Source organism: Mytilus trossulus, chromosome 5 (genome assembly GCF_036588685.1).
Source record: "Mytilus trossulus isolate FHL-02 chromosome 5, PNRI_Mtr1.1.1.hap1, whole genome shotgun sequence".
Classification (NCBI taxonomy): domain Eukaryota; kingdom Metazoa; phylum Mollusca; class Bivalvia; order Mytilida; family Mytilidae; genus Mytilus; species Mytilus trossulus.
The window spans coordinates 74,730,456-74,802,544 of NC_086377.1; the positions used below are offsets into that span (position 1 = coordinate 74,730,456).

Here is a 72,089-nt window from a genome sequence, read left to right on the forward strand (position 1 = left end):
GTAAAGAAAAACAAATCATATCAATACACCCTATGTTGATCTTTTTACAGTTCATGCGATTCGTTGAGTTTTTGTCTTTTTCCTTGGATTGATTAGAATTGAACATCTTGAAATACAGTTGCCTCAAAATTTGTAACCCAATACCTTAAATCTAACCCAGAGCTCTGGCTTAACCAGATGGTTTTTCCAAGAAGATTATCCGTTGAAGAAGAAAATTAGATATTTAAATGAGTTATTCAAATAACAGTTCTTGTTCATTCGTTTTTGATGCGTTTTGTTATTTGATTTTGCCATGTGATTATGAACTTTCCGAATTGAGTTTCCTCTAAGTTCAGTATTTTTGTGATTTTACTTTTTATACACATGTCAATGTTTTAATTGGCAGATGAAACGTCGAAAAAAAAAGCCAATGTCCATTAAAATATATTTCTAATGCAATTATTTTCTATCAATGGTTCTGGTTGGATGACAATAATTCTCTATCTCCCTGTCTGTAACTAATGAAGCCGACATTTTGAATACCAGAATGTATTGACATGTAATTTCACCAATATGAAGTAAAAAATAAAAACTGAAATAATGACTTAAATTGAATAATTTGTTTATTTTGCATAAGTTTAGTGATAACTGTACTGTATGTGAAGGGTATCAGGTCCGAAGTCCGTTCGCACACTACACGTTCGGGCCCAATTTTTATTTGAATTTCAGTTGAATTATTAATTTTTTTTTATATGTATATACCAAATAATTCTATATTCTGGAATAAAATCTGAGGAATTATTATATAGATTTTTTTTATTAATTTGATGATTAATTATTAAATGTTAATTATGTATGATTACTGCTAATTGGAATGTATATGTGAAGCTTTGCGAACGTCCATTGGTAGTTTTATTGCCGCTAGGCGTCGCCAAGTTAAACTAAATTTGCAACAGTAAAACTACGGACGGATGTTCGCAAAGCTTCAAATACAATACAGTTATCTCTTAAGTATAAAGACTACCTATTAATAGATAATCGTTTGAATATATTCTTGAAGGCATTTTGTACATTTGCTTATGGTTTGATCGATGATTCAAAACATCTGCTATCTGGACAATTGTTTGACCAGGGACTTGTAAAATATACAATGATATTTTGTCGCCGCAAAGGAACCTTTATGTTTATCAGGTTTTCCTCATCTTTGAATGAATGTTTCTACTGATAAACAGTATATCCCTTTCATTGTTCGAAAAAGAGATTTCAGCTACCGGTTTTTAGTAGGCTTTGTGCTGCTCAGTCTAGTTTTTTATGTTGCATTTGTTAAACTGTTGTTTGTCTATTGGTTGAATTTGTTTTTGCCATGGCGATGTCAGCTTATGAGTTTGAATATGGCTTTGGTATCTTTCACCTCGGTTCTGATTTTGTGAACGGTTGGACTGCAGTTTAAGAGATGTCAATACACTTAAACACGAGTAATTGTCTGAAAACTAGAAAAAATGCTTGTTTTAAACCCTTTTTGGCCCCTAATTCCTGAATGGTTTGGGCAATTACCCCCAAAATGAATCCTAATCTTCAACTTGTGGTATAGAACCTTGGGTACAATTTCAGAGCAATCAAAATACTTATACACAAGTTATTGTCCTGAAACTAGAAAAATGCTTGTTTTGGGCCCCTTTTTGGCCCCTAACATCACCCCAACAACAATCCCAACCTTCCTTTTGTGGTATTGAACCTTTTGCTTTAATTTCAAAGAGATCCATTCACTGAAACTTAAGATATTGTCCTGAAACCTAACGTATTCGGACGACGCAGACACAGAAATGATAGCATTTTACAATCCCCAAATTTTTTTTGCGGTCGTATAATGAATTAGAACAAGAACTAGTATGTAGTTTTGTTTTTACCTTCAAGGAAGGTAGACTGCATTAATAGTTTATACATATATACAAGTAGAAGATACAACTAAAACACAAATAATGCTTCAATAATCACATCAACAACGAACACAACGGTATCATAACATATTTAATTTGTAAATTATAAAGTCACTAGTTATTTAAAATAAAACAGTTGTGCTAATGCAAACAGTTTGAAGGCAAAATGTATAAGCATTGAAAAAGGTTGACAAATTTATGACCAATCAGGCTTAGGATTTTTTATACATGTATGGAGTGATTGAGTACAAGGAGAAAATTATCAAGCATGAAATCGGACTGTCATTGTTGCAAAATAATGTCTGTCATAATCTTATCACTATTATTATTATACATGTTCACATACAATCAATAGAAATAGTTAATAATGGAATAAAGGAATAAGTGGTAGAAAATAAAATAACTAGAAACACTGTCCCAGGGTAGGGGAGAGTTGAGGGCTCACATATATGTTTAACCCCGCCATATTATGTATGTGTCTGTCCCAAGTCAGGATTCTGTAGTTCAGTGATTGTCGTTTGTTCAAGTCTGTCATATTTGATTTTCATAAATTGTTTTGTCATAAATTAGGCTGTTAGTTTTCTCAATTGAATTGTTTCCTATATGTCATGTTGTGTTCTTTTATAGCAGACTTTACGGTATGTTTTTTTTCTCACTGTTGAAGTCCGTACCGTTTCCTAATATTGATTTCCTCCACTTTATTTGAACATTGGTGGATAGTTGTTTAATTTGCAATCTTATCAAATCTCCTTATTTTTATATACAAATTTTAATGTTGGCGATTGAAGGAAAAGAGGGTTAAATTTTGTAAAACTGACATACAAAAATAATAAAAGATTCCAGGCTTATCATTGTGAACGTCATTGTATTCCTCGTTTATAAAAAAGTAAAATATCAGAAAAACAAGGAAAATTCAAAACTAAAAATTCCCTTATCAAATGGCAAAATCTAAAGCTCAAACACATCAAACAACTGTCATATTCCTGACTTGTTTCAGGCATTTCCTGATATAGAGAATGGTGGAGTAAACCTGGGTTTATTGCTAGCTAAACCTCTCACTTGTATGACAGTCCCATTGTGTGAACAAATAAACAGACATGATATATACCAATTTAAATGTCAAAAATAGGGGTACATCAGTCGGCATTGTGTTATAATCTGAATCACTATAAGAAAAAAGAAAAATATGTCAAAAAAGTAAAAAACAAAATTGCATATAGACCAAAGCATATAGGCAAACATAAACAAGGATACAAAAATGACCATAGCCGATTAACATAATGGCGGGATGTTTAAGTACTGAGCCACACCTAAAGATCCAAAAATGGTATTACCAAAAAAGGGTTAAACAGTAAAAGTAATTTATGAAGACAAATAAAAGAACACTACACCACGTTATAAGGATGATAAACAACGTCAATGATTTAAATCTTTATTTCAAAACCGTCATATTGGTGAAATTGAATATGTATCAACAATGTCTTGGTATCTTCAGAAGAACGTTAAACTAGAACATGTATCGCTCACCTGATTTTACTTGGGTTTTTGAAATCATATACAAAAAATTATAAAATTTGGCTAAAAGTGACAACACAACCTCATAAGGAAAAGACCATTCAGGCTATGTTTAATTTCATTCAAAAGTCCCCCACTGGCTGCCATCTTGGATGACGGATCGTCTACAAAGTAGCAATAATTGGTCAGCACCTCATAAGGTACATTCATGCAATGTTTGGTTTCATTCTATTCAGTGGTTCTATAAAAGAAGTCGTTTGTATGTATTTTCCATAGGGTCCTTTGTTAAACTAAGTCCCCCGCTGGCGGCCGTCTTGGATAATGGATCAGCTACAAAGTAACAACACTTGGTTAGCACCTCATAAGGAACATTCATGACGATCGAAACGAAAATGTTAAAAAGGCAAATCAAGCAAGAAATTGTATAGCATTGCGCTAAAACACCACCAAACAACACTTGGTGCAGATAGCCTGACTTGAGTGAGGCCAATTATTTGCTTGGTAGTAGGTTTTCGATTTTTTTTCGACATTTGATATGTCATGTATGTTCTCAACTATTTGAAAATATAGTATAACCAAACAATTATCACTGATCTGTTTGGATTTAAACTTCTGTTTTCAGATGGATGAAAGATAAGTTCATTTGACAGAACATGTTATGTCAAAAACATTCGTTGTGAAATATACCATGTTATGTTAGCAACAACTATATTTACATAATAAGAGCATATCGGTGTGAAATACCATGTTATGTTAGCAACCACTATATTTACATAATAAGAGCATATCGTTGTGAAATACCATGTTATGTTAGCAACAACTGTATTTACATAATAAGAGCATATCGTTGTGAAATACCATGTTATGTTAGCAACAACTAAATTTACATAATAAGAGCATATCGTTGTGAAATACCATGTTATGTTAGCAACAAATATATTTACATTATAAGAGCATATCGTTGTGAAATACCATGTTATGTTATCAACAACTATATTTACATAATAAGAGCATTTCGTTGTGAAATTCCATGTTATGTTATCAACAACTATATTTTCATAATAAGAGCATATCGTTGTGAAATACCATGTTATGTTAGCAACAATTATATTAACATAATAAGAGCATATTGTTGTGAAATACCATGTTATGTTAGCAACAATTATATTTACATAATAAGAGTATATTCTTGTGAAATACCATGTAAATTTAGCAACAATTATATTTACACAATAAGAGCATATCGTTGTGAAATACCATGTTATGTTAGCAACAACTATATTGACATAATAAGAGCATATCGTTGTGAAATACCACTTTATGTTAGCAACAACTATATTTACATAATAAGAGCGTATCGTTGTGAAATACCATGTTATGTAAGCAACAACTATATTTGCATAATAAGAGCATATCGTTGTGAAATACCACGTTATGTTAGCAACAACTATATTTACATAATAAGAGCATATCGTTGCATTTTTGTTCAAAACTATATTTATGAAGAGGCATTTTTTTTTACAAATGTACAAATAAAATTCGCTGTTTGATAAACACAATATACAACAAGCTTATTTAAAAAATTCAGAAACACCTTAAGGACAAGATTCGGTCACTGAATTAATTATTTCATATGTGCATACTTTAATATTCATTAGACATAAAATGTAGACCTAAATTGACTATTAAGGTAACATTGAACAGCTTTAAGAGATTAACATACACAATTATGACTGAAAAGAAATTGATAATAACCTAATTGCAGCTATGTAGGTTATTCAAAATTCATCAAAATAGTACATCTAATATATTGTATCAAGTTATGACATTTCCTTAAGGTTGCACTTTGTAAATACAGCTGTTTCACAAACAACGCCTATTTTGGGATATCTACTAGTGATATATGTTTTGTTTACCTACTGGTTGCTAGATATGATACTATGTTGCATCTCAATGAGACACATCTTAGGAATTTTACCAGTATGAATTCACATGGATAGCGGCCAAATTAAATTCTGTGAAGGACCAAATGTTAAGTGAGAGAAAATACATTTTTTCAGTATACATGTAGGTTTAAATTCTTGGAAGTTTGAGGCCTAAAAATGTTGAAAATATGCCACACAGCCATATGTTTTGACTTTTGAGAAAACAGTAGTGCATATGAACTTTCCAATTACTGGTTCCTAATAATTGTATAAAGATGCATTTAAATTGTTTTATATGAATATAAAATATATCATGACTGCTTCAAAGTTATCATATCTGTTATGGAACAAACACTCGTAGGGGGATTTGTGTTTACAGGAATGAATACTCGTAAAAGGGGTACATATTTTATCTTTTTCCTTGCCAAGCATGACACTTTCAAATGACATATTTATAATATAAAAGATTGTAATCATTAATATATTGTGATTCATTCACTTTGATGGTTTAAGTGACCAAATCATTGAACATTGGATTGACAATACCTCCTTCTATTCATTGTTTACATGTGTTTGTCCTAGCTGTCTTAACCTTCTCGTGTAAAGGTTTTTTTTGAAAGAAATTACATTTATTTAAAACATGAATGAAGGGTTGTTATATCTGTGCTAGTAACTTCTGTCTTTTCTATTTGCTCTGCTAGATCTACATAAATTGAGTCTTTCTTTAGGGCTTTGAGAAATTCATTATATCCCTGTTCATTTTTACGCAACAGCATGTCCATTAAATTCCTGTTCCTTTCCTGTGGGGTTTTACCAGATTCTATCTTCTTCCCATCATCAACTGACAATACCTCTCTTGATATTAGATGATCTACTATGTTCTCGTGTTGTATATTAGTGATGACCATGAGGTAGTTCTTTTGTAGACGAACTTTATATAATGGAAAATTCCATAGGCCTACAAAATACAAAAAGATTTTTTTCTTAAAATAGTGATATTGACCTTTTTATGACTAAAGACGAGGTTAAATCAAGAAAAGCGATTTGAATCACATGAGATTTATTACGTGTTTACATTTTTTTACATCACTTGGTCGATACCTCTGCTGATGGATTATAATTGCCCTAGAGTTTTATTAGCTCAGTATTCAGTAATTTGCTACTCGCATGATTTAAAGCAAACCCTTCTTAAATTTACCGTTTATACATTTTTAAATTATGCAGAAACTAAGGTTTCAACTAATTCGGGCAAAGTTGGCATTAGATGGATTTGACCATTTTTTAGTACTTTTCATGTGTGTAGCCCTTCTGCTGTTTTTGTTTTATTCACCCTTTTCTTAAATCTAATGTCTCATGTATAAGATGAATGCCCACATAGACTGTAGTATTGAGGGATCTTACATTTCTTCAAACAAATTGAGATGTATGCTCTGAGTTTATCAAACACATATGATAAGCGTTTGACATTTTAAAAAGAGCTGGTAAACATACATATTCACAATTGATAGTTAATTGCCAATTTGTTTGTTATTCTATTTTCTCTCACTTTGATTTTTTTTCATAGTTGACCAAAACTAATGCCTTTGCAATATATATGTTCACTATTCTTTTCTACAGTTGGATCTAAGATGCGAAATTCATCTGAGGTCATATTTGCCTGATTCGTAACAGGTACTAAATGAACTGTGACTTCATTATAACTGTAGAAAAGAATCTTGATCTCAATGTCTGAGATCATAATTACTTCACACAAACTGAAATTCGTCCTGAAAAACTCATCATATATACCAGTGACCTACTTTGGTATGCCAGAAAAGTAGTTTATTTATGATAAAACAAATACGACGCAACTGATGTGGAAGATAGTCTTTAGAATCAAGTACATTATATCTATTTTGAATAAATATATAAAGAGATTTAAAATTATTTTCAGTAAAAATCCTTCTTTGTTTGTGTTTATAATAAACCCTTCAGACATACCTTTAGTTTCAGCAGATGTTGGTGTTGGACTTGGACTGAAATCACATTTCAAATCATTAGCGATATCTTCGTATCCATAAATACGTAATCCACCAACAAACACACTGTAAGCTGGTTCTCTCCTTTTAATTACAATATCCAGCAATGCTTTGTTCTGATCGTCTTGTCGAGGATAATGTTCAATATAACGTCTGTCGTCTACTGATATCACCAGATGTGTCATCATATGGTCTAAAATTTGGCTGGTTTGTATGTCCTGTATGATTCCGTCTGCATTATCTCTAATTTTATCTGTAATTGTGGTAATACAAAATTTCGTTAAGCATGTAAGTTGACTTAAAATATCAAAATGATTATATTTTGTATTCAGTTTGCATACTGCATGTACTGAATTTTTTGCAAAATATGTATTATCAAGCAAACGAAAAGTCTGAACTTTATTTAAAGTTTTGAAATTGTACGCATACAAAATATTAATTATAAAAGTTGAGCACAACTCAAACTCTCAAGACAATATCTATTTCTTCAACCTTCAACTTTAGTGCACAGATATGATATTCCTGTATAAAAAGCAAACTCCTGAAAATGTATATAGATATATAAAGTGATATTCACAGTAAAGTAGATATGTTATGTCAAGTTTTCCTAAAGTGTTTATGCCGTAATCAAACTAAATTATATGATGTGTATTGATTGATATTTTGTCTCGGGTACATTTTTCTTTAATAATTTAATGTTTTTTTAACTAGCTTATCAGTACTTTATGCTTATGTGTTTCTGTTAATTATGTGTGTTAATTATGTGTTTGCTTTGTGTCATAAACAGTGCTGTTCAATAGTCATAAATCGATTAAGCGAAAACAAATCCAGGTCACAAACCAAAACCGAGGGAAACACATCAACTATATGAGGGAAACAATTGAACAACAAAAACACTGAAATGCTAAAAAAACAAATGCCTGCATACATAGAAACGGACTATTTGGTAGCAATCTGATGAGTTAAGCACAAACTGCCTTTTTTATTTGGTTTTTATATGTTTCTTTTACACAACTGTCACAGGTTAAAGAAAGGTTAGTTTTCAAGATTGGCTCTAAAAATAGAACTTAAAATATCCAAATATTTTCTGACACATATATGCATTGAATTGACATGAACCAACACTAAACAAAGGAAACGCAGGTCATAACAAATGAAAGAAAAATTGGAGTGCATTACTTCACAAAGTAGTATACCAATACTACTATAACTTTTCAAAGAAATTAAATTAATAACAAATAACCTTAACAATTAGAAGCAAAGACATACAAATAATTTTAAAAAGATTCCTAGATGATTCCAGCTGCCACCTGTAAACTAAATTGTCTGAGAAGCTACTGAGTTGACTGCAAGTGAATTGTTTTAACATAACTGAATGAATCGCAGTGGATATGGCAGACAATTGAATGGGAGACTGAACATGACGGAATAATCAAATTTCAGATTAAGATTCATTTACGAATGCTACCTATTCCGTAAATTAAAAGCTACTGAAAAGCTTCCATGCCTCTTTTCTGTCACAGCATATTATTACCTGTAACAATTTCCACAGCTCTTAATGTTTTTGCATCTATGTTCTTCACAACCTCCTCTAAACAACGTACACCTTTTCTTATATTAACCAAAGCTTGTTTAATAACCCGTATTGTAGGTTTTACTGATCTGTCTTTTCTCCAAGTAAATAACACTTCCTTATTTTGGGCTGTCAAATCGGGACTACATTTGTCGATGTTTTCTAAATCCGCTATGGATAATCCGAGTTCTGTTCCAAGTTGAAAAACCATTTTTCCAATCTGTGGTGCTAGCTTGTCTAAAATTTCATCTGTAGGGATACAATCTAATATATCGTCTGGAATTCCTATAAGAGAATTCAGATTTAAATAATACATGTAAGTGAATAATTTTACATGGACTCATGGACATTAGTCTAAAAGGAACTTTTTAAACACCTTGTTCTTGCTTTATTAAAACAACAATATTTCCAGAACTTCGATCAACTTTTAGTGTCAATGGTATTTACTGACTCGATTCTGAACATATTTTCTAGGACTGGTTTTAGCTGACATGAGCAACACGATGGGTGCCTTTTGTGGAGCAAGTTCTGCGTACCCTTCTGGCGCACCTTAGATCACACCGACTGGTTAGTGGGGTTCGTGTTGCTGAGTCTTTAGTTTTCTGTGTTTTGTTTTGTATACTATTGTGTTTCTGTTTGTCCTTGTCTTTTTTAGCCGTGGTATTGTCAGTTTATTTTAAATAATGACTTTGTATGTCCCTCTGGTACAAATGTATCTGTAGCCCCTCATTTTGAAAGGTCTGTTTGTAAAATGCTAATCACAGAATACACAATTATTATCAGCTCAGTTAACTTTTTAGCTGGCATGATTCAAATCAAACGTTTTATCTATTTCAAGTATTTGTTGATATGTTAGGAAATTATTACAGAAATAAAGTTCCCTCAGGCAAAATGGACCTTTCAAGGATTTTTCTTGGTCCTTTTTAGTCATACTGCTTCCCTTGTAAACAGCCTCTGAAAATTTACTTTCTTCACAAACAGACTCACAAGTGGACACTACCATGTGTTATCTCAGTGAATGACAAGAAAGCAAAGGGGCATACATGATCACTAGCCAAGTCATTGGTCTAGTAAGAGTAAAAAATAATGACAAAGTGATTATAAGAAAAAACTGTCCATAAATTGACAAAAACATCACTTTCAATATTAGATCCTGTTTGTATTTTTTTCTAAACACAACAAATAACAATTCATGTTTATGCTTCTGTCAACTTAATTTCTATGAGAATACGTGCATTACTTGACAACATATGCAGTTTTATGATTTTAAACTGAATGTAAGACATTAGTTAATAAGAAGAATGAATAGACAGACACAGCACTATAGCCAAGCCCACACTACGTTTGACCATGGGTTAATAAAGTCACTGTTAAGCATGATTTCTGTTGACAGTACAGTAAAACAAAAATACTAGATTTCGTTTAAAGTATATGAATATCTTAAGATACAGTTTACTCACTAGATTTCACTTGTTTTCTTCTCCTGACCTGAAAATGAAGTCGTATAAAACTGTATAAGCATTTATGATGAGATCTGCAAACTTAGGAGAAGTTAAAAAAATAAAATTCTTACTATTTATATTGTAACTATTTAATATTATTCTTCCGGTGTATCTTAAATGATTGCCGCAATTCAATTCACGAATACGTATCATCAGCATTGTTTTATCATACAGATGTAAAAACATGTGTATAATATCGCCATTGTTTTAGGACCATTTTCGAATAATATGGAGGTATTTGTTGTATTTTGTTATGTTTACATAATTTGATAAATAGTGTCAAGTATGACTGTTTATTTAAAAAAAAGTTATCCAATAATTAAGAAAACAAATAGCACATGTTCATATCTTATATATCTGGGTCATTTCTCCTGCTATGTCGGCAAGGCTTGGGAAATAAACCCGATGCATATTTAATGAAATATTATTAACAGTTATGTAACAAGATATCAATTATTGACACTTCTGTATTTATGTAAGCATTCCAGCGATCTAATTGTGAAATTTAAGTACATATCTTTGATGTAAGCGGCTCTTAAACTTCGATTTGATGTTTTCAAAATCGTAGCTAATTTACTTTGAAGTGACCATTATTGAAAGGGAGATCTGCAAATGCAAAAAACACTTTATCTCTATATAGCTTACCATGCATAATGTGTGTGTTGTTAATTTCATTTCTTGCAAACTTTTATCTAGATCTCCAAAACATATTGAATAATTCTCTTTCAAGTGAATAAGTGTCAAAAACTTGACCATCTGTGTATTTCCTGTGTAATTCTTGACAATATCTCTCCAATCTATCTCTTCCATTCCAAGACGAAGTGCTAATTCATGTATCAAGTCTTCCTCACAAGTACCAGAAAGACGAAGCAACTCGGGGTTACTTGGAATTTGATCTAAAGAATATTCACTCAAACCTACAAGTTGTATAAAACGTAAACATTGTAAAAAGATAGTAATAATTATGTAAATGTGATGATACATTACTAGAACACTATTAGTCAATATTGGCAACAAATATGAATAAACATCCTAACAATATTGGTAAGCAAGCCAACCAACTTTGGACCAACATGGAGTAGTGAAATCATGACAAAAACAGTAAAGGTTCATATGCTAGTCAACTCTTATATATATCATGCATATAAACTCATCCTAGATACCAGGATTATTTTGGGATTTACGCCAGACGTGCGTTTCGTCTTCAAAATATTGACTTGCTGTCTCATCAGTAACGCTTGAATAATTGGTGATATTTTTTTGTGTTAATGGAACACAAAGATAGCCGATACACATTTCAATTCCACAAATGTTTAGAACTGGATTATTGTGAATCTTACTAAGGTTTTGTATTTATGTTATCAGCTCACAATATAACTTAAAGTCATAAGAAACCTCAAATAAAAAAAAATAATGTTTTTTTTATAACTCAATGGATAGTTTTCATTATAAAACTTATGTACATATACTTTTTTCTGAAGAAAATTCTTTAATTTATTCATATTTAGAAGAAGTTTACTTTATTTTAATTGCTTCCTTGCAGGAAGAAATTCCCCGACATATTTTCCGTATGCAGTGTGACCCATCTCGTAAAAATCCCGTGATCACAATACGCATGGATGTCCTTAAAATAGACTAGTATCTGAATTTACATGTTAAACACGTGCTCAATTTCCATGCTTTTTTTGTTGATTTTTTGTCGATTGTTGACAAACAGGTGACAATCGTTAACCTTCGGCTTCAAAACACAAACTTTAATTGCCTGCCATATTTTGACAACAACACTGACCGATTGAAAAAAAAATTGACGAGTATACGAAATTTACACGTATAAAACAATTAAAAAAATCGTGCACAGAAGACTAACCTTATGATGTTTGTATGCATTGGTTCAAGAATTGGAAGAACATTATTTTTCACCGGTCACTCGTTTCTTATGACTTTAAATGGAAATGAAATATACTCCTAAGTTACATAATTTACCCGCGAAGGAATTATGATATTTTTGAGATCTTTTAACAGAAAAGAAATAGTCAATACATTTACCTGGACAACTAGGATCACACTGCATTTGTTCCTATAAGGAAAGAAAAACCTTTTTATTATTCTACAATTATTTGTAGCTAACGTAATCCGGCTAACATACCAAGAAACAAAAACATAGAATCTACTTCTAAGTTATATGTTAGTATAATGTTAAACTAGTGTTGATTACCAAACTATGCTGAACAAGTTTAATCAAGCAACAATTTGTATGTGCCTGTCCCAAGTCAGGAGCCTGTATTTTCGTTATTGTAATTTGTTGGTGAACATCCTACTAGTTTTTCGTTTTACACATGAATCACTTCGTTAGTTTTCACTTTGGAATTGTTTTACATCTGTCATTTCAGGGCCTTTTATGGTTGAAAATATGGTATGTTTTTTTTCTAATTAGTGAAAGCCATACCATGACCTAGCATTGCGAGTTTGTCAATTGGTCTCTGGTGGAGAGCTTTCTCATTGGCAATCATACAACATCGTCTTGTTTTCATATTAATCATAATATTTGGAATTACAAAGTTACACCAATGAGGCTACCACAAATACCTTTATCTGACTTTTTTGGAGGGATTGTATGGTTTGTTGTGCGACCTTTTAATACACTGATCGTGTTGTCCTACCTATTATGACATTTTGAGTAAGTGTAAATTTGCATGGTGGTTGAAGCAGGCATAAGAAAAGAACATCATCATGTATAGCAACTGGTCTCTTTTTGTAGTTCGAAAGATTCTCTCAGTTTTGTGTTTTTTACTTCAGTTTGTAAGTTGTAAATGAATTTTCGAGATTTAAACATCATTCTGCTAAAAAAAATGTCTGCGCCTAATGTATACTATTCATTACACTGTGTCTGTGAATTGCAGCACATTGATTAGGGGTTTTATCAAATAATTGCTACACTGGCATTGCTGTTAATTATACTCCAAAAAGTTACGAAAAATATTAGATGGAAGGCTAGAGTTGAAAAAAAAATGATTGTTATCATACTGATGAATAAAATTGTCCTTGTATTTTTTTTTCTTTTATGTTTCAGCTTTAAATTTTGCGATTTGATAGGGGACTTTCCATTCCAAATTTTCCTTAGAGTTCCGTATTTTTGTATTTGTTTTTTTTTATTTATTTCTTTACAAAGAAACAAACCAACTATATCATGTCCATAAATATCTGTCTTTTATGCATCATAAGAAAATATTCAATATGAAAATAATTAAAGTAAAGTACATACCAGTTTCTGATTCCAAACTCTCCAGTTGTGTTTAATGTTTTCACCATGTTCGCAAAGAAATTCCTCTGTATCTACAACCATATATTCTTCTGGAGTAAAACAGTTTAATTTTGAGCAGGAATACTCAGTGTGGAATGGTAACTTGTTGTTGGCTTTACAATGGATAGTTGACTGATAAAATTCAGATATTCTCTCCAAAGTGACAAACAAACAATCCCGGACACTGGTGGCTATATCAGGTATTATCAGGCCCTTGGAGCGCTTGTGGACAAGGTGCAGTAAGATCTTATTTCCTTCTACACAGACAACAATATCATGCTCTTTATCAAATGATAACCCAACAAACCCAGAAAACAGAAGTTTCCGTCCTTGGTACTCTTTTAATGTCCACATACTCAGACATGCACATATTAGACGGTTTGGTAAGTCTGGAGGTATGATGGTTCCTTTAAAAATAAAGGCCAAACTTAGTGTCCTCTCTGATGTACATTCTTGTTTCAAGAAATCTGTATCATTTCTTTGAGTAAGCATACAGGGTACAAAGAAGTTTTCTATTGGTAGACGACTTCCTGTTTTTGTATCATATCTCCGTTGTTCGGATACGATATCTAGATGTATTAGCATATCAAATATGTACTCTTTAAATGGTAAAATCTGACGGAATTCTTCTTGTTCCCAAATCTGGTAGAGGTCTACTTTTTGTATCATTCCATTTTCAGACATCTTTTGAAAGGTTTTCCTTGTTTTATTTTCTTTGGGCCAAAATGCAACATCTATAAATATGAAATAAAGAAGATGTTATCAGACTTAATATATAGTTTATATTATGAGGTAATACCGGTCTATAAAAGCTAAATGATCAAACAATTGGTATCGCTCACTTAGATCATCACTGGAAAAAAACAAATTATTCTAATATTTAAATTGAATGTCTTTTATGTCAGGATTTGATGATCAAAGTTGAATTATTTACCATTTGCAAGAAAATAATCTGAAACAAGGCTTGCATGTGCTGTGGGGAAACTGCAAGTTTTCAAATGTTTGCATGGTTTCTACATGTTTTATTAGTTTTGAGGTAAGTTCCCAAGCTGTGATCCTTTTCGGTGGGTAATTTATTAATTTTGAGGTAAGTTCCCAAGCTGTGATCGTATATATAAAGAAGACAACTATGTTAAACACACTGAATGTGTTTTTTTTCCTTGACAAATTCATGAAATATGATATTTATAAATTAGAAAAAAGACAGACAAAATATACCAGAGGGATATTTAAACTCATAAACTGAAAATGCCATGGCTAAAAAAGAAAAAGACAAATATGATATTATAAAATAGGGGCGAAATATAACAGAGGGACATTCATACTCATAAACTGACGTTGCCATAGATACGACATAATCCGTTATCATCTGTGAAACGAATATTTAATTAGACTATTTACCGGATTTGTAATCACATATAAAAAGCAACACGACGGGTGCCACATGTGGAGCAGGATCTGCTTACCCTTCTGGAGCACCTGAGATCACCCCTAGTTTTTGGTGGGGTTCGTGTTGTTTATTCTTTAGTTTTCTATGTTGTGTCATGTGTACTATTGTTTTTCTGTTTGTCTTTTTCATTTTTAGCCATGGCGTTGTCAGTTTGTTTTAGATTTATGAGTTTGACTGTCCCTTTGGTATCTTTCGTCCCTCTTTCATAACAGTCAACCAACTCGTGATGGTGTCCTTAAAAATTACTTTCAACTTCACCGTTTGGAACTATTGGTTTAATTTAGCAGGAATTTCTGCTCTATTGGTGAGGTCTCACATTTCTGGATGAAATTTGTTCCCTTATATAAATAGAAATTTTAAAGTGACACAGATACAAAATGATGGGAGAACTAAGTATTAATAGTTGATATTTCATGATTAGGAAGAATAAATGTCTGCAGACTTTCAGACAATTGATTAATCCAGGATATCTTCCATTAAAATACAAGTTTCATTTAAATCTGTGTATAAAACTTGTTGTATCTTTTGACAAATATTTTAAAAATGGGAACCAATGAATAATTTTTAACACTAGGCATCAATATGGGCACTTATACCATTTTGCAATTGTGTTTCATTTGTGGTCAAAATGCATTGATCCTGCAACAAAATTGAAAATACAAACATGGAATGCGCTTAAGAGACAACTACCTGACCAAAATGCAGAAAGCAGTCAAAGGCCACCAACACATCGAAAAAATCTCGTAACCCTAGGGGTGCATCAGCTGGTCCCTTAACAATGATGTATGTTAGTTTAGTGAAACTGAATGTCACACTAAGCATGTCTACATTCACCTTCTATAAAAAAGCCTAGTATAAGAGTTTCAGTTTAAATATATAAAAACTACACATTGTTTTCTTAAAACATAATTGTGTTGGAAATCAACTCATAACCAGATAGAACTACTTCCATTCTCAAAGTTTTTTAGCATTGTTCAAATATATCTTATATTTTGAAACCATGTAGTTCTATAGTCATACCGATACCTTAATACTAAATAAATATCAGTTTCAGTTTAAATTGAAAAAAAAATATATTATATTTAAGTTTCATAAAATTTTGATGAAGTAAACTTAAGAAAGAGAACAGAAACGAAAAATTCTGCATGCTTCCATTTCTAAGAAGTATAACTCTAGAATGGTAAAAGGGAAGGCACCAAAATTCAAACTTGATTTTTGTTTAGTGGTAATAAGCATTTTGTATAGAATTCATAAAGTTTGGTTGAGGCAGGGACTTTCTATACTAACGGGACTAGTCACTTATAACGATATCTATACACATTATCAGACTGATCTCGGCTGTAGCTGATGTCACTTGACTTTATAGCAAATCATTTCACATTTACGAAGTATTTTACATGACTACAAATAAACTATATATTCAAGTTTAACAAAAAATCGTTTTTATGAAATTTTATACATTTTGTCATTGCAAACTGCTTTTCATGTTTTTCAAAAGATTTCTCGTCTTTTAAATATTGATCTTTAAACTTTGAGGAATTTGTTCCTTGAATTTTCAGTGGCTGCCATCTTGTGTGATATGGTAACCATTTTACACAACTGGGGTGTGCTTCAAAACGATACGTCTCAGTTAAATAATTCATCATTCTTTCAAAATCTTATATTTTTTGTCATCTTAAATCACTATTAATCAGATTTTATATATACAACTAATAATAATTATACAATTACAATGTACTGTGAAGTACGCAAATATATACTAGCATTGTATATCAGAACTAAGTTTATTGTTGGGTGATAGCTTTAATCAGGCGGCTGAGTAATCAGTTAAAATCAATAAAGACGAGTCCCGTTAGTATAGAAAGTCCCTGGTTGAGGCAAACTTAAGTAAGAAAATGGGAAAAAAAATCAGCAATTTTCCCATTTATAAATTAAAGAGACATAACTCAAGTATAATAAAAGTGACGCCACACAATTCAAATCTGATCTAAGTATCTAAGTAAACTCCTCGGTTGCCTGCTGCCGTACATCACCAATTAAAAAACAACATTTTCATTCAGAAATCTGTTAAAAAATTGCATGCATTTCACAATTTTTAACAATGTGGATAAAAAAAAGATTAATCATTTTACTAATCATATTACATAAAAGTTCTCACATACCAACATAAATATTAGTATAAGATATTATCAAACAGTCTGTCACGCTCTAATGAAAGGTAGGTAAACTCTTTTTGGATATTGGAACATTTTTACATGCAATATATATATTCTCTACACAATGAAAATACACACACCTGTGATAAAAGATCTCATAACTTCCACCATAAGAAGAGGGTTGATCATTACATTATCTCTCAGCTGGGGGGTATCGAAATAAACAATCTTCCCCAGGGAATGATGAAAATGTAGGAAATCAGTCAACTGCTCAGGGGACAGGACAGACACCTCGCTGATAGCATTTAATTCTTTAACTTCAGCCAATGACATTATTTGTTTTCCTTCTGCCACTAGTTCCGCGATCTCTAGCTCTAGTGGAACACAAGCATTGGGCATTCTTTCACCCCAGCATGGGTGGTCGAATGTAAGTTTTGTTATTGTCTTCTTCAGAACTTCTATTTCTGGGTCGGCTTGATCTTTGGCATTGACAAATATTAGAGGTCTAAGGACCAGATGATGTTTTCCCTCGTGGTCTTTAAACAACTCCTCAATTCCTCTGTAAAGCTCTTCACGTCTGGTCTCAATATTCTCCTGTTAAACATAAAAAGTTGACAGATTAATACACTGTAAAGATACTGTATCGCTCACCTGGTGATGTAAATGCATCTTCAATGGTGGAATAACAACAACAACAACAATACTTTATTTTAAGAGAGTTCTTTGTCTAATACGTTCTCCTATTTATTTGTATTGTAGTCCTGTAATATTATGTTGTCATTTCAATGTTATATTTAACATTGCCATTAAAGTGCGAGGTTTGGCATGCCACAAAACCAGGTTCAACCCACCATTTTTTCCTTTAAAAATGTCCTGTACCAAGTCAGGAATATGGCCATTGTTATATTATAGTTCACTTCTGTGTGTGTTACAATTTAACGTTGCGTCGTTTGTTTTCTCTTATTTTTGAGTGTAAATTGACATTGCGATAAGACGTGTAACGGTACTTGTCTATCCCAAATTCTTGTATTTGGTTTTGATGTTATATTTGTTATTCTCGTGGGATTTTGTCTGATGCTTGGTCCGTTTCTGTTTGTGTTACATTGTAGTGTGGTGTCGTTATTCTCCTCTTATTTTTATGTGTTTCCCTCAGTTTTAGTTTGTTACCCCGATTTTGTTTTTGTCCATGGATTTATGAGTTTGAAAAGCGGTATACTACTGTTGCCTTAATTACACAATTAGCTAATCTTCCCTGAGGTCCTCATCATGAAAAATCGAACAAAATGCAAACATATACATTGCATACATTAGTATAAAAAGTCAAATATGATAATAATGTTCAATACAACTTGATAAAATGTGATGAAAAAAAAAATAAAATGTGATGAAAAAAAAAACATGATGACATAATCAGTTTTTAATATTATTTATACAGCTAGGTTGATTTCAATAAATGATCTGTTATAAATGTTGTATTTGAAAGAATTAACATTTGTAATATTTCTTCACGGTATTGGCAAAGTATTCCACATGAACGGTCTATAATACACAACATTTTTTTTTAACAATTCTGTTTTTGGTTTAGGGAGTATGATGTTTCCTTGAACAGCATTTCTCAAGGGGTATGTATTTCTGTCTGAAACATAATGATACTTGTCAGTTAGATATGATGGGGCATCATTTTTAATGCACTTAAATGTCATCACAAACTTGTGATATTTTATTCTCTGTTCAACTGTCAACCAGTTTAAGTGTTTGAATAAGGGCGAAGAAGGAGCGAAAGGGTCGGTTTCTAGTACTAATCTAGCTGCTCTCTTTTGTAATTTTAATATCCTTTTTAAATCCTCACTGCTAAAACTACTCCACACTAAACAACAATAATCAATTGGTGGCAAGATAAAACCATTATAGAATATTTTTTCTGTATTTTAGATTTAGAAATGTTTTAATCTTTAATAGAAGATATAGTCTAGAGGATATTTTTGAGCAGATCACATCAATTTGGTTTGTCCATGTGAGGGAAGGGTCAATTTTAATGCATAAAAGACTTTCGCATGTGGAAGATTGTATCACTTGATTGTTAATAGTTAAACAACTCTCATTGTAATGTGGCTTTGCTCTTTGCTTTGTTCCAATAATCATATATTTTGTTTTATTTTTATTGATGAACATATTGTCATCATTGCACCATTCCTCAACACCATGTAAATCTTTTTGTACCTTTGAGTGTAGAGTTTGATAACAATTACCAGACAGATGTAAAGTTGAATCATCGGCATATAACAGTGAAACAATTTTTCATATAAAAATGAAGGTCGTTTATGTATAATATAAACAGAAGGGGGCCTAATATGGAGCCTTGGGGGACACCATACTTGATATAAAAAAAATTCAGAATGAGCATTACCAATTTGTACTTCTTGAGTTCTTTCATTCAAATATGATTTTAAAAAAGAAACAGCAGTATTATTAAATCCATAAATTTCAATTTTTTTACAGAGAATATCATGATCTACTAGTACTACATCAAAAGCTTTCTTAAAATCCAACAGGACTGCTAAGTTGATATCACCATCATTCATAACGCGTTCTACAATTAGATTTATCTCAAATTTTCAAGTGAAATACATCTTCTCTCAAAGGTCAATTTTACACTTTTAACCTAGATCTTATACTTTCAAAGATAACAGACAGAAACTGTTATCAGTTGTTAAATCTTACATTCCAAGGGAAATAAAATGAAAAGGGTATTTTGAAAGAAAAACTTGCTATTGATATTTTTGTTTTGTAATTCATTTTACCTACCTAGTAAAGAAACACAAGTAAACAAAATAAGACACAATTAATATGTTGGCAATAAATCTAAAACAGGTCAAGAGGGTATTTGCAAGAACATAAAGATATTGTTTAATTTCCATTTTTTGTTGATAAAAATTGTACTTATTTTAAAACAAATCATGAATCGTCCGTCCTCATGCATTCCCTGTCACAATCTTTTATTTCACAAACTCATCAACATTTGTATTACGTTTTGGAATTTCAAATATTTTGGCCTCTAACATCACTGAAGAGACATTTATTGTTAAGATGTGCATCTGGTGCAGTACCACTAAATTCTAAACTTTCATATTGTCAACATATTTGTTGAAATAAAACTGACTTAAAAAGAAAATACAAACTTTAACATTTAAACTGAGCAACTGTTTAAACTCAATAGACCATGACCGAGAGTGACACGGTAAAGAATCTCCATGACAATGAGATATATCAAATTGAATATTAATACAAGTGCTAACCAATATCATTTTCTTATCTATAAGCGTTTCTTCATATATTCTACTCTAGTTATAGGCCCTGTAATCTGATCTTAATATTCTATTACCCACAAATCAATTAGGATCTTGTTCTTTCAAAGGGTAGCTTTATACGAAGTTTGGTCAAGTTAAGACATATGGGCATATTATCACTATGTAAGCAGTTTTTACACATTATTTTTTTTTTTTAATTTTATTATTCAAGTGTTTCAAATGGCAATGACTTACTACTATATTTCTAACATAAGATCACTCACCATTGGTACTTTGTCCTTGTGAGTGGCAACAAACAAGATTTTTGGAATGCCTGCATATACAACCTTACAATAGGTCAGGATGGAATTGACCCAATATTGCAAGAATACTACAAAATAAAATCAGAATCTGTCATAAAAAAGTATAAACTAGAGGTTCTAAAGAGCCTGTGTCTCTCACCTTGGTCTACGTGAATATTAAACAAAGGAAGCAGATGGAATACAAATTCATGACCAAATTTAAATATAGTCGAACTATTGCTTATAGTATCTAACAAACAAACTTAACCATGAAAACTAAACATTGATAAATGATCCATGACAATAAGGTCAAGGTCAGATGATACATGGCAGGGATGATTCCAGTTGTTTTCAAATGGGTCCCTTGACCATCAAAATTGGGAATTTTCATCAAATTGGGAATTTTCTTAAAATTGGGATTTTTTTTTCCGCATGAAATCTATGATGAAATAATATCATTTTCCTGTAAAAACGGAAATTGTATCAAGTTTCACCTGTTTCATAGTGTGTGGATATCCTTTTTCATCATAAATGATCTGTCGTGTATTTTCAAAAATGCACAGACAGTCGGTTTTTTTTATTTGAGAACCAGGCAGAACCTTTACGCAATCGGCGCCTATTGAATTTTGATAATTTATAAGCTTTTCTCCCTGTCGTGGTCTGCTTTAATATGTGACCCATTTTGACAAAAAGCATCTATTATCTATATGCTTTTACGAAATCAAATACTCCCATAGCATGTTCTTCAATTTAATTGAAGAAAATGCTATGGGTGTATTTGATCTAGTAAAAGCATATTTCATTTAAAGGTCTGCTTTTACGAGAACAAAGGTATTGAGAAACGTCTCAGAAAAACACATAATAACAAAATGATAACATATCTTATCTTAACAATCTTTCGTTTACATCATTCTTATTCGGATCTTAAAACACTTTGAAGACAAATGGGAAAAATTGTAATTGCCTTGATCGGTGCAGGAAACATTTCCGGAAAAATCAATTTTAAAATAATTTTTTTCTGAATTGGGAATTTATTTTCACACATTTTTTTGGGGCCGCTGAAGGAATTGAGGGCCGCTAAGGGGCCCTAAACTATATAGTGGAATCATCCCTGCATGGAGACTGACATGTACATCATAAAATATTACCAGACACCAAATATAGTTGACCTATTACATAAAGTATTAGAAAAATTTGTGAGGGTTCCGAGGAACCCAGTGTCTAGCCTACTTTTGCTGTTAATCGCAGACTCAACAAAATGAGGAAAAACATCAATAAAAATTTCCCTCTCGATACTGTCTTTTGATTGAAAGAAGATTCCAAGTTTGGTAAAACAATCCAGGATAGTTTATGAATCTAATAAATGTTGTATAAACTTTAACTGCAGACTGTATGTAATGTTAACTAGAAGAAAAACTAAGTCTATTGATAAGTAAAATACGGAAAAAGTGAATTTTTTTTTACAAAATTTACTTCTGAATAATATCTTATGATCAGAAACAAGCTTCTGTCTAAGTTTGGTAGAAATCGAGGATAATTTAAGAACATTATAAAAAAAATTATAAAAATTTTGAAAAATTAAACCACAGAGTGAATGTTTTGTTTCTGGCAAAAAAAACTAAGTCCATTTATAAGTCAAATACGGAAAAGTGGAAATTTATTTTTACAAAATTTTCTTCTTGATACTATCTTATGATTATAAACAAGCTTCTGTCCAAGTTTGGTACAAATCAAGGATAGTTTATGAAAGTTATTAACATTTTTAAACTTTAACCACAGAGTGAATGTAATGTTTCCTCGCAGAAAAACTAAGTCCATTTATAAGTAAAATACAGAAAAGTGGAAATTTATTTTTACAAAATATTCTTCTTGATACTATCTTATGATCATAAACAAACTTCTGTCTATGTTTGGTACAAATCAAGGATAGTTTATGAAAGTTATTAAAATTTTTAAAACTTTAACCACAGAGTGAATGTAATGTTTCCTCGCAGAAAAACAAAGTCCATTTATAAATAAAATACGGAAAAAATGGAATTTTATTTTTACAAAATTTACTTCTGGATACCTTCTTATGATCATAAACAACCTTCTGTCCAAGTTTGGTAGAAATTCAGTATAGTTTAAGAAATTTCACAACTTTAACCACAGAGTGAATATGTGTGGACACCGCCGCTGCCGCCGCTGCCGACGCCCACGGGATGTAGGATCGCTTAGTCTCGCTTTTTCGACTTAAGTCGAAGGCTCGACAAAAATACTAAAACTCAATGAAATGAAAATGAGGTTAAGGTCAGATCACACCTACAATACTGTGCAATTGAAGATTTCTTGCTATTGTGCAATACTGTGCAATTGAAGATTTCTTGCTATAGGGCAATACTGTGCAATTGAAAATTTCTTGCTATTGCACAATACTTAATATAATAATTCACATATCCTGTTTGGTGTGTATCTCCTGCCATATCATTATTATTTGCTTTTATATATATATATATCAGATATAAACAAATTAAAATTAAAAAAAATAAAGAAAAAAAAACCAGAACCCCCCCCCCCCCCCAACTTTTTTGAACCCCTTATGATTCATCACCCCAAACTCAATCCCAGCCTTCCCTTTGTGGTATAATACCTTGCAGTACAATTTCAGAGAGATCCATACACTTGAACACAAGTTATTGTCTGGAAACTAGAAAAAAGCTTTTTTGTGTCCTTTTTGGTCCCAAATTCCTAAATATTTAGGGCAACTGCCCCAAAACTGAAACCCAGCATTCCCTTTGTGATATGGAACCTTGTAGTATGATTTCAGAAAGATCCATACACTTACACAACATTTATTGTCCTGAAACTAGAAAAATGCATGTTTTTTTTACCCTTTTTGGCCGCTTATTCCAAAAATTTTGAAGCAATTACCTTCAACATCAATCCCAGCATTTCCTTTGTGATATGGAATCTTGTGGTACAATGTCAGAGAGATCCATACACTAACACACAAGTTATTGTCTGGAAGTTACAAAAATGCTTATTTTTGGCCCCTATTTCCTTAAATGTTGGTACCATAACCCCCAAAATCAAACCCAACCTTCCTTTTGTGGTATTGAACCTTATGGTAATATTTCATCGAGATCCATTTCTTAAACTTAAGTTATTGTGCAAAAACCAATATGTCTTCCGACGATGACAACGACGCCAACTTCATACCAATATATGACCGCAAAAATATAATGTTGTCTGTCAATAAATGCAACACTCTGTTCATGCTTATGATAACATCATCAGCTCCTTTTTTGTAAGAATTTACTCATTCAAAAATCTAAAGCACTTTCCGACGTACAAAAATTCAAACCTGGTATCTTTGATAAATATTATTGTCTTACCTCATATCAATGTTTCAAAATGTGAGACATATTGAGGTTAATATTGTAGTTTGTAACAAGCTCAAAGTGGCAATGTAAACAAGTTACGTAAACATTTAGATTGGCTTAAATATTTAGACAATTTCAATTGTTTTTTTGAATTATCACCTTGCTGTTATAGAAATGTATCATGTTTGCATTATCTGAGTGTAAATAACATGCACATTACCTGCTGGCGTTGGCGTCATGTGCTGCCCTGGAAAACACATCACATCAGGGACCTGTTCATGCAAATCTTTGCTCCCATCAAATACTACAAGAAACAATGCCCGGAACGTCATGAAGGTCTGATGTGTTGTTAGATAAACATATTGTCCACCAAAATCCCAGAAGATAAGACGTCCAACTTTCATCTTATACTTTCCACTTTTGAGGAACTTTTCCATTTTCTTTCTTATTTCTTCTTTTGTCATTCTTGTTCTCATTTTCTTTTCCGTCTGTTTTACTGTGTGGGGCTTGTTTAGAGATTGTGCTGCTGCAGACTGTTCTGGGGGCAAAGAGGAAAGTGTAGCTTTGGCATAACCAGTTGGGCTTGTATCTGGAGCTTTGATGAACTTTTTGGTTAGTTCACTCTCCTCCTCTGCTTCCAGAGAGGTCATTAAAACCTTATGGTACACAACATCAAGGGCATTATAAGAGTCTGAAATTATATTTAATACATCAGGTAAATCAAACCCAAAACAGCTACAGGCTGTCAAAATCAAGCGAAGAATGTAAGAAAAATCAGAATTAAGATAAGAATCATATCTTATCAGGTGTAACATTTACATAATGCTATTAACACATTTTAAAGAGAGTATTTTAACTGATTGATTAATGACATTATTGATTATGGAAAATAAATGTTAATTCATTGCATAATTTTAACATTTAAATTCAATTTCAAAATATAAAACCTTAACATCTTTCTAATAAGATTAGTAAAATGTTGAGATTTTCATACACAAATCAGATTTGATATTGAATTAATATGGTGCGTGAATAGAAGGCACAAAAAATGGCTACAATGTGAAACTATTTAAATCAGTGCTATAACATGTCTGCTGAAAGCGCAGTCCATGCAATAGAGTATATTTTTAATGTGGTCAGATATTCTACTTGTGCTCTTTCTCACCTGAATCAACAAGAATCCACTCTTTTGACTGAATGTCTAGGCCACAGCGACCTTCTACCAGAGAAATCCCATCAGTTGGATGTCGCCCTTCTGGTAGGACATCCCCAGCTAACAGCTTCACAAGAGTCGTTTTCCCAACAGAAAATTGACCGGTTACCATGCATCTCATATCAAATGATTCATAGCTGCCCTTCCCTAATAAACGATTTAACATGGCAGACTGTTGCCCTTTTCCGATGGAATCTAAAAAAAATAAAAAAATTGGAAAGTTTTGATGTGTTCATGTTGAGAAAAAAAATGTATCCATACACAAACTCATAGATAATTTTTCCTCATTTGTTGGTTAATATGTTGATGTCATTTTTCGATATGTCAATGTGTTAAATATGTCAGAATGTCTTTATGTCTTTGTGTTGATGTTTTAGCCTGTTTGTGTACTGATCTGTCAGTGTAATGATGTATGTGTGCTAAAGTGTTGATCTGTCAATGTTTCAATATGCCAATGTGTTAATGTACGAGTCTGTTAATGTATTCAGCTGTCAGTGTGTCTATATGTCAATGTGTTGATTTTTGAATCTGGTTATATGTTGATATGTTAGTGTTTCAATATGTCAATGTGTTGATCTATCAGTGTGATGACAAATGTGTGTTAAAGAGTTGATCTGTCAGTGTGTCGATATGTCAATTTGTTGAAGTTTGAGTCTTGTAATATGTTGATCTGTCAGTGTGTCAATATGTATGTTAATGTGTTGATCTATCATCCTGATGATGTATGAGTGTAAAAATGTTGATCTGTCAGTGTTTCAATATGTTATTGTGTTGACGTTTGAGTCTAGTGATATGTTAATCTGTAAGTGTGCCAATATGTCAATGTGTTGATGTAGGAGTCTATTATTATGTCGATCTGTAAATGCATCGATATGCCAATGTGTTGATATATAAATCTGTTAATGTGTTAAATCTGTCAGTGTGTCAATATGTCTACGTGCTGATGTATGAGTCTGTTTATTTGTTTATTTACGGACATGCACAGATTAAAAAAAATTATGTGATCTGTAATCAATCAATCTTCATCAATAGCCTATTTCACTTTTCCCATCAATTTGCTGGGTTTTTTCATTATAACATTATAAGCAGATATCAAGGTTTCCCTATATTAGAAACAAGTAATTATAAATCATTTCAGCCAGTATCTGAATAATTAACATTAGAGCATTACCTTCAACTACTGGTGCTGCAGGTTCCTGTAAATGGGTGTCAGGAGTTACTTCTGGGGATGTCTTTGACATGACAGTCTACAAAAGAAAAATATGCTATAAACTATCATGCCCCATGTGAAAACTTGTCAAATAGTTTAATACACATATAAATTCTAATAGCCTTAAGCTTTCTATCTGCCAGTAGATTTAAAGAGGGTTTCATATAGTCGAGTTACAAGTTGCGAGTTAAGATAGTCGAGTTGCGAGTTAAAAAAGTCTAGTTGCGAGTTACGAAAGTTGAGTTGCGAGTTACAAAAGTTGAGTTGCGAGTTAAGAAAGCCGAGTCGCGAGTTAAGAAAGTCGAGTTGCGAGTTAAGAAAGTCGAGTTGCGAGTTACAAAAGTCGAGTTGTGAGTTAAGAAAGTCGAGTTGCGAGTTACGAAAGTCGAGTTGCGAGTTAAAAAAGTCTAGTTGCGAGTTACAAAAGTCAAGTTGCGAGTTACAAAAATATTTTTGAGGATCGATTCACATTTGATAAACAAAGCATGCGTGTGTAAGTGATAAATTTGTCCTGGTAAAATATGTCTGGGGGGACAAATATTGCTAGTATAAAAAGTCCATGGTTACAGAATTTACTAGTATATTTAGTCTGATGTTATTAATATATGTCCCCAGACTAATTTTCCTAGGTAATCATGTCCTATAAAATCCTATAATATTTAATTACATTTAAACCATGGAAATTTAGATGTTATGTTTTAGTAATGTTTAAGAGTTGCATAGTTATATTTTTGATAAAATTTATGTCCCCAGACTAATTTTCATGTCCATGCCATTAATAGTCTTAGGTTAAAATGTCCATGCCCTTAATTTTAAAAGGTGAATATGAATGTAATATGTTTTAATATTGTTAAAGACAAAACGAAAGAGTTGTGTATCAATCTGTTTAAGAAAATTTGTCTCCAGACTAATTTTCCTAGGAAATCATGTCCATGTCATTAACTATTCTAGGTTAAAATGTCCAAGCCCTTAGTTTTAAAGGTAACTATAAATGTAATATATTTTAATATTGTTCAATAGTTGTGTATCATTTTTTTTATTTTTTTATATAAATAAGGCCGTTAGTTTTCTTGTTTGATTTGTTTTACATTGTCATTTCGGGGCCTTTTATAGCTGAATATGGGGTATGGGCTTTGCTCATTTATGAAGGCCGTATGGTGACCTATAGTTGTTAATTTCTATGTCATTTTGGTTTCTTGTGGACAGTTGTCTCATTGGCAATCATACCACATCTTCTTTTTCATATAATACGAATAATATACAGTTACTGTGTTTTGATGAGGTAAATAAGGGGTTTTCTTGACTTTTGAAAAACATGATATTCACTGAGGCCGACGGCCGAAGTGAATATCAGTTATTCCAAAGTCAATTAAACCCCATATTTACCGAAACAAAAGACAGTAAATGTTTTGTTCCATATTCCGAGAAAAGAAAATGTATTTAATGACAAACATATACCAAAACAAATTTTACATGAAACATTTTACTATACATTACGTTGCATGTAAAAGTGTGTGACGTTTAACGCGGTGAATAACACTTTCTGAAGTGAATATGCTTTTTTATTCAAAATCCAATTCATATAGAGAAACTTACTAAAATGATACCAATATGGAATAACGCCGTTTATTTGGACCAAACTTATGATGACACTGAACAATATTGAAAGCAAATGGCAAATGGCACGCAATAAATCGGGCCTTCTTTATCATGTTTATATACTAGCATTTCGGAGTCAAACGTACGAGTGACACACGACTGTTGTGCGACAGTCGTTCGACAGTGACACAACGGTAACACGCATATTTCCATGACATGAAAATCTGAAAAATAGAACCAAAAACTCACGATTGTTATACGACAGTCGCACAGCTTTCACAAGACTCATTTGCGACAAACCCACAACAGTATAATTACAATTCTTTTTTCCTGTACTGTATCCATCGTGGAACCATCGTAGACATGTCGTAGCTGATGTGACCTCTCTACATATTTTTTTGACATTTGGTTTTGCACGACAACTTTTTTATCGATCTTCCACGACAAAAAATCGTACGATCTGTTGTGATCGAGGCTTTACATTTCGAACATCTCTATGGACGTCATGGCAGTATGACCGTTACCTCCTGCATCAGATGTTATTACCATAGTATCATCTTTAGTTTCGGGCAAGGATCAGATAAAGTGTAAAAAGTAACGCCCGAACATTTTTCATTGTTATTTTTTTTATTTCTTTGTGTAAATAAGACTCAGAAATCAATAAATTGTGGTGTATATTGTGTATATATATAATAAATAACTTCAATCATAAACCATTTTTAGTTCATCTTTTTATGATGTTTTATGCTGAAATGTCAACTTTTTTTGTCTGCCATTTTGTGACATTTTGTGGGCCCTTCAGAAAATGGAAAATCATATTCCCTTTGTCTGTTTTCACATTATTCAGCTTTATTAATATTGAGAGATGAAGTGTCAATAAACACTTCAAACTAATTAGTTTGTCTAATTTATGTAGCTTAAAGGAGAAAAAACTCTTTAAAAATCACCATTCGTCCGTTATGGTGTCGGTCAAAAAATCACCTAATTTAAAACATCGTTTAAAATTAACTGTTATGCCCCGATTTACATTTTAAAACTTCATGAATCGTGAAAAGGGTTAAATTTAAAAACTGATAAGAAGAGATAGCAATGGGTAATATATGTTTCAGAAGACGGCGTGTTCAAAGCTGTAAGAGCTTTTTCGGTCAAAATAGTAATTACCGTACAAGCCGTGTTTATTTACTTATTACTGTGATTTACGTCACAAAACTATGTGCTCAACAATGGTTTGAGTACGCATGAGAACTACGTCATCGATCTATGTGCGTAAAATGGAAGGAACCACTTTGGAGGCGGGTAAGTTTAGTGTCGGTCATAAACTTTTTCAAGTGTCACAGGCTCCCTAGAATTTATGAATTGCTGAAAAGTGCTTTGAACGAGAAAGCTTCATATAGATACATGGTCCGTTTATTTGATTTTCCTAGCGAAACCGTTATTAGCGATAATTGTTTGGCAGAATGAGATATTTTGATCAGAGCATGAAAACTGTCCGATGCCAATTACTACTTGACAATTGCCAAATAAACAACCATTATTGCTTGACCTCCAAGATAATTACCATGTAATGGTGAACGTTCACAAGTAGCAATCTTTTGTGTTTTTAACTGTGTTCCTCCATCGTACCCGTGAAATGGAATTATTCGACCCTAACTTTGAAATTGTGTAAAAGAAAAATGAAGTCCTGTCATTTAATTGCTATATTCATCAAATGTAAAGCACAGCTGTTATATTTGACCCTATTCCATAACTACTTATTAATTGATTTCTAGATGATTGAGAAAAAAAAATCATATCACTTGAGTTGTGAGGTAGTGTGATATGGAAAATTATCATACAGAAAGTCTTAGGAAAATTTGAGAAAATAGCTAAAAATAGTTTTAAAGATCTCTCAACAAATTGCATGCACAGAAATGTCAAACTGTCAAAACAAAACCTCCGTAACACTAAACAAATAATTTATTATTAGAATTAATTTTTAATTTATTCTTAAGGCTACCTCTACAACCATCTATATTGTTCTATTCTGACCCACCAGTTGTCCAGTTGTAAGAGACTGGTATGAAAACTTACAGAATATGCATCTTATTTTTTGTGACGTCCGTGACAAATTGCACACATGGATGTGACACATGACTTGCAAAATGTCAAACTGTCAAACAAATCTTCCGTCACACTTAAGTTGTGAATTTATAATAAGAAGCCTTTTACCAATGATATTTTAGGTTACAACTACAACCAATTACATGATTAAAACATTTTTGACTCTTCAGGAACTTATTTGTGAGTAACTGGATTGGAAACTAAAAAAATATGCTTCATATTTTTGAGACGGCCGCTACTTTTTCCCCCCCACTTTTTTTATATCAAACTTTTCACTCATTGATGCATAGTTTTAGGAATGAGAACAAGAAGGTAATAACTTATTATTTTATTGCATTTAAAATAGATTGCCATGTTATTTTGATTGAAAATTAGGGTGTCAAACTTGGCAATGTAACATCCGTCACAAAAGCTGTGCCTATGTTTGAACATCTTTTTACAGGTATTGAACCAAAGAACTATCTTTATAATCACAAAACTCAACTCTGAAATGGTAAAGTATCCTCTGATATAATTAAAAATGTCATATATTAAATTAAATGTGATGGACGTTATGTCACACATATGTTACACTTTATCTGATCCTTGCCCTTTCCCGAGTATGGAACAATCCAAATTGAATTCTTAGAAAACTAACTGAAACCGTTTTTCTAATTTATTCATAATTGACAATCTCAAACGTGTGAACACTATATAATTTTAAACCTAAGTGACTCAGTTTTATAAGTTACCCAATACCCAGGAGGAATACTTTAAAAAGAAATCTTATTCACGATGTAGCACTAAACATTTTAAATTTTCCAATTAAACCTTACCTGTAAAATGGCGCAAATGTAGTTTTTACAATAGTATCTTTGATGGCTACATGCATAGACCAAAGAATAAAATCGGGGAATGAGTCAAAGAGACAGCAACCCAACCAAAATATGCAATTCAACCGAACGCCATTTGGTCTTCAACACAACGAGAAATCACACACCTAGAGGGAGCCCCAAGCAGGCCCCGAAACACAGTGTTATATATCTTTAGATCAAGAATATTTACGCCATTCTATGCTCCTAAATATAAAGATGAACCAAAATAAAAAAAATATACAAGAGCAACAAAGGCTAAAGATTCCTGACTAAGGTCAGACACAAAAATGCAGCGGGTTTAAACTTGTTTTATGCACGCACATCATTTCCCCTGTATCTCTAGCCAATGTAGACATATATAATTTTAACGTCCACAATTTTGAGTGTCTGACTACCAAAGAATAAATTTTGCGGTCCCTAACGATTATTGCCAGGCTCGGCAACTCGACTTTCATAACTCCCAACTCGACTTTCTTAACTCGCAACTAGACTTTTGTAACACGCAACTCGACTTTTTTAACTTGCAACTGGACTTTTGTAACTCGCAACTCGACTTTATGAACTCGCAACTCCACTTTCGTAACTCGCAACTGGACTTTCTTAACTCGCAACTCGACTTTTATAACTTGCAACTCGATACTCGCAACTCGCAACTGGATACTCGACAACAAGTGAATCTCAGATTTAAAGAACAAAAACTCTATATTTTACAGGAAGTTGAAATGCGCAATGCAATCACAACTTATTTTGACTAGACACAGACAATTATCTTGAATTGACCGTAATTCTTTGCCTATTTCCACCTTTGATTCTGTTGTTTGCATCTATTTGTTATAATAGGTACAGTCATTGTATTGAACAAAATCATTTCGCTTCGCCACATAATTTATAGATAATACATAGTGATGCACGTTGACTAAATATGAAAGTGCATATGTAGTTGTCTCCCTTACTAGTATAATCAGTTTCAGAATGTTCATTGTTATTTCCCTTTTTTAAAACTATAAATTTCATGTTTCTTTATTTTATGATTTACATGATGTTTATTCAGTACCTATTTGTGAATTTGAATAGATATTAGTATTTTGAATTCATTGGTTAACGTTATTCATTTATATTCTAAAATCTAGTATTTGCATTGTCACAAATCATTTATAACCTCCTTTGACAGACTTTAGGCCTATATATTTTATATGACTGGTTTGGTGTAATTGCATTGAATTGTCTGATGTCTGAAGTATACAGTCCAAGCAATGAAAGCTGTACTGAATGCAAATCTTCCTTTAACTTATTGGAAATCCGAAATAAACTTTTTTATAATTGAATCAGTGTTTATAATGTACAGATTGAAAATATATTATTGATATTGAAGAAATACTGTATCATATGCAGTTTATACATGTATTTCAACCAAAAACGAAGATATTTTTTTGGTCAGGTAAATTAATCAATGAACGATAGATTTCTCCAAGAAGAAATTTAAGGTATCAAATGAATAAACTACACAGAGAGCAATTGCTATAGTATTGATTCAATGGGACAGGTAAACTTACAAAAGTTTAAATACCTTGGTCAAGAGCAGACAACTCTGTGGTTCGCAATAACACATAATGAACGGGTATATAATCTGTTTATTGATGGCATTGTAAAAAAACAATCTAAATAAAAATTTATTATATTTAAACTTGCCAAAGTTTGTCAAGGGCAATGCCTCCAACTACACCACAATTTCACCTCTGGACCAACAACTTCAGGGCCGACAACAAATTCCACCTCTAGACGAACAACCTCAGGGCGGACAACAAATTCCACCTCTAGACCAACAATTTCTGGACCGACAACAAGTTTCACGTCTAGACCAACAACCTCTGGACCAACAACAAATGAATAATTATATATTCATTTAGAACGCCGGAATAATTGCTTGCTAATTCCGTTTCAGGTCTTCATATTTAGAATTTAAAATAAAAATTAAGTCACGGTTATATATGATGAACTAATTTATTTGAATAAATAATTTGTTATATATATGCATAGATAATCTATAATTATAGTTAATATTTAAAGAAAAATATTCAAAAACTAGCCAGGATCGTTTCTACAAAAGCGTATTAGGGATTTAGTAAAAATGAAATCGGATTACTGATTGTATGTTGACATCTCATATCTTAAAATCTCTGTGAATTATATTTTTGTTTCACTTATTTTGATAATTTACCAGTTTAATACACAATTATCTCTATCCAATAATATATGAATATTTGGCAGTTACGCGTACCCTAAGAAGTCCAATTATGCCACGCGTACCTGCATGACGCAGACACTGCCTTTATTATAAGCTGAATTTCACTCGTTTCATTTTCTTAAAAGAAATGATAGTTTTCGCGATAGCTCTTAGCCTGGGTAAAAGAATAACACTTAAAATCGATCAAAATGTATTTCAAGCTTAAATTGTATAATAAGAACATTTGAACCTCTGGAAATGGTTGCATAAGTTTTTGGTTTTTTTTGGAACGTTTTAAAAATCTAAAATATGTCCCCAAACATTTTCAGTTTGTCATAACCAGGCGTGGTGTTCTCTGAAGTATCCTTTCGTGTGAAAAAAGTAAAATCACAAAAATACTGAACTCAGAGGAAAATCAATTCGGAAAGTCCATAATCACATGGCAAAATCAAATAACAAAACACATCAAAAACGAATGGACAAGAACTGTCATATTCCTGACTTGGTACAGGCATGTTCAAATGTAGAAATGGTGGATTGAACCTGGTTTTATAGCTAGCTAAACCTCTCACTTGTATAGACAGTCGCAAATTCCATTATATTGTCACCGATGCGTGAACAAAACAAACAGACATAATAGGTAAAAATGTCAAAAATAGGGGTACAGCAGTAAACATTGTGTTATCATCTTAATCACTATAAAAACAACAAATGTAACGAAGAAGCACAAAAAGGCATACATCAAATTAACATCCTCAGTTTGATTATATTATACGATTATATTTGTCTATGTAAAATGCACCCATCAAGGAAGGAGGGTATGGGTACTGGTGTAAAATTGCGCGTTTGAAATTCGCACAGGTAGACATGAAATAATTTTGTCGTTCAAAGTATGACGGGATGCATAAATACAGTCACGCAAAATAGATATAACAAACACTGACTTAAGGGGGCTCCTGGGTATAAATAATTTTTTTTTCCTAATATAGGATTTCGCTATATTTTTTCATAAATGAACTTTATCATATACCTAAAAGAAAAATGAAATAAAAAAATGGAGTCACCGTTAATTTAAGATAAAATCTGCCTCTGGAAGAAGCATACATTTTTGTTTATGTCCTTTTTTTCTGTTGAACTAATAGGAGAAAAAGAGGAAATATCAAAATAAAAAAATTACCTAATATAAGAAATCGCTTAAATTTTACAATTATTTAGTTTATGTACAGCTTATTTGAAAACAATAATAAAAAATATAGGTCACCGATGAGTTGAAATAGATATTTCAAATTTAAGGCCAAAATATGGCATTTTTGCACCAAAGGGAGATAATTTGGAGCTTTTTCAATTTTTAAAGTCATCTGGGGCCAAACCAAATCAATTTTTTGGGTTGTTTTTTGTACCATATCATAAAGTAACAACTAGTTGTGTAATAAATAAAATTTGTAATGAAAAAATGAAGGTTTAATTTTTTGCTAAAATTTTTGTACCCACGAGCCACCTTAACAGTTAAAGTAATAATTAAACTGTCAATTGTTCTTGAACAATTGAGAGGTCTTTCCTTTTGTAATGTAAAATACATGTTCCAACAGACATAGAATGTAATGAAAAGGTCAAGGTCAACCTTAAAAAGCTCGAAAACACACTTAAAATCCTTTATATAAGGTTAAAAACAATAAATTCGCTATTTATGACATGACCTTGACCTTTGACCTTTTGACCTTTGTCAAGGTCATTAGTCCCCAATGCCATTACTGAAGACCCCAAGAGTCTATGACCTTTGGTTATATAGTAAAAGCTGATTTTGTCTTTTCAGAAACCTTAAACAGGGGTTATGCCTCTTATAGAAAGGTTAAATCTCTTTGGTCAAAATGTAACAAAGTTGCGCTGTAATGACCCAAACATTTTCCACTATTTAAAACTTCTCTAAGTAGAATGGTTTTTGAGATTATCCCATAACAAGGTGTTAGGTCAAAGGTCAAGGTCAACATACAAATTTGACCTTGAGGTATTTTTCAAAGATACATGAATTGATGATGATTGGTGAAGATCCTAGGTGTTTACGACTTACGGTTTCTGAGTTTTGGTGGCCAACCGACACTGGTTAATTTTCAAAGGGGCATAACCCTACCAAAGAGTCGTTGAATCTTTTCGATCCAAATGTAACGAAGAACCGGGGTCTGGTCCTGAACAAATTTCATCCTTCGTTTTTTTTCTACCAATTACGGTTACGGTGTTGGAACGATAACAAGGTTTTTGTGTTTTGGAGGGATAACTCCGAACCGACAAAATATTTCGACTCACAGGGTGAGTTCAGGATAGGTATTCATGACACCGATACAAAGTGTGAATATGAAAGCGACACGTCTTACGGTTAACGCGGATAAATTTGTCAAAGTTAGGCGGAAGAATAATAATAAACAGAAGAAATACAGTAAGGTCTTTCCCTTTTGTAATAAATAAAATAATAGTGTGGTTCAATTATGAATTGATACATAAGTACAGAGTCACGTAAAATGTATATCACAAAAAAAGTTGGTTAACAGTAAAAGTAATATTAATAAATAAAATAATTTTGTCATTCAAAGTATGACAAGATACATAGGTACAGAGTCACATCATAAAATAATTTTGTCGTTCAAAGTATGATGGGATACATAAGCACAGAGTTACGTCAAAGAGTCCTCAGCAACAGCCAACCTTGCCAGGGGAATCATTGTGTCCCAGTTCTGCCATCTTTTCAGGAAGTGAATTCGTGATTTGTTGGCCAAATTGTAAAGATCAAAGAGAAAAAAACAACCAAGTTTAAAGACTAAAGACTTGGGGTGAATTTTCAGCCTCGTTACTCCTTTCATCTACCGTTTTTCGTTTTGAAACTGACGAAGTTCCTGGGGTTCCCATACTAAAATATTAAGAAATATTTTGTTGCATGGTTTTGTGCTCAACAGCTGTGCAACAAGACAGGTCAATACCAATCAATACATCATACCCCCAAATACCATTAATTGAAAATCTCGGCACGATAAGCAATGTACAATACCCCAAGCCATGGTATGAGAAATCGATATTTAAAGTACGAGAATTGCGATCAACACATGATACCAGACAACCCAGACATGCCAGAGTTATTTGTTCTAATTTTAAAATATGTACAACAGGACCTGTACAAACCAGTTCAAATTCTTGGAATCCCAGATGATTTAATTGAATCGAATTGGCTAACATAGAATTGTGATGAAGGGACTTTTCACTTTCTATTTTGGAAACATCAAGAATTTTTTGAACAAGACTATTTACCTTAAGGAAGTCCATCACTTCTTCCTTCTTCCTTTTTCTCTCTTCACCATCATAGTATTCTATTTTTACCAGATCATAAGGAGTCTTACCCTGAAATACAATCAAATAATCTTTCATTAATTATACACATATATATCTCTTATTTCAAAAACTGTAAAACATTAAATAATAGGTAACTGTTGCATTAATTTTACCTATGCAATGCAGAATGTTGTCTTATTTATATATACTTGAAATAAAAACCAGTGAACCTAAACTAACAACAAATATGAAGAGATCAATGAATAATATTAGAGATTTTGCTGTTAAAGAAACTATTGAATGATTGGTGTAGGGTGTGTGGGTGAAATGTGATAAGATGGTAGTTATATGTGTTGCTGGAGTATAATCATTGGTAGTTTTGTTGATAGTGTATGATTGGTGTAAGATGTGTTGCTGGAGTATAATTAAATGGTAGTTTTGTTAGTAGTGTATGATTGGTGTAAGATGTGTTGCCGCAGTATGCTTATATGGTAGTTTTGATAAAAGTGTATGATTGGTGTAGGGTGTGTTGGTGGAATGTGATTGAATGGTAGTTTTGTTAATAGTGTATGATTGGTGTGAGGTGCATTAGTGTAATGTGATTAGATGGAAGTAAGATGTGTTGCTGGAGTATGATTAGATGGTTGTTTTGTTAGTAGTTTAGGATTCGTGTTAGGTGTGTGGGTGGAGTATGATGAGATGGCAGTTGTGTCAGTAATGTAGGATTGGTGTTAGGTGTGTTGGTGGAGTATGATGAGATTGTAGTTGTGTCAGTAATGTAGGATTGGTGTTAGGTGTGTTGGTGGAGTATGATGAGATGGTAGATGTGTCAGTAATGTAGGATTGGTGTTAGGTGTGTTGATGGAGTATGATGGGATGGTAGTTGTGTCAGTAGTGTATGATTGGTGTTAGGTGTGTTGGTGGAGTATGATGAGATGGTAGTTGTGCCAGTAATGTAGGATTGGTGTTAGGTGTGTTGGCGGAGTATGATGAGATGGTTGAAGTGTCAGTAATGTAGGATTGGTGTTAGGTGTGTTGATGATGTATGATGAGATAGTAGTTGTATCAGTAGTGTAGGATTGGTGTAGGGTGTGTTGTTAGAGTATGATGAGATGGTAGTTGTGTCAGTAGTGTAGGATTGGTGTTAGGTGTGTTGGTAGAGTATGATGAGATGGTTATTGTGTCAGTAGTGTAGGATTAGTGTAGGGTGTATTGGTGGAGTATAATGAGATGGTAGTTGTGTCAGTAGTGTAGGATTGGTATTATGTGTGTTGGTGGAGTATGATGAGATGGTTGAAGAGTCAGTTATGTAGGATTAATGTTAGGTTTGTTGATGATGTATGATGAGATAGTAGTTGTGTCAGTAGTGTAGGATTGGTGTTAGGTGTGTTGGTAGAGTATGGTGAGATGGTAGTTGTCCAGTAAAGTAGGATTGGTGTTATGTGTGTTGATGGAGTATGATGAGATGGTAGTTGTGTCAGTAGTGTAGGATTGGTGTTAGGTGTGTTGGCAGAGTATGATGAAATGGTAGTTGTGTCAGTAATGTAGGATTGGTGTAAGGTGTGTTGGTAAAGTATGATGAGATGGTTGTAGGTTCAGTAATGTGGGATTGGTGTTAGGTGTGTTGGTGATGTATGAGATGGCAGTTGTGTCAGTAGTGTAGAATTGGTGTTAGGTGTGTTGGTAGAGTATGATGAGATGATAGTTGTGTCAGTAAAGTATGATTGGTGTTAGGTGTGTTGGTAGAGTATGATGAGATGGTAGTTGTGTCAGTAAAGTATGATTGGTGTAAGGTGTGTTGGTAAAGTATGATGAGATGGTTGTTGTGTCAGTAGTGTAGGATTGGTGTTAGGTGTGTTGGTGGAGTATGATGAGATGGTTGTAGTGTCAGTAATGTAGGATTGGTGTTAAGTGTGTTGGTAATGTATGATGAGATGGTAGTTGTGTCAGTCGTGTAGGATTGGTGTAGCGTGTGTTGTTAGAGTATGATGAAATGATTGTAGTGTCAGTAATGTAGGATTGGTGTAAGGTGCGTTGGTGGAGTATGATGAGATGGTTGAAGTGTCAGTAATGTAGGATTGGTGTTAGGTGTGTTGATGATGTATGATGAGATAGTAGTTGTATCAGTAGTGTAGGATTGGTGTAGGGTGTGTTGTTAGAGTATGATGAGATGGTAGTTGTGTCAGTAGTGTAGGATTGGTGTTAGGTGTGTTGGTAGAGTATGATGAGATGGTTATTGTGTCAGTAGTGTAGGATTAGTGTAGGGTGTATTGGTGGAGTATAATGAGATGGTAGTTGTGTCAGTAGTGTAGGATTGGTGTTATGTGTGTTGGTGGAGTATGATGAGATGGTTGAAGTGTCAGTAATGTAGGATTGGTGTTAGGTGTGTTGATGATGTATGATGAGATAGTAGTTGTGTCAGTAGTGTAGGATTGGTGTTAGGTGTGTTGGTAGAGTATGGTGAGATGGTAGTTGTGTCAGTAAAGTAGGATTGGTGTTATGTGTGTTGATGGAGTATGATGAGATGGTAGTTGTGTCAGTAGTGTAGGATTGGTGTTAGGTGTGTTGGTGATGTATGATGAGATGGTAGTTGTGTCAGTAGTGTAGAATTAGAGTTAGGTGTGTTGGTAGAGTATGATGAGATGGTAGTTGTGTCAGTAAAGTAGTTGTGTCAGTAGTGTAGGATTGGTGTTAGGTGTGTTGGCAGAGTATGATGAGATGGTAGTTGTGTCAGTAATGTAGGATTTGTGTTAGGTCAGTTGGTAAAGTATGATGAGATGGTAGTTGTGTCAGTAGTGTAGGATTGGTGTTTGGTGTGTTGGTGGAGTATGATGAGATGGTTGTAGTGTCAGTAATGTAGGATTGGTGTTAAGTGTGTTGGTGATGTATGATGAGATGGTAGTTGTGTCAGTAGTGTAGGATTGGTGTTATGTGTGTTGGTGGAGTATGATGAGATGGTAGTTGTGTCAGTCGTGTAGGATTGGTGTAGCGTATGTTGGTAGAGTATGATGAGATGGTTGTAGTGTCAGTAATGTAGGATTGGTGTAAGGTGCGTTGGTGATGTATGATGAGATGGTAGTTGTGTCAGTAGTGTAAGATTGGTGTTAGGTGTGTTGGTGGAGTATGATGCGATGGTAGTTGTGTCAGTAGTGTAGGATTGGTGTTAGGTGCGTTGGTAGAGTATGATGATATGGTAGTTGTGTCAGTAATGTAGGATTGGTGTTAGGTGTGTTGGTAGAGTATGATGAGATGGTTGTAGGTTCAGTAATGTAGGATTGGTGTTAGGTGTGTTGGTGATGTATGATGAGATGGTAGTTGTGTCAGTAGTGTATGATTGGTGTTAGGTGTGTTGGTGGAATATGATGAGATGGTAGTTGTGTCAGTAGTGTAGGATTGGTGTTAGGTGTGTTGGTGGAGTGTGATGAGATGGTAGTTGTGTCAGTAGTGTAGGATCGGTTTAGGGTGTGTTGGTGGAGTGTGATGAGATGGTAGTTGTGTCAGTAGTGTAGGATAAGTGTAAGGTGTGTTGGCAGAGTATGATGAAATGGTAGTTGTGTCAATAATGTAGGATTGGTGTTAGGTCAGTTGGTGAAGTATGATGAGATGGTAGTTGTGTCAGTAGTGTAGGATTGGTGTTAGGTGTGTTGGTGGAGTATGATGAGATGGTTGTAGTGTCAGTAATGTAGGATTGGTGCTAAGTGTGCTGGTGATGTATGATGAGATGGTAGTTGTGTCAGTAGTGTAGGATTGGTGTTTGCTGTTTTGGTGGAGTATGATGAGATGGTTGTAGTGTCAGTAATGTAGGATTGGTGTAAGTTGCGTTGGTGATGTATGATGAGATGGTAGTTGTGTCAGTAGTGTAAGATTGGTGTTAGGTGTGTTGGAGGAGTATGATGAGATGGTAGTTGTGTCGGTAGTGTAGGATTGGTGTTATGTGTGTTGATGGAGTATGATGAGATGGTAGTTGTGTCAGTAGTGTAGGATTGGTGTTAGGTGTGTTGGCAGAGTATGATGAAATGGTAGTTGTGTCAGTAATGTAGGATTGGTGTAAGGTGTGTTGGTAAAGTATGATGAGATGGTTGTAGGTTCAGTAATGTGGGATTGGTGTTAGGTGTGTTGGTGATGTATGAGATGGTAGTTGTGTCAGTAGTGTAGGATTGGTGTTTGCTGTTTTGGTGGAGTATGATGAGATGGTTGTAGTGTCAGTAATGTAGGATTGGTGCTAAGTGTGCTGGTGATGTATGATGTGATAGTAGTTGTGTCAGTAATGTAGGATTGGTGTAAGTTGCGTTGGTGATGTATGATGAGATGGTAGTTGTGTCAGTAGTGTAAGATTGGTGTTAGGTGTGTTGGAGGAGTATGATGAGATGGTAGTTGTGTCGGTAGTGTAGGATTGGTGTTAGGTGTTTTGGTGGAGTATGAAGAGATGGTAGTTATGTCAGTAATGAAGGATTGGTGTTAAGTGTGTTGGTGATGTATGATGAGATGGTAGTTGTGTCAGTAGTGTAGGATTGGTGTTAGGTGTGTTGGTGGAGTATGATGAGATGGTAGTTGTGTCAGTAGTGTAGGATTGGTGTAGGTTGTGTTGGTAGAGTATGATGAGATGGTTGTAGTGTCAGTAATGTAGGATTGGTGTTAGATGTGTTGGCAGAGTATGATGAGATGGTTGTTGTGTCAGTAATGTAGGATTGGTGTAGGATGTGTTGGTATATTATGATGAGATGGTTGTAGTGTCAGTAATGTAGGATTGGTGTTAGGTGTGTTGGTGATGTGTGATGAGATGGTAGTTGTGTCAGTAGTGTAGGATTGGTGTAAGATGTGTTGGTGGAGTATGATATGGTAGTTGTGTCAGTAGTGTAAGATTGGTGTTAGGTGTGTTGGTGGAGTGTGATGAGATGGTAGTTGTGTCAGTAGTGTAGGATTAGTGTAAGGTGTATTGGCAGAGTATGATGAGATGGGAGTTGTGTCAGTAATGTAGGGTTGGTGTTAGGTGAGTTGGTAGAGTATCATGAGTATGATGAGATGGTAGTTGTGTCAATAATGTAAGATTTGTGCTAGGTGTGTTGGTGGAGTATGATGAGATGATAGTTGTGTCAGTAGTATATGATTGATGTAGGGTGTGTTGGTGGAGTATCATGAGATGGTTGTTGTGTCAGTAGTGTAGGATTGGTGTTAGTTGTGTTGGTGGAGTATGATGAGATGGTAGTGGTGTCAGTAATGTAGGATTGGTGTTAGGTATGTTGATGGATAATGATGAGATGGTAGTTGTATTAGTAGTATATGTTTGATGTAGGGTGTGTCTGTAGAGTATCATGAGATGGTTGTTGTGTCAGTAGTGTGGCATTGGTGTTAGGTGTGTTGGTGGAATATGATGAGATGGTAGTTGTGTCAGTAGTGTAGGATTGGTGTTAGGTGTGTTGGTGGAGTATAATGAGATGGTAGTTGTGTCAGTAATGTAGGATTGGTGTATGGTGTGTTGGCGGAGTATGATGAGATGGTAGTTGTATCAGTAATGTAGGATTGGTGTTCAGTTTGTTGGTGATGTATGATGAGATGGTTGTTGTATCAGTAGTGTAGGATTGGTGTAGGGTGTGTTGGTAGAGTATGATGAGATGGTAGTTGTGTCAGTAATGTAGGATTGGTGTTAGGTGTGTTGGTAGGTTGAGGTCAAGTGAAAACTGTCTGACGGGCATGAGGACCTTGCAAGGTACGCACATACCAAATATAGTTAAACTTTTACTTATAAAAGATAATTTAACATTACAAACAATTTTTTTTTTTCAATTAGTCACTGAACCATGAAAATGAGGTCAAGGACATTGAACATGTGACTGGCGGAAACTTCGTAACATGAGGCATCCATATACAAAGTATTAAGCATCAAGGTCTTCCTCTTTCTAAAATATAAATCTTTTAAGAAGTTAGCTAACGCCTCCACCACTGCTTGATCACTATCCCTATGCCAAGCTTTCTGAGATTAAAGTCGCAGGCTTGACAAAAAATTATCAGTTTTAAGGGGCTTGCGGGTCTAAATCATTTTTTTAATTTAAAAAAAATGGGGTCACCGTTCATTTACTCTCACAATCTGCCTTCGAAAGAAATATACATTTTTGTTAATGTCCTTTTTTCTGTTGACCTAATAGGGGATATAGTTGTAATATCGAAATAAAAAAAGAACTAAATTACAGAAATCGCTTAAATTTTACAGTTATTTAGTTTATGTACAGCTTTTTCGAAAACAACAATAAAAAATAAAGGTCACCAATGAGTAAATTTAAGATATTTTTATTTTAATGCCAAACAAGAGGCTGTCACAACGACAGCAAACCGGATTTATTAACATTTATTTGTGTCCTGGCAATATCACAAGAAACATTACTCCTGAACGGTAAAAGTCAAAATCGTCATTATTGAACTTGACCTATATTTTGTCATCAGTAACAACATATAAAAATTTCAAAAGCTTTGGTTGAATGGTTCATGAGAAAATGCACGGACACAACTGGAAACACCATTTTTCAATCTTTCAAGAACCATAACTCCTGAACGGTAAAAGTCAAAATCGTCATTATTGAACTTGACCTTCATTTAGTTGTCAGTAACAACATAGTAAAATTGTAAAAGCTTTGGTTGAACGGTTCATGAGTTAATGCACGGACAACATTTGATTACAGCCCTCCGATTAAAAATGGCATTTTTGCACCAAAGGGAGATAATTTGGAGCTTTTTCAATGATATCTACATTTTAAAAGTCACCTGAGGCCAACAAGAATTGATTTTTTGGAAAGATTCTTGTTCCATAATGATAAAGTAATAACTACTTAAGGTAATAAATGAAATTTGTAATGAAAAATTATTAATTTTTTTCTGAAAATCTTATACCCGTGAGCCTCCTTAAGAAAACTGTGTTCATTCATTAAGTGTATTAACAAAAAGGTTTGTCCATCCATGTAAAAGTTATGCACAGACTGATTTCTTCATATTTAGTTTAACCTGTTTATTATACAGGTATTTCATCATAAACTTAAAAGTTGTACTTTATTATATTTTATCTGCAGCTGTTTACCCTCAACTATTGTATTTGTATTTATATTGTAATTGTACTTTCTCTGTTGACTTGTATTAAGTTTTTAGAGAATAAAATATATATCTATCTAATAAGAATAAAACGGAATGTTACCTCCAATGATTTCACCCAAGGACTGCATCCTTGATCTAGTAACCATTTTGTTACATCAATCCGTCCATACTGAGCAGCATGATGTAAAGCTGTGTGTCCATCCTATAACAATAGAAAAATATAAACATGTTAATGGAGTGTGATAACAAAATCATGAGAGGAGTCAAACAATTTACCAAATGTAAGAAAAATAACATTGCGTAAGAAAATAAACAATTATACTTGTGTATAAACTATTAAATGGTAGATTAAGATATATAAATTCAATGCATATTTTCTAATTCAGTGAAACAAAACAGGTAAAAAAATAGTAAACTCTTAATTATATAAGTGTAACAAGTCAAATAATAGCAACCTTCACTTTATATAAGTCTCACAAGTAATTGTTGTCCATTTAACATGTATGATTAACAACATGATTTTATGTTGATTCAGTAGAATGATCAAAGTTGAAAAAAAAACATTTTTCAAGAAACATTAAAACGAGTAATATTTTCTGATTCAGTCCGAAGAGACAAGAAAAATAAGACCCCACTTTATATAATTCTGTCAAGTTTTTGTTATTTTTAAAAGATGTTTTACATAAGATCTGTAGAATTAACATTATCTAACTAAAGAAGTTAACACAACTTGATCTCATCAACTTCTCATTAAAATCAGATGTTAACAAAATAATTTTTTGTCAAAAAACAAAATAAAACCTTAGCTATCTGATTCAGTTCTGTGTTACGAATAAAATGAGACCCCACTTTATAAAATTCTAACAAATATTTGTTGTCCATTAAATCTGTCTGATTACCAACATGATTTTGTGTAGATTCTGTAAAAAGTGATGTTTGGTCAGAGTAAGGTGATTATATCTATCATTACCTCTGATGTAGCGTCTAACTGACTGCCGTGAGTGACTAGGTAAGTCACCACCTCCTGGTGTCCTCTCTCAGCCGCCAACATTAATGGTGTCCTTCCTCCCTGTAATATCAACATATAACAGACATCAAAACTTGTGTCATAAACGGACAATGTTGTGTAATAAATATAAACAAAATATATATCACATGAATCAGTGGTCAAAACTGAATAAAATGACCAGTCACCCTTTAATTTATATTCTACATAAACAACAAATAAACAACATGTTTTATTGTGAGATGTCAGAACTTCCATCAGAACTGTCAGGTTAAAAAATAAAACTTTTTTCTAGAAACATAAACAATATTTATATCTATGGACTCAGCTGGACAAGACAATTAAAATGAGACCCCACTTTATTTAATTCTAACAAATATTTGTTGTCCATTGAACCTGTCCAATTAACAATGATTAAGAAGAATGACAAAAGTGAAAAAAAAAAAAAAAATTCAAGAAACATTAAAACGAGTTATATTTTCTGATTCAGTACGAAGAGACAAGAAAAATAAGACCCCACTTTAAATAATTCTGTCAAGTATTTGTTATTTTTAAAAGGCATTTTACATTAAATCTGTAGAATTAACATTATCTGACTAAAGATATTAACACAACTTGTTCTCTTTAACTTCTCATTAAAATCAGATGTTTACAAAATAATTTTTTGTCAGGTAACAAAATAAAACCTTTACTATCTGATTCAGTTCTGTGTTACGAATAAAATGAGACCCCACTTTATATAATTCTAACAAATATGTGTTGTCCATTTAACCTGTCTGATTAAAAACATGATTTTGTGTAGATTCTGTAAAAAGTGATGTTTGGTCAGAGTAAGGTGATTATATCTATCATTACCGAGTCTGTAGCGTTTAACTGACTGCCGTGAGTGACCAGGTAAGTCACCACCTCCAGGTGTCCGTTCACAGCCGCCAACATTAATGGTGTCCTTCCATACTGTAATATCAACATATAACAGACATCAAAACTTGTGTCATAAACTGGACAATGTTGTGTAATAAATATAAACAAAATATATATCACATGAATCAGTGGTCAAAACTGAATAAAATGACCAGTCACACTTGTATTTATATTATACATAAAGAACAAATAAACAACATGTTTTATTGTGAGATGTCAGAACTTCCATCAGAACTGTCAGGTTAAAAAAAAAAAAAATTCTAGAAACATAAACAATATTTATATCAATGGACTCAGCTGGACAAGACAATTAAAATAAGACCCCACTTTATATAATTCTATCAAATATTTGTTGTCCATTAAATCTGTACAATTAACAATGATTAATAAGAATGACAAAAGTGAGAAAAAAAACTTTTTTTCAAGAAACATTCAAAAGAGTTATATTTTCTGATTCAGTACGAAGAGACAAGTAAAATAAGACCCCACTTTATATAATTCTGTCAAGTATTTGTTATTTTTAAAAGATGTTTTACATAAGATCTGTAGAATTAACATTATCTGACTAAAGATGTTAACACAACTTTTTCTTATCAAATTCTCATTAAAATCAGATGTATACAAAATATTTTTTTTGTCAAGAAACAAAATAAAACCTTAACTATCTGATTCAGTTCTGTGTTACGAATAAAATGAGACCCCACTTTATATAATTCTAACTAATATTTATGACCATTAAACTTGTCTGATTAACAACATGATTTTGTGTAGATTCTGTATAAAATGGTGTTTGGTCAGAGTAAGGTCATTATATCTATCATTACCCGGTCTGTAGCGTGAAACTGACTGCCGTGAGTGACCAGGTAAGTCACCACCTCCAGGTGTCCTCCCCAAGCCGCCCACATTAATGGTGTCCTTCCTCCCTATAATATCAACATATAACAGACATCAAAACTTGTGTCATAAACTGGACAATGTTGTGTAATAAATATAAACAAAATATATATCACATGAATCAGTGGTCAAAACTGAATAAAATGACCAGTCACACTTTTATTTATATTCTACATAAAACAACAAATAAACAACATGTTTTATTGTGAGATGTCAGAACTTGCAACAGAACTGTCAGGTTAAAATAAAACTTTTTTCTAGAACACACAAACAATATTTATATCAATGGACTCAGCTGGACAAGACAATTAAAATGAGACCCCACTTTATATAATTCTATCAAATATTTGTTGTCCATTAAATCTGTCTGATTAACAATGATTACATAGAATGATCAAAAGTTTAAAGAATTTACTTTTTTCAAGAAACATTAAAACGAGTAATATTTTCTGATTCAGTACGAAGAGACAAGAAAAGTGAGACCCCACTTTATATAATTCTATCAAGTATTTGTTATTTTTAAAAGATGTTTCACATTAAATCTGTAGAATTAATATTATCTGACTAAAAATGTTAACACAACTCGTTCTGTTTAACTTCTCATTAAAATCAAATGTTTACAAAATAATTTTTCATCAAAAAACAAAATAAAACCTTAACGATCTGATTCAGTTCTGTGTTACGAATAAAATGATGCCCCACTTTATATAATTCTAACAAATATTTGTTGTCCATTAAACTTGTCTGATTAACAACATGATTTTGTGTAGATTCTGTTTAAAGTGATGTTTAGTCAGAGTAAGGTGATTATATCTATCATTACCCTGGATTTAGCGCCTAACTGACTGCCCTGAGTGACTAGGTAAGTCACCACCTCCAGGTGTCCTCCCTCAGCCGCCAATATTAATGGTGTCCATCCACTCTGAAATATCAACATATAACAAACATCAAAACTTGTGTCATAAACTGGACAATGTTGTGTAATAAATATAAACAAAATATATATCACATGAATCAGTGGTCAAAACTGAATAAAATGACCAGTCATACTTTTATTTATATTCTACATAAACAACAAATAAACAACATGTTTTATTGTGAGATGTCAGAACTTTCATCAGAACTGTCAGATTAAAAACAAACTTTTTTTCTAGAACATAAACAATATTTATATCAATGGACTCAGCTGGACAAGACAATTAAAATGAGACCCCACTTTATATAATTCTGTCAAGTATTTGTTGTCCATTAAATCTGTCTGATTAACAATGATTACGTAGAATGATCAAAGTTAAAAAAAAAAAAATTCAAGAAACATTAAAACGAGTTATATTTTCTGATTCAGTGCGAAGAGACAAGAAAAAGAAGACCGCACTTTATATAATTCTGTCAAGTATTTGTAATTTTAAAAGACATTTTACATTAAATCTGAAGAATTAACATTATCTGACTAAAGATGTTAACACAACTCGTTCTCTATAACTTCTCATTAAAATCAGATGTTTACAAAATAATTTTTTGTCAAGAAACAAAATAAAACCTTAACGATCTGATTCAGTTCTGTGTTACGAATAAAATGATGCACCACTTTATATAATTCTAACAAATATTTGTTGTCCATTAAACATGTCTGATTAACAGTATTTTGTGTCTTTTCAAAATAATGATCAAAGCTTAGAAAATATCAAGTGGTATTTCCGTGTAAAATGTTGGGTGTCTACCAGTTGGGTGTATGTTTGTGGTGAGTATAAGGGTGATATAGCAATGGTGAATGTTTGTAATGAGTGTAAGGGTAATATAGCAATGGTGTATGTTTGTGGTGAGTATAAGGGTAATATAGCAATGGTGTATGTTTGTGGTGAGTATAAGGGTAATCTAGCAATGGTGTATGTTTGTGGTGAGTATAAGGGTAATCTAGCAATGGTGTATGTGTGTGGTGAGTATAAGGGTAATATAGCAATGGTGTTTGTTTGTGGTGAGTATAAGGGTAATATAGCAATGGTGTATGTTTGTGGTGAGTATAAGGGTAATCTAGCAATGATGTATGTTTGTGGTGAGTATAAGGGTAATATAACAATGGTGTATGTTTGTGGTGAGTATAAGGGTAATATAGCAATGGTGTATGTTTGTGGTGAGTATAAGGGTAATATAGCAATGGTGTATGTTTGTGGTGAGTATAAGGGTAATATAGCAATGGTGTATGTTTGTGGTGAGTATAAGGGTAATATAGCAACGGTGTATGTTTATGGGGAGTATAAGGGTAATATAGCAATGGTGTATGTTTCTGGTGAGTATAAGGGTAATATAGCAATGGTGTATGTTTGTGGTGAGTATAAGTAAAGAACTGCAATAAGCAATGTTTATTTTTTTCAAGTTTGCATTGCCTATAAGTGTGATCTGTAACTTGTTTGTGATGAGTGTAATAATGTCATTGCTATGTCACATGTTGGTGTTGAGTATAAGAGTGTCATTGTTATGTCACATGTTGGTGTTGAGTATAAGAGGGTCATTTCTGTGTCACATGTTGGTGTTGAGTATGAGAATGTCATTGCTATGTCACATGTTGGTGTCGAGTATAAGTGTGTCATTGCGATGTCACATGTTGGTGTTGAGTATAAGAGTGTCATTGCTATGTCACATGTTGGTGTTGAGTATAAGAGTGTCATTGCTATGTCACATGTTGGTGTTGAGTACAAGAGTGTCATTGCTATGTCACATGTTGGTGTTGAGTATAAGAATCACTGCTATGTCACATGTTGGTGTTGAGTTTAAGAGTGACATTATGTAGGTGTCACATGTCATGTTCAGTACAGGAGTAGTAAATAAATGTTGTATGATCAGGTGTCACATGTCATGTTCAGTACAAGAGTGGAAAATGAAAGTTGTATGATCAGGGGTCACATGTCATGTTTAGTACAGGAGAGGTAAATGCATGGTGTATGATCAGGTGTCACATGTCATGTTCAGTAGAGGAGTGGTAAATGAATGTTGTATGATCAGGTGTCACATGTCATATTCAGTACAGGAGTGATTAATGAATGTTGTATAATCAGGTGTTACATATCATGTTTAGTACTGTAGTAATAAATGTATGTTGTATAATCAGGTGTTACATGTCTTGTTCAGTTCTGGAGTGGTAAATGCATGTTGTATAATCAGGTGTTACATATTATGTTTAGTACTGGAGTAGTAAATGCAGGTTGTATGATCATGTGTCACATGTCATGTTTAGTACAGGAGTGGTAAATGAATGTTGTATAATCAGGTGTCACATGTCATGTTCAGTACAGGAGTGGTAAATGAATGTTGTATAATCAGGTGTTTCATGTCATGTTCAGTACTGGAGTGGTAAATGAATGTTGTATGATCAGGTGTCACATGTCATGTTCAGTACTGGAGTGGTAAATGAATGTTGTATAATCAGGTGTCACATGTCATGTTCAGTACTGGAGTGGTAAATGAATGTTGTATGATCAGGTGTCACATGTCATGTTCAGTACAGGAGTGGCATATGCATGTTGTATGATCAGGTGTCACATGTCATGTTCAGTTCTGGAGTGGTAAATGAATGTTGTATGATCAGGTGTCACATGTCATGTTTAGTACAGGAGTGGCATATGCATGTTGTATAATCAGGTGTCACATGTCATGTTCAGTACAGGAGTGGTAAATGAATGTTGTATAATCAGGTGTTGTAAGATCAGGTGTCACATGTCATGTTTAGTACAGGAGTGGCATATGCATGTTGTATAATCAGGTGTCACATGTCATGTTCAGTACAGGAGTGGTAAATGAAGGTTGTATAATCAGGTGTTACATGTCATGTTCAGTACTGGAGTGGTAAATGAATGTTGTATGATCAGGTGTCACATGTCATGTTCAGTACTGGAGTGGTAAATGAATGTTGTATAATCAGGTGTCACATGTCATGTTCAGTACTGGAGTGGTAAATGAATGTTGTATGATCAGGTGTCACATGTCATGTTCAGTACAGGAGTGGCATATGCATGTTGTATGATCAGGTGTCACATGTCATGTTCAGTACAGGAGTGGCATATGCATGTTGTATAATCAGGTGTCACATGTCATGTTCAGTACAGGAGTGGTAAATGAATGTTGTATAATCAGGTGTTACATGTCATGTTCAGTACTGGAGTGGTAAATGAATGTTGTATGATCAGGTGTCACATGTCATGTTCAGTACTGGAGTGGTAAATGACTGTTGTATAATCAGGTGTCACATGTCATGTTCAGTACTGGAGTGGTAAATGAATGTTGAATGATCAGGTGTCACATGTCATGTTCAGTACAGGAGTGGCATATGCATGTTGTATAATCAGGTGTCACATGTCATGTTCAGTACAGGAGTGGTAAATGAATGTTGTATAATCAGGTGTTACATGTCATGTTCAGTACTGGAGTGGTAAATGAATGTTGTATGATCAGGTGTCACATGTCATGTTCAGTACTGGAGTGGTAAATGAATGTTGTATAATCAGGTGTCACATGTCATGTTCAGTACTGGAGTGGTAAATGAATGTTGAATGATCAGGTGTCACATGTCATGTTCAGTACAGGAGTGGCATATGCATGTTGTATGATCAGGTGTCACATGTCATGTTCAGTAAAAGATTGGTAAATGAAAGTTGTATGATCAGGTGTTACATATCATGTTCAGAACAGGAGTGGTTAATGAATGTTGTATGATCAGGTGTCACATGTCATGTTTAGTACTGGAGTGGTAAATGAAAGATATATTATCAGGTGTCACATGTCATGTTCAGTACAGGAGTAGTAAATGAAAGTTGTATGATCAGATGGCACAAGTCATGTTCAGTACAAGAGTGGTAAATGCAGGTTGTATAATCAGGTGTCACATGTCATGTTCAGTACAGGAGAGGTAAATGGGTGTGGTATGATCTGGTGTTACATGTCATGTTCAGTATATGAGTGGTAAATGAATGTTGTATGCTGTGGTGTCACATGTCATGTTCAGTACAGGAGTGGTACATGCATGTTGTATGATCAGGTGTCACATGTCATGTTTAGTACAGGAGTGGTCAATGCAAGTTGTATGATCAGGTGTCATGTCTCAAGTCGTGGTCATGCAAGATTTTTTTGGGACCAAAGTAATGTTTTTTGTGTAGAATACTATGTTACGTGTAATAAAGTAAATCTATATTTCAAATGTATACAGTTACGAAGTATCAGACAGCAACTCTTTGACATACAAACTGGAGTTGTATTCATCAGTGTAATAAAGTTAATCACAATATATCATAATACTATGTTTCTTAATATTTTGAAGACAAGAGTATTTGCAATTAATAGAATGTACACTGAATCATAGAACACTAACAAGGGCAATGTTTAACTGATCCACATTATGTGTACTAAATAATAAATATCTGTAAATGTGTTAAACATTTTACTTTACTTACAAATTCATCTTTATATTCCAAGTTAGCTCTGTTCTTTATACATATTTCTACCTCTTTTATATTCCCCTCCCTTGCAGCTGTAAGAAGTTTCTGTAAGCAAAACAAAGCTTTTACATTTTCCTCTAGAACATACAAATGTATTATAAATGTAATAATTGAATTTAGCAAGCTACATTTTTACAGTTCCAACAGTTTATACCAAAAACTAGTGATTACCAAGAAGGAGTGAAATTGTTGTCTATAATTTAAAAGGTTTATTTTTTAGAAAAGTCTGTAGACAATTGTATATGCATCAGTTTTGAGATCAGCCTAAGTTTTTGTTGAGGTTTGTACTGCACGCCTGTATCTTTATAACATAGGTCATATGACACAGGTCACATGACACTGACTGACTCTGAGAATATTACACACCTGTATCATATCTTAATGTACATTTTATAGACAACATAAGTCACATGACATAGGTCACATGACACTGACTGACTCTGAGAATACTACACACCTGTATCTTTATGTACAGTTTATAGACAACATAGATCACATGACATACATTTTGTAGGTCACACGACACTGACTGACTCTGAGAATACTACACACCTGTATCTTTCTGTACAGTTTATAGACAACATAAGACACATGACATAGGTCACATGACAATGACTTTTAAGAAGAAAAACTTACCTCATCCCAACTTGCCATTATATCCTGTAAAAGAAATTGAAATCATTGTATATTTATTAAAATAAGGAGATATGATTACCAATGAGACAACTATCCATTTAAGTTCAAATGAAGTGGATGTAAGCAATTATAGGCAACAGTACGGCCTTCAACAATAAGAACAAGAGGCTGTCAAGTGACAGCTAACTGGATTTTCCTGCATACAATGTAGGTCGAACCCTGAACAGTTGAACAAGTATGGACACAACATTTAAGCTTAAAACAGCTCTGAATTTGGATTCTGATTGAATATTTATAATAGATTATTTTCTCATTAAGAGGGAATGCCAAAAACCATCAAGCTTCCTCCCTAAAATTTATTGAAAGTACATTTTTAATTAATAATGAAAATGATATTTGCAAATCTGAAACACAAACAGGATCATGTACAAAAATAAACATTAACACACACAGCAAAAATGAATTACCACATAACAACTGTGACATCTACCTTCATAACACACATGACTTTAAATAAAAGCCAAAAAGAAATTTTGATGTTATCATTACTCAGGTCAGGAACACTACCTTATATGGAAATGCATGAATTAGCATACTTATGTTATCGCACGTGTAATTGTTTATTTACGTGTGACGCAATTTATTGTTACCTGGTTTTTTGACAAATCCACTAAATGAGCAACAATGCATTATGGACTACTACGTGTTTACAATCAACCAAGAACACGTGCTACTTACTTAAATACAGCACATTTTGTCGTGCAATGCGGGATTAACAATTTCGCTTAGTTTTTCATTTTTTGTATCCACATTTATAGTTCGTGATATGAAGTATTCGTTCCATGCTCAGATTAATGAAGAGTTCTTTCTATGCGAAGAAAAAGTGTTTGATTTACCAGATATATAGCTATTCACGTGTTTGATGATGACATGCAGAATTCATGTATTTGTCCACCAGACAGCAACGAAACAACAGTGAAAAACACAATTACACATCAGACAAGCATACAAGTGTAAAGTTAGCCGTCGATTACAGCCGATGCTAATATTCATGAGTGCAGAAACTTTCGTATACATAGTTAAAGAGAAATGTGTGATCCATGAATTTTGTGTTCATACAAAAGACGAAGACTAAGAGTTTGTCAAGTATCTGATCACGCTGATGGGGTCACTAAACTTTTTGAGTTTAAAAATATATATTGCACCTACTTTTATTTTTAAAAAGTAATTTAAATCGAGGACAAAATGTGTTTATATATTTGTCTTTAAGAGACAATAGCGTATAATCATCAATCGTGGCCATTAATAGCCGACTATACGGTATGGGGTTTTCTCATTGTTGAAGGCGTTACAGTTGCCTATCATTACTTACATCCACTTTATTTGTGCTTAAGTGGATAGTTGTCCCATTTGGCAATCATATCCCATCTCCTTATTTTTGTATATAAACATCCCTCAGAAGTTCGGGTTTCCATTATAAAGTATTTACATACATGTACATGACAGTGTTTAAAAAAAGTATTGATTTTTGACATATTTCAGTATTTGGCACTTTCAAACTGTTCCCTTTGCTCTGACGGTAGTGGAAAACAACTGTTGTTTCATATTTTTCCTCTTTGCTAAGATTTTTTTTCAAATGGAGATATTAGATTTTTTAAATTTTTAACGGACTCGTACTCGAACATTCATGACATTTGTCAATCTTAATAAAAGCATTGATGATGTTATCCATGTTTATGTTCGACAACGTGGGAAATTTGATATGTTTTGTGAAAATTGCACCTTTACACCTAAACCTACTATATTTCTTTTATGCATTGGATATAAAAATTTCTATTTTTGTATATAAAATAAGGCCGATTTTTTTTATGTTATTTTACACAAATAATTTTTGGTCACTTTATAGCTTACTAATCGGAGATATTGCACAGGACAGCAGCCGAACGATAAAAATACCTATGACGGACTCTGCTGTTGTCTGTTCTATAGTCGGGTTGTTGTCTTTTTGACACATTCCCAATTTCCATTCTCAATTTTATGCATCGAGTGATGAAACTATACAAAATTTGTTAAGCTATTTACCGTCTGAGCTTTAATAACACTTATTTTTAGCATACTGAATATTATGATGTTCAGATCCTGATAAAAAGTTTACACATCCAGACTCCAGTACATATAGAAGTGTTTCTGTGCCAGTTTTTGTGTTTTTCGAGGCAGAAATGTTTTTGGAATGACATTATATATGTTTTAAAGAGATTACAAAATTTTCATACTTGACAGTAATCATTTCATACGAAATTTCACGGTTTCACGTCGTGAAATTATTGCACAGGTACAATGCATAACAATGGAAACAAACCTGTTTAACTACTTTTACAAGGCGAGAAAGAAAGTCGAACAGTGAAGCTCGTAAGCAATACTTTTTCAATCTGAGCATGCAAACTGAAGATTATGTGATTTTAAAGAAACGTGTTAAAGTAAAGTCCCTTACTTATTACAATACAATTAAATACCCAAAATAAAATCTGTTGGTACGAGTTCTACAACCGTCAATATGGGATTACATGTGGGTCTTCGTCAAACTGTTATTGCAACTTCAGCATGTTATTGTTAAGTCTGTCTGCAAGGCCTTAATGCCACTTTATATTCATACCCCTTCTGCCACCAGTCAATCAGAATCTGAAAAAAAGTTTTAAAATTTAAAACATGTAAACAGATTAAACAGAATAGAGAATGGAAACAAGGAATGTGTCAAAGAGACAACAACCAAACCAGAGAGCAGAGACAGCCAAAGGCCAACAATGGGTCATCAACACAGCCAGAAAATTCCGCACCCAGAGGCACACTTGATCTGGCCCCTAAAGGGTAATCATTATCTGCTCAGCAAAGTAAAGGCAAATATGTTTGTTATTTGTAAAATAAATCATAACTATTTTAATTTTCAGTGGCCTCTAGGGAATGCTTGAAACTGTGCGCGGAAACTAAATGCATAGCCATGAATTTTTGAATCAAATTAATACATTATAATTCATTAACCATGGTAAATCAATGAGACGAGGCTTTTAAGGGATAAACTTAGCTGTTATAACAAGGCTTAGTTATTTAAGGCATGTAACTTACTATATATGAGAATCTTGGGAATTACTGGGAAGCTTGCGCAGAACCTCATTACATGCTCTGATCATATTTCTTACAATAAATTAAAATACATTGTAATTAAGCATGTATATGTCTGAGCAAATGCTTTGGAGTGATGAAGAGAAGCTGTAATAACACCCTTTAGTAATTACAGACATACATGTACTTTTTCTGTAATAACATAGGTGTACTATGCATGATTGGAAACTATGAACTGTTATATCTTTCTTTAGTTGAGTATACATAAAGACAATAGTAATATCAATAGAACTTGTATACATTTATACAAAACTAATGATGTATATTGTTCCTTTGAAACATGTAACATACATATGTTATCACAGTTCTTTGATTTTTTAGTCCACAATAACAAATGTATGTTATTTTTTCTGTAATAACTCTATAAAGTTATATCCTTGACTGACTGAACCATGAAAATGAGGTCAACGTCGGGTGACAGCTGCCAGTTGGACATGTACATCTTATAATGATTCCATATACAAATAAATTGGGAATGTTTCCATGGGACACAGAAGTTGCCCCCGCTTGCATATCATATAAAGTTATAAAGGGACATAACTGAAGAACGGTAAAGGTCACTATCAAAATTTGGTTGAGGCTAACTTAAGTCAGAGAACGGGAACGAAATATTCAACACCTTAAAGGCTTTATCATTTTAAAGGGGCATAACTCTAGAACGGTTTAAGTGAAGCACCAAAATTCAAACTTGATCTGTGCTTTGTGCAAATTTAAGCATTGTGTATAAGTTTCATAACATTTGGTTGAGGCAAACTAAAGTTAGAGAATGGATACCACCTTTGGGACGCACAGACAATTGAAAATACTTGCTATTGCACAATACTGTGCAATTGAAGATTTCTTGCTATTGCACAATACTGTACAATTGAAGATGTCTTGATATTGCTGAATGCTGAATACTGTGCAATTGAAAATTTCTTGCTATTGCACAATACTTAATATAATAATTTTGAATCCTGATTTGGACCAACTTGAAAACTAGGCCCATAATCAAAAATCTAAGTACATGCTTAGATTCAGCATATCAAAGCTGCCCTAGAATTTAATTTTTGTTAAAATCAAACTTAGTTTAATTTTGAACCCTTTGGACCTTAATGTAGACACAGTTAGATTTTGGCATATCAAAGAACCCCAATTATTCAATTTTTGATGAAATCAAACAAAGTTTAATTTTGGACCCTGATTTGGATTAACTTGAAAAATGGGTTAATAATCAAAAATCTAAATACATTTTTAGATTCAGCATATCAAAGAACCCCAATTATTCAATTTTTGTTAAAATCAAACTAAGTTTAATTTTGGACCCTTTGGTCCTTAATGTAGACCAATTTGAAAACGGGACCAAAAATTAAGAATCTACATACACAGTTAGATTCAGCATATCAAAGAACCCCAATTATTCAATTTTTGAAGAAATCAAACAAAGTTTAGTTTTGGACCCTTCTGTTGGGACCAAAACTCCCAAAATCAATCCCAACCTTCCTTTTATAGTCATAAACCTTGTGTTTAAATTTCATAGATTTCTATTTACTTATACATGTTATACTAAAGTTATGGTGCAAAAACCAAGAAAAATGCTTATTTGGGCCCCTTTTTCCTAAACTATTGGGATGCTCAACTCCCAAAATCAATCCCAACCTTCCTTTTGTGTTCATAAACCTTGTGTTTAAATTTCATTGATTTCTATTAACTTATACTAAAGTTATTGTGCAAAAACCAAGAGTAATGCTTATTTGGACCCTTTTTTGGCCACTAATTCCTAAACAGTTAGAACCAAAACTCCAAAAAATCAATCCCAACCTGCCTTTTGTGGTCATAAACCTTGTGTAAAATTTTGATAGATTTCTATTTACTTAAACTTAAGTTATAGTGCGAAAACCAAGAAAATGCTTATTTGGGCCCTTTTTGGCCCCTTATTTCTAAACTGTTGGGACCAAAACTTACAAAATCAATCCCAACCTTCCTTTTATGGTCATAAACCTTGTGTTTAAATTTTAGATTTCTATTTACTTAAACTAAAGTTATAGTGCGAAAACCAAAAATAATTCGGACAACGACGACGACAACGACTACGACGCCAACGTGATACCAATATACGACCAAAAATTAAAATTTTTGCGGTCGTATAAAAATCGACTTGTTTATGTCTGAGCTCTGACTGTATAAAAGGCAATAACTCTGTAAGGGTCAACTGACCATTTTGGTCATGTTGACTTTTTTGTAGATCTTACTTTGCTGAACATTATAATTGCTGTTTACATTTTATCTCTTTCTACATGTATAATAATATTCAAGATAATAACCAAAAACGGCAAAATTTCCATAAAATTACCAATTCAGGGGCAGCAACCCAACAACGGGTTGTCCGATAAATTTCAAGACAGATAGATATTGACCTGATAAACAATTTTACCCCATGTTAGATTTGCTCTAAATTCTTTGTTTCAGAGATACATGTATAAGCCAAAATCTACATTTTACCCCTATGATATATTTTTAGCCATGGTGGCCATCTTGGTTGGTTGGCCGGGTTACCGGACACATTTTTTTAAACTAGATACCCCAATGATGATTGTGGACAACTTTGGTTTAATTTGGCCCAGCAGTTTCAGAGGAGAAGATTTTTGTAAAAATTAACGACGACCGACCACGACGGACGCCAGACGCAAAGTGATGAGAAAAGCTCACTTGGTCCTTTGGGCCAGGTGAGCTAAAAAACACTTTACAATGATCAGTACACCTTATTCATTTCATATGCGACCGTCATTGTCTTCTTTAGAATAGTTAGTGCCTCAAATATATGCCAATTGAGGCTAAAACTGCATGCAAGTTTTCCTTGAAAAGTGAAAAAACTGTGCATCAGACCATGCTATCTGCAAAAAAAGTTGAATGCATGAGTTTTTTTGCAATAAGACTTCTTGTATTATAACGTCTTAGCATAGAAATGAACAAAAAGTAACAAATTTCCACTTCTCAAAGCTTCTGTATGCATTTTTATATGTAAATATGTGCTACGGCCTAAATCGACTCTAAATGATTTTCAATCTCACATGGCCAAAGACCATTTTATTCTCATGTGGTAAGCTTTTTGTAACTTTTCTTTACATTTAAAGTACATTTAATATATATTGAAGAATAATTTATGGTAAAATAACTTCAAAAACTTGAAATTGGGTGAAAAAATTGCATGTTTATGTAAGGCTTCCCTTAATTTGAAAATCTCTATTTTTAGGCACAGGTTCATATATAAATTTGACTTTTAGATAATTGTAATAGATCTGATAAATCAGATGAGTGTTAAGTTGTTTTAAATACTTAATATATTATATATAGGAGCATTTAAAAAGCTATTTTTTTCACTTTTGCAATATTTTAATTTTTTAAGCCCAAATCTTGACAGTAATGACGGTTGAAATTATTTGGTTTAAACGTCAAAATTAAACATCCACATTTCAATATTAAAATGGCCATAGTTTCTATAATATATATCATATGGCCATGACATTTGGCCAACTATCTTATAATTCCGTAAGCTTAGGTCATGCAAAGTTTTATTAAAATTGGTCTAGTCCTTCTATCCTATTAGGTCCGAGGACACAGTTATCGTCCTTTGATTTTCGTTGTCCACAAATATAGTCCCTAGTGTGAACAGTGTATAACTTGCCAATTTTTTTCATTCCCTTTCTTGATTTATTTCTTGATATTTTATGCATGAAATATTAAGTAAGGGGATGAAATTACATGATAACAAAATTTGGGTGCTGAATCTTTATGTTAAGTAGTGATTTGGTACAGTTAAAAAATGTAAAAAATTAGTATGTCTGAAGCTGTCAAACTTAATTTTAGACCCCCTTAAGGATGTAAGGCATTAAGGGCATCCGATACAGTTTCTCGATGTCATTTTTATAGTATTGAAACATGTTGTAGGCCTTGGCGAGTTAAAAAATAAAACACAAGATCAAAAAAAAAGGTCACCATGCTCGTTTTCGAGAAAATTGAGGCTGAAATTGGGGGATTTGTGCAATTTTTCAAAAAAGTTAGGCAGTGTTATAAAAATTTTAGAGCAAATATTTTTTGTCGTAAATTATTAAGATAGGGTTCAATTTGAAGCTGTGATAAGTGACAATAAGCAAAATGATAAGGAAAAAAATAAATCCCTACACGAATGACTATACACTTTTTCAAGGTGTGCTTGAAATTGCGGACCAGATGCTTAAAGTGGTATTTTTGTAATCCAAAAAATATAGAAATAAACTGTTTCTGAAAATGTCATTTTTATAATTTTTCTGCATAAACTGCATTTTGTCATGCTTTCTCCAAATATCAAATAAAAAATATATGTCACTGTGCTGGATTCTATAATAAACGAGATTTATCCTAATAATTGCGTTCCCCCTTTGTAACCTCAACGTTAACGCTAAAGTGCAAGACTCGCTGGCAGACTTTTTCGACGTAATCGCTGCAAATTACCGGCGACATTTTTCATATACATATAAATATTGCTTGTGAAGAGCTAACTAAAAATTGGTTATATTGTTTTTCGGAAATAAAATCATGTGAATCATAAATACATCTCTTTGTTTGTGGTTTAAGTGAGAAACATCTCAAGAAAAATGATTACGGACTGTGGATAATTTTTACGGCTTTTAAAATTAAAGACTCTGCAATTCAGAACTTGACATACAGGTTCATGTACTGTACACACTCGTGTATTAACTTATGTATTAATTTATACTATATCATTGCTATATGTTGACCTTAAGATGTTGTTTTTTGTTTTGTTTTGTTTTGTTTGGTTGGCTGATGTTTCATTATAATACTCCTTTAAATCCCTCTATTCACGTTAAATCACTATTTAGAATTTCACATTTATTCATAAAATTAAACTTTTATTCGGGTCAATGATTACAATTGAATAAAATTGGAAGGCTCCTTAACAGTTTCAATGTTCACACAGTTCTTATAGTTGACAATGCAGTATGGGCTTTTCTCATTGTTGAAGACCGTACGGTACGGTGACCTATAGTTGTTAATTTCTGTGTCATGTTTGTCTTTTGTGGAGAGTTGTCTCATTGGCAATTGCAATTATACCACATCTTCTTTTTTATGTTGTCAGAAAACAAAAACAAAATCTTATAAAGGAGAAACTTCAATATGCTAATGGATGCTTTTGTCCAGAGAGAGAGAATCTATACCAGACTCTTGAAATTATTCATTGGCAAAAACGATTGAAATTAAAGCGAAAGGACTGGACATATAGCCTATGCGTAATTTCATTGGTAAATAACTATATATATATATTTTTCTTTTCACCAAAGAGCGACGCATTGCGGGGTACATAAAATATCGCACCTTCATTCCTTTGTTTGTCCTTTCTGTCCTTATGCATGTTATGGTTAATTAGATTTTTTAAGTGTACAATTCTTGCCAAATTTCTTTAAAACTGATATCGTATTGACACGTTCGAAAATCAGTGCATGTTAAAAGAGATATATATGCCATTTGGAAATATTAATTAATTTATATTGGAAATTGCATTCTATTTGCTGTCATACCGTAATTTCTCTAATATATTTGTAAAAACTTAAAGAACAAACTAAACAGCATGATATGCCCGTCGTTTTATGAAAAAAAAAACATAATACATATTTTTAAAATAACACGGGGCTTGTACAGGAAGCATATCCTGACTCATTCCTTATTCTTGCATGTCTTGGGAGTTTGTATATCACAACATGTTTTCTATGATACCAAATTGAAGCTCAATAAAAATTCAAAAACCCAAAAATGAATTAAAGAATCATCACGAAAAAGTAAACAGATCTTAAGAATAATTTAACTAACAAGTCTGTGAAATTGAATGCAATAATTATCGATAGTTTCTGAGATATGGCGTGACATGTGAAAACCCCCTCTTTTTTTCATAAACTCAATAACTCTAAAATAAAATTTGAATCATCACAAAAAAGTATACAGATCTTCAGATTCATATAACTAAGAAATGTGTAAATTTTTACTATTATTTATCTATAAACATAAATAAATTGAATAACATTGTTCAGTTAGAAAGTTTCCTTCTTCGTGTACCTGAACATACTGAATTTTCGGTATTAGTTTTGAAAGATCATTGTTGGTTTTCTGTGCAGTAAAAAAATGACAGAAAATCAGAGCCGGACTAAATCATTGAAGATGAATGATAATGAAATTGTCCTCTGCTTGAACAGACTATTTGTGTTCTTCAATTTTGGAATGAGACAAATACTACTAGTAGTCCAAATAATTATGACAGTAAGGAAGGGTATATCAATGTTTCGCTTTGGCAAACCGCCTCCCTGCGACGCATGAAAGAAAAAAAATATAATAGCTTTCCAAGACGTTTGGACTAGAAAAATATCATACCCCTCCAGCCTTTTGAAGTGCAAAGATCTTTCCTTAAACATTTTTCTTCTAAAGTTATTATTTTATTTTAGACAAAAACTATATCATATAAAGGACATACGTCCTGAAAATGCATGAAATATTTGTCACTGAACGTTAATTAAAAAAACAACAATCAATCAATATATTAGACATATTCCTGGTAGAAAGCTGGAATTTAAGGTAGCGCCTTCTTTATCATGTTTATAATAAAAATGATAATTATTTCAAAAAAAATAACTAATCTGTTCCCTTAGGAAATGCATAAATTTTCACTTCCGCGTACAAAAGTCTTAACACTTTCTGATACGTCAAATCCTCTGTTTGCTAAGAAGTTATCTCCCGGTAAAGGCTTCGATAATATTCAGTTATTTTCTGGTTACTTGATCGTTCACCCTCGCGTGTTTTCCAACCTTTAGACAGTATATTTAACTGCGGAGTCATCACAAATTTGAATCATCACATAAAAGTATACAGATCTTCAGATTCATATAACTAAGAAATGTGTAAATTTTTACTTTTATTTATCTATAAACATAAATAAATTGAATAAAATTGTTCAGTTAGAAAGTTTCCTTCTTCGTGTACCTGAACATACTGAATTTTCGGTATTAGTTTTGAAAGATCATTGTTGGTTTTCTGTGCAGTAAAAAAATGACAGAAAATCAGAGCCGGACTAAATCATTGAAGATGAATGATAATGAAATTGTCCTCTGCTTGAACAGACTATTTGTGTTCTTCAATTTTGGAATGAGACAAATACTACTAGTAGTCCAAATAATTATGACAGTAAGGAAGGGTATATCAATGTTTCGCTTTGGCAACCCGCCTCCCTGCGACGCATGAAAGAAAAAAATATAATAGCCTTCCAAGACGTTTGGACTAGAAAAATATCATACCCCTCCAGCCTTTTGAAGTGCAAAGATCTTTCCTTAAACATTTTTCTTCTAAAGTTATTATTTTATTTTAGACAAAAACTATATCATATAAAGGACATACGTCCTGAAAATGCATGAAATATTTGTCACTGAACGTTAATTAAAAAAACAACAATCAATCAATATATTAGACATATTCCTGGTAGAAAGCTGGAATTTAAGGTAGCGCCTTCTTTATAATAAAAATGATAATTATTTCAAAAAAAAATAACTAATCTGTTCCCTTGGGAAATGCATAAATTTTCACTTCCGCGTACAAAAGTCTTAACACTTTCTGATACGTCAAATCCTCTGTTTGCTAAGAAGTTATCTCCCGGTAAAGGCTTCGATAATATTCAGTTATTTTCTGGTTACTTGATCGTTCACCCTCGCGTGTTTTCCAACCTTTAGACAGTATATTTAACTGCGGAGGGTCACAGTGTGGATGGGGTATATAGATTATAGAATAATTGGGGGAACAACAGTGTGTCCGGGGATACAGAAGCACAGAGAGGTATGCATGGTTTACACAAATCAGTACTAATCTGAACACAATCTTATATTTATATAATATACAAATTAGATAAATAGTGAACAGAACTGGATTCAGTGCTATATTAAACTTATAGAAGCAGGGGTACAGGCTGGCACAACTTGATATATATACAATGCTATTTCTATATAAAAAAAATACAGAAATAGGGGGCTACATGTGGACAAAATTGAATACAACATTTTTTTTGGCATAAACTTAAGTAACTGGTGGGAACAGGCGAACACAATTGGATACAATACGATTTGGATACAACATTATTTCTATATAAACTTAAAAAAAATGGTGGCTACATGCGGACACAACTGGACACAGTGCTATTTTCATATAAAAATTAAAGAAACTGGTGGCTTCAGGTGAAAACATTGGACACGACATTTTTTTATATAAACTAAAGAAACTGGTGGCTACAGGTGGACACAATTGGCTCAATATTTTTTGGATACAACATAATTTCAATAAAAACTGAAGAAACTTGTACCTACATGCGGATACAACTTGACACATTGCTATTTCTATCTATGGAAAAACGAAACTGGTGGCTACAGGCAAAAACATTGGATACAACATGATTTCTATATAAACTTAAGAAACTAGTCGCTACAGGCGGACACAATTGGAACAACATTATTTCTATATAAACTTAAGAAACTGGTGGCTACAGGCGGATGCAAATTATTTCTATATAAACTTAAGAAACTGGTGGCTACAGGCGGACACAAATGGACACACCATTATTTCTATACAAACTTAATAAACAGGGGGCCACAGCAGCCGAGGCAAATAGAAAATTTAATAACATTATGAAATATCATATTTTAACACATTATAATAAAATTGAATAATATTAGTAATTCGAATTGATATTTTACGGAATTTCGTGATTCATAAAAATTATAGAAATACAGAATTTAAGAAGTCTCAGAGAAAGAAAATATGTATGATAAGGGTTTATACCAGGGCATGTGAAACAACTGTCAGATTTTCTCTGAATCGACGATAAATACCCCCGATACGACTGTGGTTGATATTTTATGATAATTATACAAAGGGAGGTGATTCATGTCCACCAAACAGGCAATAAGAGGTTATGGTTCTTTGATATTTCAATTTTAATCTTGTGATAATATTAGTTTTTTTATTTGTCTAGCATGTGATTTGCAGCTGTATACTTTAATCTCCTTTTATAATTCTTAAATCATCTAGTTAAAGACGTTCAGAAATGAATATATTTTAAAATTAAATTTCGTTGAAGGTTATTCAAACCTAATGTCGGTTGGCATGTTGAAACACAACTATACCATAACATTGATACAATAATAACAAATATTGTATAATATATAACGATGTAATTGTTTACTAATATAATTACTTTAATTATTTCATATTAAATTAACAGCTTTTAACATTTGTGTTTTGTAAATGCAGATCTTTTCTTTATTAATAGCAAGTAGAACCTTTATCATATCTTATTTTAACTGTTTTATCTGTTTATAGTTTATATTCCTTCCGATATGGTTTATTGTGTCTATTTAGATAATGTAGATCGGGTTATGTCTTCAATCTATGGAAAGTTTTGATAATTATCTTTTCGGTTTATTCTGGTTTTTCCCACATTTTGAATTTTAAAGGTAAAATAGTTAAATTTTATGTTGCAGTTCCCATATTTGTTATGTAAACAATGGGATTATGAAGGGTTATGTTATAACAAAACTAAACTAATGAACCAAGGTAAATCCAGGTAAACCTTGTGGAAAATAAAATACAAAGAATAGTGCATATTACAATGTTTTATTTAATGACTTCATAGCACATTTAGTGTAAATAATATTTAAAAGCACAATACATAGCCAGAAATAAGTAGTACTTTTGCTAATTGTTATTCATAATATGTAAATCAGAATTGTGCTAAGTGATAATAGTTTGAACTGCCCTGGCTTTTTTACTGCAATGTAAAAAAAAATGTTGGCTTCGATTTTTAAAATAGCTTGATTTTTGCAACGACAGTCATTACGTTTCGTTTAAATGGTGTATCTTGTTGTGTATATTTATTTTCTTCCCCAGCAACCTGTCTATCACTTAAATTAAAGTAAACACAGACATGTTTTTCAAAATTCACTTTCATTTCAATATAATTTCCGTGACTCGTATCCGATTTCTTTAGTAATATTTAGTAATATTCAAATAAGCAAAGTGGCGCTGATTTCTGGATATGATGAAACATAGGCACGTTGTTATGCACAAGCAATTGAAATTATTAAGCTTTAAAAATATTAATGTATACTACGAAAAAATATCATTTGAATTGTAAATATATTAAAATTGTAGTACATATTCTTTGAAACAAAGCACTATATGTTGAGTTGCACTACATATTCATTGCAGCAAAGCACCGAAAAGTACACTAAACTAACATTAAAACACAGCACTTACACAATAAAACAATGCACTAACTTGAACAAACACGATATTACGGAGATGACAGGAGATGAGAAGCAAACTCTCAATACTGGACTGGCGTAAGTGTATCATTCTGTAACCTTGTTTTCAGTGTTTGAAGTCTGTCATCTATTTCCCTGTATTTTCTCTTCTTAGGCACACGTTACTACCAGCTCTGTATTCTATAAGTGTGAGAGCACGGAAGGTTTCTTCTTGTTTCTACAAATCGATCATGATGAAGATCTTGGGGTGCGGTGCCTTGACTAAAAAAGAGGGGCGAAAGATACCAGAGGGTCTAATTCTTCAGTTTACTATGCCCACCTTCTAAATGATTTGTTGTTCTAGGACATTTTGTTGCGTAGTGATTCCATAGGCTTTAGTTGTGTTCTACTCAATAGTTTGTTACATAGTCTGTGATGTTAAGAGTTCGTATATCAGTATCTGCAGCATCGATTTCCTCATTTTGTTTAACCAATATTTTGGCTTGTTACATTTAATAATGTAGCTTTCTGGGGATCCAATTTTTAACGTGTTCTAAAAATGTAGTTTTTAAAGTTGGGTCATTTTGTCTATATGAATGTCTGTAAATTCGTTTGATCGAGCACACCGATAAGTATATCGTTGGGACAACTCGATATAATGTAATCAATATACGTAACAAATAACCTAATGTGCTATGTATTGAAATCATCATAAAATAAATGATCAACATATTATGTTTGAAAAGTACGATTCCTATAAAATAAGACTTTAAAGGTTCATATTATTTACTTACATTTTAACTATTAATATAACCTCGAGGTTCAACATTGATAGTAAAAAAAAATCCCAGAAAAAACGTTGAAAGTAAATGATATGAACCTTCGAATTCTTCTTATATAGGACTTGAAAACATGTGATACAAATTATCCACGTGTGTTGAAAAATAGACTTTGCAATTTTATGACGTACAGGTATGCGCTTCGTCCATATTGAAATCTATTAAAACAAACTAAAAATTGAAATACTTACACACTACGCAATAGTTTTGTCCTTGTTAAAAAATTATGAGTATTTTTATTTGGTATATCTTTGATATGAATATACTCATTTATATTTATGTTAATTGTCCGTTCATGTTATATGTTGGAGTGTGTACAAAATAAAAATATCCATCCGAGTCAAATAAAAAATGCATTTATTTTTGCAGGTGTTGATTTAGAAGTCCGCATTTGAAATCTTAAACGTGCATATTAAAGTATAAACATTGGCAGTTCCAGATATTTTACGAAGGGAACGACCATTAATCTTTAAAAAAGGGGGGTATAGGTTTTTTCTTTAAAAGTATTATGATCCCCAATTTGATGAATTTTGTTGTTAATACTATCATTCAAACACAATATATAGGAAAGCATATGTTTAATCTGAATTTACTAATATCTAAAAAAAATGTTTGACTCGAACAAAAAAGACATCCCCTATAGTTATGGAAATAAGGATGTAATAGTTTTGGACTTTTTCCAATTGTTTTCATCTTAGAAACATGATCGGCCTATAATTTTACTTATTACTCATACTTCACCAGGAGCTACAATAACTTGGATCGTAAATCAAGACCATGTTTTCGGATTATACTGTAGTCCTTTAACGGTAAGTTAATGATTCTGATTTCACTTAAAAAAAAACCATGATTGATATCAAAGTAAGAGATGTGGAATGATTGCCAATGAAAAAAGTATCCTTCAAATGTCAAATGAAATGGATGTAAGCAATTGTAGACAAACGCATGGCCTTCAACAACGAGAACCCCATACTATATACACGGCTATAAAAGGCATCGACATGAAACACATACAGACTTTCTTAATCTATAACAAGACAATTTTTACGAAAAGCAATTGTAACAGACATGAACAATCACTGAACTACATGCGTCTGACTACAGACGGGCTCACTAGCAATGCGGTAGGATGAATCGTGTTAAAATACGTCAACCATCTATGTAACCTGGCATACTCATGAAATAGTAAAACGTAAAAATAAATTATTGAATATTCACTTTTTTTTGAACAATTGTGCATGTTATAGTATAATAATATGGACAATACTATCGAATTTATTAATTTGATCGAGTTGCGTATTAAACATCTCAACAGGGCGCATCAACACGCAATAATATGTACGATATATCTGACCGGAAAAAAAAACCATATTGAAAAATATAAGAATTCTGATTAAAAACGATCGGCCAACTCTACATTTTGCTCCAGAAATTACAATTTTGAAAACATATTTTTATATAAGTACTACATGTACACCGTGATAACAAGTATGACTTGAATGTTGACTCATCAAAACAGGAAGATATAGATTGTGAATATTATCGATTTTAACTTGACATCTTCAGATACAAGTAGAAATGTGACATTTTTAACATTTGCTGGGTTTGTCCTAGGTTGTTTCCCCAATGCAGTCTATCATGGGCTATAATGATCTGAATTTTAATTCAAAACAAAATATTTACCGTTTAGACGGCAATTTGTGCAGGTTTGTATATAGGGATAAAATGATAGGAAGACATAACAAATGAAAGTATATCAAACATTATAATGCCTCATTTTGGGTAACAGTTGATGTTCTGAAAACGTTCGCCAAAGTTCAGACGACGTATGACAGCTTTTAAATTGGGTTTTTGCGTTGTTTTCCGTCATTTTCTTAAGAATGTAGATAACAATATTGTGTTTTAAGCGCCGACGGCATCAATTAGTGATTTGATACTCCACTAACATGTCACCAGTAAACTTAATTTGCGACCATAAAATCACCAATTGATGCCGTCGAACTTATAATACAATACAGCTATCTCCTATTTACCAACACGCAACTGACACCGGTTATCAGTAGTAATTCTAGTCAGAACGAGGATTCCTTCATGTGCAAGTTTACAACATCATCAACAAATGTACAATAGGAAAATTAATTCTTATATAAGAGAACCTTGCCGTGGACAAAAAGAACAACTGGTCACTACGTATATAATTTTCAAATGAATTTGGTACCACCTCTTACACATGTAAATGCTATTCCATACATCAATACACACTTAAAATTATCTGTTGTGATAGCAATTTTGTTCATATCAAAAACATTGAATAATAGTATTGTAGTTTCTGCTGGTGTGTGTCTTTCACATTTCTCTGCAAACACAATTATGATGGGGGGGGGGGGGGTCTCAATAAAACGTTGTTGTTTCTAATTATCATGATCATGTAATGATAGCTAATTTTTTTTTATTCAACTGAATTGTATTAAAAAGAGTTCAACAGAATGCATCAATTAAACACGACCCGTCACCCAAATAAAAAGACCACACTAGGGAAATATATGTAATAAGTCAGACGGTACATTTCTGTTATTGTTTTTAATTTAGTTCGACCTTGAAAATATATATAAACAAGATAAGTACTACGTGGTCAAAGTAGACTCATCATAACAGGAAGATGAAGGGTGTGATTATTAAAGATTTGAACTTGACATCATCCGCAGGTTATAAGTGGAAACATGATTATCTCTACATACGCTTGATTCGACCTTTTTCAATGCTTTCAATTTTGAGTGTAGTATACATTAACTAAATTACGGACGGGAGAGGCTGAGAATTTGTATACGTTTTTATTTTAATCTTAAGTAATAACAGTAATCACGCAATGCCATAAACACAACATGTTTCGATATCTTGAAAAAGTAATGTATAATTGTCATTAGTAAATCAGGTATGGATCTTGTTTATTATGGTTAATAAGTTTTAACTATTGGGCTAGTTGGCATTTGTTTCGTCAGATTTTATGTGTCCTGCCTATTTATGTCTTTACATATATGTATTAAACTGGTTTTTTTTGGCATTAGTTTGACGAGTGGGTCTTTTTCTTAATTAGATTACACTTTTACACGGGTGAGGGACGAGTTGATATTTTTGTATTTAAACTATTCTCTTTTAGTTCAATGTTGACGATTTTTCAATGTAGCCGGTTGTCTTCGATTCAATTGTATCGTACAGACAAGTAAGTTATTTAACGTGACACAATATAATGCAGTTAGTATATTTCATTTTATTATGACCTATTGGGTATTGAACAATTTTTTTGGTGAACAGTTAGATCGACATAGCTTTAACTCGACATTTGACTAAATAAGTTGATTATGACCAATAAACACTTAAATTTACTGCAAAAGTATGTTTTTTTTATATAATTAGTCTGAAGGTTGATATAGGAAGATGTGGTATGAGTGCCATAAAGACAACTCTCCATCCAAGCAACAATTTATAAAAAAGAAGGGTTTGTTTTTACGTAATACTCTGAAAGTGTTTAAAAAAAGAATTCAACGTGTGTATGCTCTGATAAATCTAGAAATCAAATAATATTTTTCAAAAATGTCAATAAGGGTACTTATTAAACCGATGTTAAAAATATTGGATGCTATGTGGAAAGAAAAGTAACGAAAATACTAAACTCCAAAAAGAATTACAAATAGAAAAGGGATTTATCAAATAGCTAAATCAAAAACTCAAACACAACTTACGAATGGAAAACAACTGTCATAATGCTGACTGTTTTTACAGGAATTTCCTACCGTAGAAAATGATGGATCAGACCTGGTGTAAAGGTCCCGTAAAATGTAAATAAAAATAAACAATAAAAGAGGAACAAAAGATACCAAAGGGACAGTCAAAATCATTAATCTAAAACAAACTGACAACGCCATGGCTAAAAATGAAAAAGACAAACAAAAAAACAGCACACATGACACCACAAAGAAAACTAAAACATAAACAACACGACCCCCCAAAAAACACTAGGGGTGATCTCAGGTGCTCCGGAAGGGTAAGCAGATCCTGCTCCACATGTGGCACCCGTCGTGTTGCTTATGTAATAACAAATCAGGTAAATAGTCTAATTCGGTAGCTCACATTCATGTAAGGGAAGGGGATTTTAGTTACGACGTAACGAAAATTTCCGATATCATTTGTGAAACTGTTATTCCATAACGGTCAACCAACTTGTGATGGCGTCCGTAAAATTTACGAAGGGATGATTTCAACTTCACCATTTTGAACTCTTGGTTTAATAGCTTTCTTGTGAGCAGCAACCCTCTATCAAGAAAATCATGATTGGAAATGCAAGCACGGGAATATCGTATCAATTGGGAGATATATACCCCGTATGCAGCTGCTGCTGGAATGTTGCTACTTAGAAATGGAAAGTTCACAATTGGAAAGCTGAAGTCATCTCTTTTGTCGTAAAGTTTTGTTTTCAACCGACCCTCATTGTCAATTTCTATATGTAAGTCAAGATATGAGGCCGACTTAACTGTATCTGTGGCATCCTTTATCTCTAGCTCGATGGGATTGATGCGTTCCACATAGTCACCATATTTTGAATTATTTAGTGAAAGAACATCATCTATATAGCGGAAAGTAGAGTTAAAGGATATTGCTAACTTCTTATCTTTCTCCCTAAGAAGTTCCTGCATGAAGTCAGCCTCATAATAATAAAGAAACAAGTCGGCACAGTTTGTTCCCATTGAAATGCCGACAGTATGTTGAAAAACACGTCCACCGAACGTAACAAATGTGTTGTCAATCAAGAAATCAAGTATCTTGATAATATCAGTTTCAGAGATTTTTTTGTTTGAATCAGAGTGGTCCTTTATAAAGTAGGATTTATCCCTCCCTAAGACAAGTTACTTGTATCTACGTTGGC

The 72,089-nt window shown here is 32.8% G+C and overlaps 2 protein-coding genes across 2 annotated transcripts; both read right to left on the reverse strand.

The window, feature by feature from the left end:
* Positions 1-5,043: 5,043 nt before the first annotated feature.
* Positions 5,044-14,126, reverse strand: LOC134719161 (uncharacterized). The gene is made up of 7 exons (XM_063582138.1): positions 13,712-14,126; positions 12,496-12,526; positions 11,095-11,366; positions 10,408-10,435; positions 8,909-9,232; positions 7,337-7,627; positions 5,044-6,314 (listed from the first exon to the last, which is right to left on the reverse strand). The coding sequence occupies exons 1-7, from the start codon at positions 14,102-14,104 to the stop codon at positions 5,986-5,988; spliced, it is 1,668 nt and encodes a 555-aa protein (XP_063438208.1). The 5' UTR covers positions 14,105-14,126; the 3' UTR covers positions 5,044-5,985.
* LOC134718303 (uncharacterized) lies at positions 14,122-52,863 on the reverse strand. Its single transcript, XM_063580798.1, has 15 exons — positions 52,846-52,863; positions 52,165-52,254; positions 47,570-47,645; positions 46,654-46,752; positions 45,681-45,862; positions 44,873-44,971; positions 44,003-44,104; positions 36,802-36,891; positions 26,692-26,767; positions 25,473-25,715; positions 24,528-24,998; positions 20,928-21,034; positions 17,497-17,950; positions 14,174-14,484; positions 14,122-14,139 (listed from the first exon to the last, which is right to left on the reverse strand). Exons 1-15 carry the CDS (start codon positions 52,861-52,863, stop codon positions 14,122-14,124), a joined length of 2,436 nt encoding a protein of 811 aa, XP_063436868.1.
* Positions 52,864-72,089: the final 19,226 nt, after the last annotated feature.

Coding starts and splice junctions, on each gene's coding strand:
- LOC134718303 (XM_063580798.1), bottom strand. Junction 46,753..47,569: donor TTACCTAGTCACTCAGGGCA/GTCAGTTAGGCG, acceptor TTGATATTATAG/GGAGGAAGGACACCATTAAT. Junction 24,999..25,472: donor GTGGATTCTTGTTGATTCAG/GTGAGAAAGAGC, acceptor ATATAATTTCAG/ACTCTTATAATGCCCTTGAT.
- LOC134719161 (XM_063582138.1), bottom strand. CDS start 14,104: ATGTGGACATTAAAAGAGTACCAAGGACGGAAACTTCTGTTTTCTGGG. Junction 12,527..13,711: donor GAGTTTGGAATCAGAAACTG/GTATGTACTTTA, acceptor CTTTCCTTATAG/GAACAAATGCAGTGTGATCC. Junction 10,436..11,094: donor CAACACACACATTATGCATG/GTAAGCTATATA, acceptor CTTCATTTTCAG/GTCAGGAGAAGAAAACAAGT.